At 34.0% G+C, this 70,865-nt stretch overlaps 2 protein-coding genes and 1 long non-coding RNA gene across 9 annotated transcripts; 1 reads left to right on the top strand and 2 right to left on the bottom strand.

Annotated features, from left to right (window-relative positions):
- Window positions 1-12,838: 12,838 nt before the first annotated feature.
- On the bottom strand, window positions 12,839-14,943 carry LOC107877370 (probable glutathione S-transferase). The gene is made up of 2 exons (XM_016724026.2): window positions 14,540-14,943; window positions 12,839-13,394 (listed from the first exon to the last, which is right to left on the bottom strand). The coding sequence occupies exons 1-2, from the start codon at window positions 14,855-14,857 to the stop codon at window positions 13,083-13,085; spliced, it is 630 nt and encodes a 209-aa protein (XP_016579512.2). The 5' UTR covers window positions 14,858-14,943; the 3' UTR covers window positions 12,839-13,082.
- A 2,254-nt stretch (window positions 14,944-17,197) lies between these two features.
- Window positions 17,198-44,433, top strand: LOC107878531. 3 transcript variants are annotated; one of them, XR_001676890.2, is made up of 3 exons: window positions 17,198-17,216; window positions 32,675-32,753; window positions 43,986-44,433. It is a non-coding gene; the product is annotated as an uncharacterized LOC107878531 (long non-coding RNA). The 3 variants fall into 3 exon arrangements; XR_007057863.1 differs by lacking the exon at window positions 17,198-17,216 and adding an exon at window positions 18,088-18,158; XR_007057864.1 differs by lacking the exon at window positions 17,198-17,216 and adding an exon at window positions 18,097-18,153.
- Window positions 44,434-47,253: 2,820 nt separating this feature from the next.
- Window positions 47,254-54,952, bottom strand: LOC107878530 (probable glutathione S-transferase parC). Of its 5 annotated transcripts, none has more exons than XM_047415505.1 (4): window positions 54,288-54,952; window positions 51,959-52,346; window positions 51,783-51,853; window positions 51,344-51,695 (listed from the first exon to the last, which is right to left on the bottom strand). In XM_047415505.1, exons 1-2 carry the CDS (start codon window positions 54,606-54,608, stop codon window positions 52,095-52,097), a joined length of 573 nt encoding a protein of 190 aa, XP_047271461.1. In that variant the 5' UTR covers window positions 54,609-54,952; the 3' UTR covers window positions 51,344-51,695; window positions 51,783-51,853; window positions 51,959-52,094. The 5 variants fall into 5 exon arrangements, 4 of the variants coding, with proteins under 4 accessions (XP_016581038.2, XP_047271461.1, XP_047271459.1 ...); XM_047415503.1 differs by having other exon boundaries at window positions 51,783-51,909; window positions 52,106-52,346; XR_001676888.2 differs by lacking the exon at window positions 54,288-54,952 and adding an exon at window positions 53,104-53,266 and having other exon boundaries at window positions 51,783-52,346.
- Between the last annotated feature and the right edge of the window lie 15,913 nt (window positions 54,953-70,865).

The raw sequence follows: 70,865 nt of genomic DNA, 5'->3' as shown, positions 1-70,865 counted from the left end.
TATCCACAAGTTGTGCCTCCCCACTCTGCGAGATAGCCTGTATTGAATATTTTTATTGATCAACATCATGCTATTGAGCCGATATTTAAGTCGACTAATCCTTATGGCTATACTCACCCGCCTGAATTTCCTCTTAACACCGAGAAGCCTGTTATAATAGAAGAGCAAGAGAAAATGACCAGAAAATTGAGAAGTTTGAAACTGGCTATGAAAGACCTCTAGGGACTTGGGGGGTACAAAAGTGTCTCATATAAAGATTTGTGCATGTTTTCAGGGGTTCATCTTTCTTTTGGTTTTAAAATGCCGAAGTTTGAGAAGTATGATGGACATGGCGATCCTGTAGCACATTTGAGATGTTATTGCAATCAACTAAGGGGTGCTGGGGGGAAGGAAGAATTACTCATGGCATATTTTGGTGAGAGTCTTTCAGGCCTAGCTTCAGAAAGGTTTGTTGACCAAGACATCGACAAGTGAATTAGTTGGGATGACCTAGCTAATGAATTTGTGCAACAATTTCAATACAATGTGGAGTTGATTTCTGATGAGAAATCCCTAACTAACATGAAGAAAAAGAGTACTGAGACTTTCAGCGAGTATGCGATTAGATGGCGTGAACAAGCTGCTAGGGTAAAACCGTCAATGAAAGAAAGTAAGATAGTGGAGGTATTTATTCAAGCGCAGGATGAAACATATTATCAACACTTGTTACCTACATTAGGCAAGCCATTTATTGAGGTCCTCAAAATGGGGGAGATAGTAGAGGATGGAATTAAGACCGGCCCCATTGTGAGTTTTGCAACATTGAAAGCGACTACTCAAGTAATTCAAAAAGGTTCGGGAAGTGTCAGAGGGAAGAAGTATGAGGAATATGCATCTTCCATTGTATTTAGACAACAAGCACGGGAAAGAGTTCCACACCATCGTTACCCACAGGCTCAAACCCAAGCTTATGCCCAAGCTCCACAGAATCACTCCCAAAATCCATTATACTCTATTCTTCTGCCGCCATATCCAGTATACAATGCACAACTATATGTTCAATCCCCTTGTTACCCACAATGGCATGCACCAACTCTTCAGAGTCATCCTCAAACTCCACAAACATACCAAAGCCCTTCTAGGCCAGATTTTCAGTCCAAGACAAATAATGAAATGAGGCAGAAGTCGAGGGATAACTTCACTCCAATTGGAGAGTCATTGTCAGTTTATTCTAGAGATTGGTACATCGGGGCATGATTACTTCTCTCCTTGGGTATACTCCTGACCCACATTCAAGAAGTTTTAACCCTAATGTACGATGTGCATATCATTCTGATGTTCAGGGTCACAGTATTAAAGATTGTCGTGCTTTGAAAAGAGAAGTTGAAAAGATGATTCAAGATAAATCAATTATGGTGTAGAACATTGACAGTGAGGAAAGTTCTAGTTATGCTGATATACAAACCAGTGACTAAGATGTCAGGCTGAGCAATTGAGAAGTCACCCCTCTCCCTACTAGGAAGAGGTCTGGTAGCCTGTTTTATTTTATTTTCTGTTATCCAAATTATTTCAGGGTTGTAGTTCGGGATCTATCTTGTTTTGTCCTTTTGTCTTTATGTTCAAATCCTTCTATCTTTCATTTTAATTAAATGGAGTGTCCCTTTTTCCTTTGTGTTTTAAATTTATGTTGTTTGTTTGTTTTCTTTATATAGTACATTTTATGTTGATTCTAGTGTTATGACATGCTAGCAGAATTTTCATCCAGATCTTAAAATCCAGTTTAAGGATGGGCATTGAGTCAAAAGATTAATGTTAGTAAAAGAGAGTATCTGAGGACATAGGTAGAGTGTTGAGACATTTGGTGACAATTTGAAGCCTTATTTGAAAAATTAAGATAATTATTTTGAGAATTGCAAGAATAACTTGGTCATCAATTGAAAGACATATCTCAATTAGGTCAAATCATGAATGTGTGGTCCTACATCAAAAGGAACAGAAAAATCAGCTCCACGAAAGCATGAGTCATTCGATGTGAGGAGTGTACAACAAAGGTGAAGTTTGCGAAAGAAGTAGTGGTGCACAGAATCAGTCAAAGTTAATGTTGTAAGAGATGTCACAATGATCTTCATCTTTCACTTTCATATTGCATGATATGTACTGACATTTTCAATGATTGATATGATGAAGGCATTTCATTCTGCTATCCATACATTGTGTCATTCTTTGTGTACCTCATTTGAGCCTTAGTGTTATTTTCTTTCATACACCTCTTTTGGAATCAAGATAGAGTCAGCAAAGCTAAAAAAAAGTGTCGAGCAAAAAAAAATAGTGTCAGAAAAATTCTAAAAGAAGAAAAAAACAAGAGAGAAAAAATGTGTCCAAAAATAAAGAAAAGAGAAGAATGTCAAGAAAAATAGAGTCAGAAAAAATCACAAAGACAAAAAGAGTCAATAAAAGAGAAAAACAAAGAAATCAAAATCAAGCAAAGAATGAGCTGCCGAAACTACGTGCGACCTGATTCTCCTCTTTCGGGGGTGAGATACGTAGGCTGCCCTACTCTGAGCTCGGTCTATCCAAATAAATAATTTAGAGTCACCCAGTCAAAATAAACTGGGACATGAGTTAATCCTCATTGTTTGAGTCGATTCCAAAAGTTGTAAGTCCCACCCCACTTCAAGTGTCGTTTGGGTCCCATGCCATCCTTTCTTTCTAACCCTATCCAAAATTCAAGTTACAACCAAAGAAAGACCTTCAGATCAATCTTTGAGGATGTTAAGGCTAAGCGTGCAAGGTATATGATGATACATTTGGGAACTACTTCTCTTCCTCAGCATACGAAATCAGGAGAGAAATAAAAATGAGAGAGTCTTATTGGTGAAAATCCTCACGAACACCGTAAGATGATGGTAAGTTGAGAGAGATAAAAAGGAGAGAGTCTTATCGGTGAAAACTCTCACGGGCACCGTAAGATGACTGTGAGTTAAGGGAAATAAAGATAAGAGAGTCTCATTAGTGGAAAACCCTTATAGACACTATAAGACAATGGTGAGCTGAGGAAAAGAAAATGAGAGAGGCTTGTTGGTAAAAACCCTTCAAGGTGTCACCAGCCGAATGAGGTCTTAAATGCGATTGACCTAAGGAAACAACTCAGTTTCATGGCCATTAACTCAACAAAAATTGGTAGAAAGTTTGGATGGAAAGATCAGACAGTTTAATCCAAAATGCATGGCATAATCATTAGAGATGACTGTCATTTCTAGATAAATTTTTCATTTCTTTATTTCAAATGGGGACATTCATTATCTTTTCTTTCTTCTTTATTTTTATTTTATTTTCTTGAGTCAGTTGTCCAAATAAAAGTCATTGTCATTTTTCTCTTGTCTTTGAGTCAAGTCCATATCAAAACAAGTGAGAAAAAATTTCAAAACTAGCTACCAGCTTCTTCAATTGCGCAAGCAAGACAAAAGGCCAACACATGAAAGAGACATGATTGTGAGCCAAAATAAGACATGCAGAAATTTTTGTCAACTGACAAGTCTGGCAACTCATGGAAATACCAAGGTTCAAAGGGTTTATCTGAGAAGTACGGTAAAACAGAGATACTGTGTTTGGTTCAGAGTCACTCTTAATAATCTGAATTTGGGTCAATGATGCAGCAAGTTAGTGACATATGCTAATGGTCGAAAGCAAGATTAAATGTGACGAGGGCAAGAGCAATTGTCGCAAAAGCTTAAGCCACAAACCAACCATCATGTTTTTATACTCACAAGTTTTCTTTGTATAAAATAAGAACACATGTTACATTTAGATGAAGAATTCCAAAGCCTAGACATCAGAGGTCGGAATATTCTCATTTCTACAAATGCAAGAGGCAATGTTATTGCACAGGTTTGGTAATCAAAAACCACTGTGAAGCTCATAATCCAATATCTCGAGGAGACGCACTTCCTTGTTTGGGGAAATTCAAGCAATATTTGTAAGGAGATACACTTCCTTATTTTGGGTAATTCAAGTGACATTTGTAAGGAGATGCACTCCCTTGTTTGGACAATTCAAGCAATATTGGTAAGGAAACACACTTCCTTATTTTGATAATTCAAGTGACATTTGTAAGGAGACGCACTTCCTTATTTAGTTAATTCAAGCAACATTTGTAAGGAGACGCGCTTCCTTATTTGGGCAATTCAAGCGACATTGGTAAGGAGACACACTTTCTTGTTTGGGTAATTCAAGAAGCATTGGTAAAGAGAAACGCTTCCTTGTTTTGGTAATTCAAGCAACATTGGTAAGGAGACACACTTTATTACTTTGGTAATTCAAAAGGCATTGGTAAGGAGACACACTTTCCTATTTGGGTATTTCTAGCGACATTAGTAAGGAGATGCACTTCCTTGTTTGGGTAATACAAGCAACATTTGTAAGGAGACACGATTTCCTTGTTTAGGTAATTCAAGCGGCATTTGTAAGGAGACGCACTTTCTTGTTTGGATAATTCAACCGGCATTTATAAGGAGACACACTTTCTTGTTTGGGTAATTCAAGTGGCATTTGTAAGGAGACGCATTCCTTGTTTTGATAATTCAAGCAACATTGGAATCCGTCCGAAGAACAGGGTGAATAAATGGAAAGTCAAACAACAAGGTGAAGAAATTGAAAAATAGCAAGTCAGGAGCCCACCTGGAGAACAGGGTGAAGAAATTGAAAACCAAGCAACAAGTTGAAGAAATTGCAAGTCAGGAGCCCGCCTGAAGAATAAGGTGATAAAACTCAAGTCAAGAGTCCAAAAGAAGCTGCATAGATAGGATTTTTTGTAATTTCATTTATGTTTGGACTTGTAATTTTTATTTTGATGTAATAACAGAGCCGCGGACCGGAACCTCGACGGGACCTCACTCGACTCTCCAACTCGGTATTGTCCATCTCCTCCCAATCCTTTGAGATACCTGCGACTTGACTCTCTCATAACTTGGGTAGGTAGGATGCCCTAAATCAAGACTTGGTCTCCAAACTTCTTTTTTTTTTTACTTCTTTTGAATAATGGTCGGGACAAAATTCTGTCTCGTTGTCTACTTCTTTGTCTGAAAACACTTTGTGTTTACATGCAAAGAGGGGCATGATGTAGACACATAATTTTGCCCCTCCCAAAAACCCAATTCATCCATTTTTACCTCGCATTGACATACACTCTCACCCACATGATTATCCCTCCATAAAATACAAAAATAACAACCCTTAATAAATTTTATCTTGTTTTAATCCTATCCTAACAACCTCGCAAATTAAAAGCGGATATATCACCACCCCACCCCATACCCTACCTCTACCCCACCTACCCTACCCCTACCCATCCACTTCCTTCATTTTTTTCCACTGTTCAACATATTTACACCATCACACAATATACAAAAAAAGAAAGGATCACAAAAGAAAAAGGAAAAAGGAGGGACCTACAGGAATATACAGAGAACAATATCATTCTTCATTTTTTTTCAACACCCAAAAACACATACACATAGAAATTATCTTCTCCACCAGGAGAATCACACACTCCTCACCAACTCTCACTCTCACAAAAAATACACATACACATTTACTTCCATTTCCAAAAAAGGAGGAATCACTAATCCTCACCAAATACAATCACCACCCTCTCACTATCGCACACACGCATAGTAGAGTTCGAGAAAGAGATGAGGACGGATAGCAAGTAGAAACAATGAAGAGGGAGAGATCGAGAGATCCACGCGAGAGAGAGATCAGAGAGGAGATCGTGAAATTAAAGGAGAGAGGCAGAAATAGATGTTCACTGACTATTTTTTGGCAATTTCTCACTGGGGAACATCGCCAGTCGCCGTCCAAATCCGATGGTTTTCTGTGAAAACTCATTTGAAGTTTCACAGATCCGTCAGAAAACAAACAAATTAGGATTCATTTGAGATCGTTCTTAGCGTAATCAGAATTTTGGGTTCATCGGATTGGAGACTCGAGTCGCAGATTCATTGTTGAGGTTCAAGTAGAGGTTTTCGGATGCGGTCTCGATTTTTGGTCACATAATTTGGCCTAATAATGCTTCAATTGAGGTCTGATTCTACTTTCTCATTCTTTTTGTTTCATTGTTGATGATACCCGATGCATTGAATTCAACATTGTGTGTTGTTTGATCCTTATTGGTGATGAATGCATGTTTATTTTGATTCGTGGTTGGTTTTTCTTGATTATGGTTTGGTGAAATGGTATCTCGATTGAGAATTGAAATTGGTTGTTTGGACGGAATTAAGAAATTGATAAAAAAAGACTGAATTTGGATTGATTAAGATTCATTGATTTTGGTTTAAGTATGAATATTGTCGAACACGATAGTATCATGATTAGGCCGTTAATTCGATAGGCAAATTCTAGGTTTCGGGGTAGGCAACTTGTAGGATTTTAATCCTTGAATGTGTAAATATTTGTGCTAAGTGATTTTCTCATTTTTATTGTATTAAAATGTATTCATTTGGCCGGGGAATGCCCCGAGAGATTTGTATTGAGTCATTCGGGGAATTCCCCGACTATCATGTATGCAAAGGAGGTTCGTGATGAAGACCTGAGGCATCGGGTAAAGCATTGGAGCATAGTTTAGGGTTAGTTTAGAGTAGGATTTACATTTCTGTATTTTTAATTTTTCGGGACTGTATAACTCGGACTGTACACTATATTTGGGATTTATTTTATTTTGTCTGTTTGATTAATTATTTTATGTGTTTTTGTGTGGTTCATATATTCGTAGTGTCAAATTAGCCGATACGCTCCACCAAGCGACCGTGGTTGAACCACGGGATCAAGGGGTACCTAACACCTTCCCTTCGGTAAACAGAATTCCTTAGTCGGAATCTCTGTTCGCAAATCGGTTTTAAAGAGTCAAACAGTTTTGAAAAGGGTTTCCAAAGGTGACTTGACACACCGGATTATGTCAAGTGGTGACTCTGAATAAAAAATGTAAATAGTCCTTTTTGAAATAAATTTTCATCTTTTGTCATTTTAATGATAAAAACCCTTCCGAAACTTAAAATCAATCGTTTGAAAAAAAAAGAGTGTGACACTCAATAAAATTAAATAATAATTTTAAAAAATAATAAAAGATAATTTTGTCTATTACGAACTCTTTTAATGGAGGGCAAAAAGTTCAAATCACTTTTCTAAGGGTCTTCACACTTTTAATATATTATAGATATAGATTATAGATTATAGTCAATATTCAATATTAAAAATTGAAGAAAAAATGTGAAAAAACGATTTTGCCTATATATTACGGAGTCATTTAATTAAGGGCAAAAAGTTCAAATCACTTTTCTAAGGGACTTCACACTTTTAATATATTATAGATTAATTGAATTAGTTTTTGAACTTAAATTAATTAGATCAACTTATAATTTTATAATTAAATTTTTAAAAATTATACAAAAAAAATTACAAATTGTGACTTTTCAGATATTAATTTGACAAACAAATATAATTGAAATTGTTCATCAACATTCACATTTCACACAATTTAACTCCTTATAAACAAAACATATGAGAATAAATTTGAGACCCAAGTAATAATACAATATTATTAATCTTTGTTACACTAATTTTAAAAATTATAATTAAACAAGTATTTAAATATATAATTTGAATTATTTAAACATAATATTTAATAATTCCGTAGTTAGAGGTCATATTAATAGATAAATATAATTAACCATTCACAAATTATAAATTGATGTGATATATGAGTGCAAGACTACAATATTAAAGTGTTGCTCTTTTGGATTATTGTTAACTATAGTCATTCACATAAACTATATGATTTTTATGGTTACTACAAATGTGTCATTGTTTACTATGTCTTAACTATTTTAAATTTTGACTATTGTTATTGAAATCCAAAATTGCATTTAAAAAATATTTAAATGTCTAATTTAAAGGTCATATTTAAAACAAATATAAATAATGATTCGCTAGCAATCAAACGACATAAAATAGAGACATGAAACTGCAACATTAATGTACAACTCTATTGTGTTGTAGTTATCTAGGGCCGACACTTATGGACTATATGATTTTTATAATGTGTCAACTCATACCATGTCTAAAGGATTTTGAGTTTTGACTACCGTTATCGAAATGTTTATTTTAATTATATTTAATTTTTTTTAAAATATGTAGTTTAGATTTATTTAAATACAATAATTAATAAAATTACTTAATTAGAGGTTTAGTAATTATTAGTAATTATTCACAAGTTATCAAATCAGCTTAACATAATGACTTTCAACTACAACATTAATGTATAACTTCATTGTGTTGTTGTTAGTTAGGGCCGACACATATGAACACGTATGAACTACAATACGTATTTGTGTACAAAGGGAGAATAACCAAAAATGATTTTATACATATTTGACCATTTAGTAGTATTCTTAAGAAAAAAATTGGAATAGGGACGCATTGATAGGAATTTGAGAATTATGGAATTACAATATGACAATGAAAAATTAAGAAGAAAATCTCTCTCTATATGTTTGTGTACTTATAGAGATTTAAAAAAAAAAAATTGTAATTCTATATATATGCTTGCCATTTAATAGGAATGCTACTCCTTGGAATAGAAATGTGTTATGGGAATTGCCTACTCGTATTTGCTAATTGGAAGTAGAAATGTGTTTATAAGAATTTGAAATCGCGGGAATCCAAGAAGTTGAAAGTTTTCATGTATTGAAAAATAAAGGCTCTAAATCCATCCACAAGCAGGGGCGGATCTATGTGTACTCGTGGGGTAGCACGGCACCCGCAGACCTCGATTGAGACACTGTATGTATATATATATATATATATATATGCATATAATGCAGAAGAATTGATTATATAATATACTTGCCACCCCATGTACAGAGTGATAGTTAGTGCCACCAGCAATAGGAAGAGAGTACCACCCTGTAGACCAGGGATTGAATCCTTGTCAATATGAGCATTGTAATTTTTTCCTCCTTCCCTTGCTTGCACAAAGGGAAGCTGCTCAACACTTTAGCCACCCCCACTTTGTTTTTGTGTCTTTCGTTAGATGTGTGTCAAGGGTTTAGTTGTCTTTTTATTCCTCTTTTTAGGTTTTTTCATTAATTTCATTTACTTGCTATTTTTTATTAATTTAAATGGGTTGTTTTTCTTTAATTAATTCCTGCTTTTCTAAAACTTTCTCTTGTTTAATCTCTTGATACTAGTATTTTATGTGTATTTGTGTAAATTAATGAGTATTAAATCTTAAACGTCACATAAATATTACTAGGAACATATTAAAGTTTTTAAAAAAGTTCAAGTCTATAAAATTATAAGTTTTCGATCGTGTGAACTAAGTGAAGATGATTAAGTTGAAGCTATAAGTTTTAGTTCTTTCAAATTATATATCTGCAACAACACTCTCAACATATAAAGGTAATGAAATATGAATATATTAAGATAACTGTATCATATAGTTTGTATAAATTTAAATTTTTAACATGAAAAATATCTTTTTCTCTCTCAAAGTTTTGAAGAATAAGACCTCTTATATCAGAAAAAAAAAATTAAACTACTTAGGAGTTTTTGATCTCAAAATATCTAAAAAAAAAGAATATAACTCACTAGACGTATTTGATCGATTTGCGTATAAAATAAAAATAATAATAAATAACCCAAATTGTAACCTAAAATTAAAAGAATCGACCCGCAAATCCTACTTGGACGGTATGGCACCCGGTACCTCAGAATTCTGGATCTGCCTGTCGACACAGACCCTCAAACTTGTTTTGAAAATTCACTTAGACCCCTCAACTAAGACTTATAGCTATCAGGCCCCTAACCCACCCGAATTTGATTCAATCAGGCCTTTTTTGCTTATGTGGCACTCCGCGTGTTGTCCACTCACTAGGGGCGCGTGAGACACGTTTTTTTGAATAATTATCCAATGAAATCGCTCCAAGTGGCACTGAGGGCCATAATTTTTTTTTAATAAAATAAAACTTTTTTAAAAAAAGGCTCCCCCACCCACCCAATCCGATACCCCCCACCTCCTCTTCATCTTCTTTCCCACTCTTCTTCCTCATTTTTTTTCTTAAACTTAATTTACCTTTCATTTTTTCTACTTTTCCTCTTTTTTTGTTCTTAGTTTTGAATTTATCTTTGAATTCAATTTAAATTTTTTTTATTCTTAGTTTGATCTTATTCTTAATTTTTTTTTGGCCATTAGTTTGCCGGAAAAATAGAACTTTGCTGGAAAAAATGAAACTTTACCAATTTACCTTCCATTTTTTCTACTTTTTCTCCTTTTTTGTTCTTAGTTTTGAATTTATCTATGAATTCGATTTGAATTTTTTTATTTTTAGTTCGATCTTATTCTTAATTTTTTCCGCGATTAGTTTGCTAGAAAAAAAGAAACTTTATCGGAAAAAATAAAACTTTGCTAGAAAAAACAAAATTTTATCGGAACAATGTAAATTCATTTTTTTCCACAAATCAACAAAAATGTAAATTTAATTCAATTTACAAAATTATAAATTTAATTCAACAAAATTGTAAAGAAGAGGAGGGTGTGGAGGGGGGGGGGGGTAGGGGGTTTATTTAAATTTTTTTATAATTTTTTAACTATAATTTAATTAGTTATGGAATATTTTTTAATTAATTTTGAATTCAGTGCCAAGTGTCATTATTTTATTCGTCGTTTGTGCCACGCGAGTGTAATACACTCTCTATGTACCTACTTGGATCAAAATTTGGGTGGATTAGGAACCTGATAGGTACAGGTCTTAGTTGAGGGGTCTAAGTAAATTTTCAAAACAAATTTGAGGGTCTGTCGATGGCTTTAGCCAAAAATAAAAAATAAATTAAGAGAATATTTTAAATTTGAATAGAAGGATAAAAGTGTAAAAAAAAAATCTGATTTATAATGTCAACATGACATTTTTGTTATTATGACTAGGCCAAATTTTTGTGGGCAAACGAATTTTTCCAAAAATTACTATTTAGTTTATCAAAAGATCAGTTGCAGATTTAACTAAGACAAAAGGCGAGATTAATCGTGCTCTTTAAAACAAATAAAAAAATAGAACAAACGAGAATCGAGAAATAGTAAATTAATAGAACTCTCATCGATTTATGTTCCTAATGGCATAAAATAGAATCATATAATTGATCACATTTCTTTGTAATTGAGATCTAACTTTGTGGTTGTTGATGATAGTTACAAAATAAAACTTAAATCACTTATTATTGCAAAAAACAAAAAAGAGAAGCCCCACAATCATTGAACAAGACATAAGGTTTGTGGTTGTTGATGATAGTTACAAAATAAAACTTAAATCACTTATTATTACAAAAAACAAAAAAGAGAAGCCCCACAATCATTGAACAAGACATAAGGTAAGAGTCTCTTATCTATATCTATAATTTATAAAATAAATATATTAAAAGTATGAATATCTTACAAAAATGATTGAACTTTTTGTTTTTCATTAAAAACTTCTTATTTAGATAGAACTGTCTTTTCATAATTTTTTAATTTATTATTTAATTATTTTTTATTATATTAATTAGATTTTTTAAAATATATGAAACTCTTAAAATATATGGTAGAAAAATTAATTAATTTTTCTTTCTACTAAATTTCCTAAAATATATAAGACTCCTACAATACATGGTAGGAGACTTAATTAATATTTTTCTTTCTACTGATCAATTAGAAAAATGCTCCTAAAATAGAAGACAATACTTCTATAAATATTGAGATATATGTTAAACTAGATAACAAACCGATTTGTCTATTGGGAGAATATGATTGATGCTTATCTAACTTGATTCGATTGGATATCTAGATTGATGGATGCTTGATTTTCTAATTAATCCTCAACTTCTTCACTGTTTTTGTCAGCATAATAGAATTCAACATGTGTGTGTATATATAGATATATCTTCTTTGTTTTCATTCAAAATCATTCTTTAAGGTCAAAATTTTTGCTCAGGCAAGAATTAGTTGGATCAAAATCAAAGCTTTGTGATCACTATAATATTTATTTTTATAGTTTACAGGTCGTAGATGAATGTCGGTTGACTTTGAAGAATTTATTGTGTAAAAGTTAGATTTAATTGTATTGTTTTGATATCTTTATTATCTTATTGTTTTATTTTAATTTACAAATGCCAGATGAATGTGAGTCTACTTTGAATTTTTTTTAGGTAAATATTAGGTTTAATTGTATTATCATGGTATCTCTATTCGTTTGTTATTTTGTGGTAGTTTACAGTTCATAGATGAATCTCGGCTTTGAGAATTTTTTGTGTGTAAAATTTAAGATTAATTGTATTATTTTGATATCACTTTTATCGTATTATTTTGTTGCAGTTTACATGTGATAGATAAATGTTGGTCGGCTTTGAGGAATTTTTTAATGTAAATATTAGGTTTAGTTATATTATTTTGATATCACGATTATTGTATTATTTTGTTATTGTTTACAGGTGATAGATGGGTGTCAGACAACTTTGAGAAAATTTTTGTGTGTACAGATTTGTTTTAATTGTATTATTTTGATGTCTCTATCATTGTATTATTTTGTTACAATTTACAGATGATAGATAAATGTCGATCGATTTTTAAAAATATTTTTGATAAAAACTAGGTTTAGTAAATAAATTCTCCATGTTTACATACTCAAAAGATATTAAATTTAATTATTATATTTATCTTTATTATTTAAAAAAATATTCTATTTAATGTAATATTTGAACTTATTAAAGTGAGGTACACGCGCAAGATACGTAAAACTAAGTTAGTTAAAAGTAAAAGTAAAATTGACTTACATGACAATGACCAAAACAAACTTTTTTAAATAGAAAACTGCAACTCAAGAAGGCACAATGAAGTGCTTTTTTTTAATACATTATTATGATGCATAAACTGCATACGCATATTTTATTTTTTTCATGTTTTTATATATATGTTTTTAAGAGAATTATGGAGTGGAAAATAGAGTCCTCATCAATAAGATGATGAGAGTTCAAATAGTCAATCAATTGAGTGCGCTACAAAACTTCCCCGCATATTCATCTGTTTATTCAATTCCAAACTTCTTTTTTAGCACCTTGTATTGGTCAGGCAAAGATTTGGCCACACTGTCCCTCTGCATGCACCTCTTGGCCCATGCCACAAATTTTGGGCACTCAGCTTCTATGCTGAAGTTACCATAAGTCTCATATGTATAAAACCAGCAGTAATACCCAATCAAAGAAATATCCACAAAACCAAAATAAGGCTTGTCACCTAGGGCTCCCTCCAGAACCTTAAGGCATTCTATGAAATCTTTCTTAATTGCCTCTTGCTTTTCTCCTTTTGTTAACCATATCTTCTTTCCAAGACCATACATCTGAAATGCCACAAAGAGTAGGAAAAAAAGGCTAATTAGTTCATGTTAAAAATGGATATTGGACCCCGAGGAACTCTTTTTGAGTTCCCACATTAATGTATGAAGGAAATCGGATCGGGTCATCCACGTGGATCTACTCGCATTCATGTAAATAATAAATACTTAATAAATAATATGTATATATTTGTTATATATTTAATTTAAATTTAATAATGAAAGGACACAATCCTTAAGAATGTCGCCATTAATAAAGGGAGAGAACTTATGTGTTCTTCCCATAGAACAAATGAACAGACGAAATTTCTCCTTCTCCCTTCAGCAATTGCTGTTGCATGATTCTAGTGAAGATTGCTTCTCCAAAAAGTATTGGAACAACTCTATAACAAGAAACGATTAATAGACTGTGGTTTTTCCTTGTACGTAGCTCGTGTTTCTATACATGTGTTACGCTATTAAACTAGTGAAATAAATTTGAACAATGATCCTGCAAACTATGTGTTTGAGTTTAATTCTTCAGTGTGGATGGGAAATTGGTTTATATATATGGTTTAAGAAAATCTTCTTGTATGTGGAGTTGGGTAGGCCTTGGATCTATTTTATAACATAGTAACTAAGTCAAACTCATCCCACTTACCTGATCCTAGACTCCTACCATTTTATATTGTAGCTCCAGCTATCCAGACACGAGTGTGTGAGGGGTGCTGAGTTCCCCTAGAGATGTAGGGACAGGATATTGGCTTTTATACACGACATGCGGTGATCATCATCTCATGAGCTAGGTCTTGAGATTGAGTTTAGGTCTAAAGTCCTTTTTCTAAAAAACAAAGTAAGTCTAGCTTATGAAGTGAGGATTAACTAGGACTTAAACATGGAGAGTCAAAACAATATTCCATTTCTTGTGAAGCTCTAACACCCCACAAGGACTGAATATCTTGAGCGCAAAGAACATTGGGAATTACATAAAATCAAAATGAGCACAACTGTAACAACATTATCATGTCACTATTGACCAAAACCATTAAAAAACAACATTTCACTACAAAAATACAACACCAAACAAGAATGTTTTAATTCCAAATTAATTCAAATTGGCTAAGGAGTCGTAATAGTTCCTAGAAAAGAGAAGAGAAAGGGAATGAATTTACCTTTTTATCAATGTAGTCAGCCCAGAACCTAGCTTGTGCTCTTTCATAAGGATCACAAGGAAGCAAAGGGGCTTTGTCCTTCCACACTTCATCAATGTACTCAACTCCAATAAGTGACTCACATATGGACTTTCCATTGTGAATCAAAACCAGAACTTTCTTGTGGACAGGATTCATCTGCAAAAGCAAAGGGCTTTTGTTCCACAAATCCTCTTCTTTGTACTCATATTTTACCTCTTTTTCAGCAAGTGCAACCCTTAGCCTCATACCAAACATGCTAGGCCAGAAATCCAACAGAATCACCTCATCATTAGCCATTTTTGTTGTATGAATAAACAAAGCAAATGCTAAAAATTTTCTTTAACATTTTTGGTGCATGTGTCTCCTATATATAGTGCTGTGGATGCCTTCATTTTCAACCTTTTTCGTATATTTTGAGGTTGGAGTGGTGAAAGGAAATTCAGTGGCGGATTTAGGATCGTGGGTTTTTAAAAAATTAAAAAGCTGAAAAAAAAAAAAATCACCTCAACAAGGTTCGAACCCAAGACATTCCTTCAATGGAGAAGTTTAAAATAAACTTAAATGTCAGTGCACCCATCCAACTTTTGTTTAGTGGGTGCTTTTATATGTTTTATACTTATTTTTATATATTTTTAATGTAATTATACCTATTTTGCATCAAGTTTACTGGATGCCGAAGCACCTCGAAAATATATGTAGATCTGGCCTAAGGAAATCTGGAGATGAGACAAATTAAAGAAAAATATTTTAAGTTTCCAACTTAATCACTATATATAAAAGAGAGTAATTTTATCATATGATGAAGAAAGATGTTTTTTGTAGTCTAGTTTTTGAACTTTTCAACTGGTTCGAAATTATCTGAGTCACATTAGTGCTATTATATCTTGGTGGAAAAAAAAAAATAACCTAAGAGTTATATTGTTGGACCGGTGAAAATAAATTTCCTTAAAGATCGAGTTATATACGCATTCAAATATTTATTTATTTATTTTTTAATTATAATTTATAAATTAATATTTTCTTACCGACACGACTAAAAGGAAATATTTTATTAAATTTAAATTATTAATATAACATATGTAATGCACAAAATTACTTTCAAGTTGTAATTCCCTCGTATAGAAAATTTTAAGCATGTCAGCAATTCAAATTATTGATTGTTCTCAACGGTCTCCATAAATATACAAAATGCAAATCAAGTCCCAACAAATGACATGATTTCTCCCTATGGACCATTACCATAACTATGAATTGCCAAATTTATGTACGTGGAAAGGGGTTTAACTAAATTCCCTTGAAGGCTTTGGAAAGTCACATGAGAATTAAATTTGAATATTATTGGTGCAATTTTAAAGTTTGGATTTGAATGTAATTGGTGTCATTATATAGTTAATCTATTCATTTGGCCAAAAAATTATTTGATTAACAGGAATTCAGTGTAATTGAATGGAGGTAATTACACTCTTAAATTCTCACGAGGAAATGAGAATTGCTGGTAATTAGGTATAATTACAAAGTTATTTTTTAATTTTTTCTTTTGTTATTTTTATTTTGATCTTATTAATGTTGGAACTTATGTTATACTGAAATTTGACATAAAATATAATGTGAGCTTCTTTTTTTAATCTTTATGTTATATTTCAATCCCAGTCTATTTGTTAATAGCTTGACTTGTTATTTCACATTGCATTCCATCCATTTTAGAATTGATAATTACTGTATTTGTCAAACATTTGAATAAGTGAATGGTATTATATTTATAATATTAATTATTTTGTAAACATGCATTCCAAAATGTTCTTAAAAAATTTATAATTTTAATTTTACTATTGAATACATTAAAATTTTATTAATTTCAAAAATATATATCAATTATTTTTATAATATTAGTTAAAAAGATATATTTGTTAATTTATTTATTTTAAAGATACAATAAGTATCTTAAATACTTAATTTAACATCATTTAAAAAGATAAATTATTGATCAAATTAATTTTTAATTTTGATAATTACATTTTATTTTTATAATGTAGTCTAACTAAGTACGCTTGTGCAATCAAACAGTACATATAAAATTACACTATAATTGATAAATAAATAGATCATGTAATTACTATACTGTGTGTAATAACTAGGGTGTGGTGACTTTCCAAATAGAACTATAAACAGGTGGTTACTTCTAATTGGTACAAGAGGTTGTTTGGCCATAAAAAACTTTTACTTTTTTGGAAATAATTTTTCACTTTATAAAATTTGTGGTATTAGCCATCAAAATTTCAACTTATTTCTCGAAAAAGTGAAAACAAGTTTTACATTATTTTAGTTTTTCTCCCATTCTAATTTTAACTTTTATTATTATTGCATATGACCCTAGTTTTTTAAAATTTTACAAAAGAACCCCAATTAACTTTGACCAACCGCCAACTACCGACCACAAATAAGTTAATGTGTAACTACTACTTCGTACTTCTTTCATCGAATCGAATCACGGAGGGTTTACTGCTGAAAGTACTACATCTGAATCGAGCTGTGAAACAGTTAAGACTGTGCTGCAAAATATTCGTTGAAAGACGTTTTGGAATTCTTCTTCTTGCCTCTGAAGAAGAAATTGCAAGAAAAAAATGGTTTTGTTGATTGGACTACACTGGTTCCCCAGGTTTCTCTTTTATCTTATATTATAATTTTCTATGTTATAATCATTCATTGTCCCTTCATGAAGCAATAGTTCATGCTCCAAATAGAATTATAGTTTTTATAGATGACTTCAAATTGAAGTAGAACAACCTAAAGGTGGAAACATATGTCAGTAGACCATGATAAATTAATAACGCATTAACACTCCAATTTTAATAAGTAGAGGCAAATTGAAGTGTTCACACTGTTTGATTCACTCTGCCTTTTTTCTTCCCTCCCTTGTCAAGGTTCTATGAAGGGAGAGTGTGTAAGTGAAAAATGACTGTTCATATGCGGATGTAATCTTGCTTACTCCCATTTTGCAGGAATAACACAGTAATTTTTGAATATTGAGATTACAGTTTATGATTCTCAAACTCAACAAAGGAGTTAAATGGAAGACATAGTTGAAGAGCTTACAGAGGAGCAAATGAGAAGAATATTCTAGAAATTAAGATAGAGAGACTAAAAACACTCAAATGTATTTCAGTGTGAATGGCCAGTACGTATAGATGAATAAAATGAAAGAAAACAAAAATATCACCGACTGTGACTGTTTAGCTATATACTAGCTGGCACATAAGTAACTAACTAACTAACTAACTCCACTAACGGTGGACCAAAAATACAAATAATTAATCTTTCTAATCTCATCCCTCCTTAAGTTGGAGGTGTGGAAAACACAACCAACTTGCCAAGAGTAGTAGAGTGATTAACACCAGTTAAGGCTTTATTTAGTACATCTGCTAATTGATAATCTGTGGAGATGTGATGCAGAGTAACAAGTCCCTTAGTTAACTATTCCCTCACAAAATGACAGTCAACCTCAATGTGTTTGGTCCTCTCATGAAACACAGGGTTCCTTGCTATGTGAAGTGCGGATTGGCTGTCACAATACACATCAAATGGGATCAGACATGGTACTGTAAGTTCTTCAAATAACCTTCTCAACCATACCAATTCACCTACCATTTTTTTGAGGGCCCTGTACTTAGTTTCTGCAGAGGACAAGGAAATAGTTTCCTGTTTCTTTAATTCCCAGCTGATAGGACTGCTTCCTAATAAGACAAGGTAATTAGTAACTGATTTCCTTGAGTCTGTACAGGTGGCCCAATCTGAATCACAATATACTTTGACATCAATTTGGATTGTTTAGACATGAAGATGCCTAGTGTAGGGTCACCCTTGAGGTACTGAAGGGGATGAAAAACTGCCTTTGGATATAGTTTTCTAGGATCTTGAATGAATTGGCTCAAGTGTTGAACACTATACGTAATGTCAATCCTGGTATTGGTGAGAAAATTTAAATTTTCCAACCAATTTCCTTTAAGTAGTGGGGTCTTGGATATTAACACCCTCTTTTGCTCTCAACTTTATTGAAGGACCCAATGGAGATGAAGTACTAGGTTTGTCAAGACAACCATGTTCCTTTAAAATATCAAAAAACTTCCTTTGTGATATGATTAAGCCATCATCTGTATATGTTACCTCCATCCACAAAAAATAGTACAATTTGCTTAGGTCTTTGATCCTTAAGGTCTGGTGGAGAAACTGCCTCAAATCTTTAATCTCTTCGAGGTCTATTTCTGTTAGGAGAATATCATCTACATACATAGCTACATAAACTGTCGAGTCACTTGTTTTCTTGTGAAATAAAGAATAATCATGCATTGAATGTATGTAACCTATAGAATATAAGGCTTGGGTTAGTTTGGGATACCATTGCCTACTAGCCTGTTTCATTCTTTATAATGACTTGTTTAGTTTGCATACTAGTGTGCGATCTTCTACTGATAATCCAGGAGGTAATTGATGCGCCCAAAATACAACTCTCGTTAGAAAGCATAAGTAGTCGTCGTTAAATATAGAACCCAACTAGATTGGGGTCGAATCCCACAGGGAATACTATGTAAGTTAAGTGTTATGATTATTAATGGACGGTTAATCAAAGGTTTCGAGGTAAAAAGGGGGTTTGTTTGATAATAGTGAAATAAGATTGTAGTAGATCGGGTTTCAACTAGTAAGTATGCTTGTAAAGTTTTAATTCAATGAGAATAACAAAACTAGGATTATGTTCACCAAGATGTCATAGCAGTCAAGGTTATGGATTCTCTTGAATTCATCTATTTGTTTCTCAACCTTAATAGATGACTACTCTTTAATTCTCTCAAACTTAGAGAGTATAATTAACATGTTCCATTGATTTCTCAAGTGGGTTGATCCTGTTAAGGCATCAATCCTTAACCCAAAGGTTAAAGTCTTTGAGATCCTTGTAAATCTCTTCTTTTCCCAACACACACAGTTCTACTCAAATAAGTGGTGTTCTTGGGCTCACCCTTATAGTTTTCAACCAAGAAAGATCATTATAATGAATAAGAGTTTATGCAATTGTAATTTGTTACTGAATTCATACAATCCCACAACCCTAAATAACTAATCACATTAAGGCTCCCATAACCCTATTTATGAGAATTTTAGCCACACATCTCCAAATAAGAAATTTTTTTTGTTTTGTTCATAAATTAATTCAAAGAATCACTTGCAAAAATTCCCACAATTGTTCTCCTTGATCTTCTAAGAAGAATAGTAGAAAAATGTTTAGATCCACTATTTCAGTTCTTTCTCAGAGAATAATGAGTTACAAGATGTTCAAAAGTTGAAAAGTGAATAAAAGATGAATGAAAGATCCCTAATCTAAACCTAGACTGGGTATTTATATGCTCCAGGGGACTTGAAATTTGAACTCAGTAATGTCGCATCGAAGTTAACGGTTAGGTTGACGACCCATCAGTAGTTTGACGGTCCGTCACTTGGACTGATAGTCCCAAGTTTCCTCATTCTGCTTAAGGGGTGACGGCTATGTTGATGGCCCGTCGTTTTCTGACGGTCCGTCACTTGGACCGTCGCTTGATCACTCGAGGATGCACTTTCTATCTCGGCCTAACGGCCAAGTTAACGGTCCATCAGAGGTACGATGGTCCGTCACTCGGTTCAATTACTTTTTCCATTCTGCTTAGCCTTGATGGTCACTCTGACGGTCTGTCACATGGCTGACGGTCCATCAGTTTGACTATCAGTGTTTTTTTTGCTGTTTTTCTAAGTTACTTCTTCAGTTAAGTCCTTGACCTGAAAATACTAAAATACAGTATCAAATACAAAAATAGTTGCTTGAAAACGTACAATTATCCCTTGAAAAAGATGTAAAATATTCCGTCAAAAGCCGTAACATCAACACCCTCAACTTAAGACAATTGCTTATCCTTAAGCAACTCAACACCAAATCACATACATGAGCAACACAATAATGGGCATTCAATCGTTGAACTAGATTTCACACAACCACTCAACTGTTATCTCACTCATACGATCTTAACACATCAGGATCTACAACTGACATTATTTAGAATTCAACACATACACAAACATGGATATAATATCCCACAGAAATCAGCAAAACTAAGCATAACTCAAGTTGTCCTCATAGTTAAAGAAGTCTACCACACATCATTTATTTAACTTGTGGATGAAAATCAAGACTCTCACACTCATCAAGAAAGTTGAAAACACAACATACATACATATAAGCTTGCCTTTATCATCTAATGTTCCCCTATGGCTGATTCGCAAAGATCAAGAAGGTCTTTTTATGGTTTGTAATGAGGTTTCGGTGTTAGGTAAGGATCAATTTTGGGAAAAGTGACTTTAAGTTTGAACTTCACTCTCTTTGCCCTTGATTTCTACTCACCAAGACTAATATTTTTCTAGTTCACTTACAATCCACATTATTCATCCACGATTTCACCATAAACCCAGAATTTTTTAGAGAGTCTGCATCAGCCACCCCCAACTTATGCTAATACAGTTAGTTGAAGTGCACAATATCTAACTAGATCAGCGCCAGATGCAAAAATTTATTCCAACTCTAAACCACTCACAGTTAGACTATTATTACCTAACAGTATCCACCCTCAACTTAGGCATTTTGACTAAGTCAAGGTGCACGATATTCAAAATTTAGACCAAGGCCAAAGTTAGGTGCTAACATCCTAAAGAGAGTGAATTAGGGTTATTGGGAATGAATAAACACTAACATAAGCTTAACAAGGGTTCAAAAGGGGAAAAATCTTTTTGGAGGGTTATTCTTTACGGCTAAGTGGACTAATAATCGAAGGGGCCTGCTATCCTATCTTATTGAATCAATCACAAGGCAATATCAATGAATGGAGCAAGTTATAATTGTATACCCTATGAAAGAACTATAACAAACACTCACACACACAGGCAATGAGTTAACACTTATTCTACCAACTCTTGGGATTTACACCACATAATCATACTCAATTTATTTCTGCATCCTAATGCCAATCACAGAATCATAAATGGTTGTTCAACATATACTAAGTGACAAAAAGAAATAGTCATACAAACATGTTCAAAGTACTTTGCCACATTCATTTATCATCCATATATACAAAAAGGGTGCCAAAAGGAAAGAAAATAACATTTATAAACATGGAACGATATGTACATCACAAGAAAAATAAATATGCAACCTAAATATTCCAGTTCTACTAGATAGCACACGAAAGGAAAAGAACACAAGCAAAAAAAACCCGTGGTGATTACAACATAACAAGTACCCCACCTCTACTAAATAAAATGCTTTATCCTCAAATGCATTTATATAAAGTACAAAGGAGTGGAATACTTGTAAAGCCTCTCAGGCTGATGAATCAATAAAGTGTGGTGAGGCTTCTTTATCCTTGGTTGCAGCAACGTTGACCCCTATAGTGGTAGGGGTACTCAAATCAACTTCCTCCTGGCTCGAATGTATCTCAATAGGAACCGAATCTGGAATTGGCCCTCTAGCTGGGGCATAACTGGTTGAAACTCCTGCAGCTTCATCTATAACTTTTTTTTATCTCCTTTCTTTTTCTCTCCTCGATCTCTTTGCGGCTTTCTTCAGATCTCTGGATTCTCTTTCTTCTGGTGTCATATCCTCTCGTCTCCTTCTCCTTGAAGCTTTTCTATCAACACTTTTATTAACTTGTTTACCTTTATCTTTCAAGGGGTTTCTCATCAGGCCAATAAGGACCTCGTCTTCATCAATAACGACCAAAATTGGATCAAATGCAGGCTTCATTAGTTGTCTCTTAAGCTCGGCTATATCAGCCTATGCTTGCTTGAGCTCTGCCACAAATTTTGCAAAATCTGGCAATGATTGCTCGTCCAACCTCTTATTTATGCGTTTCTCCATATTATTCATTCTAGCTTGAATCTTCTTATAAGGCTTCATCAACGATGTTATCAACAAAAGGCTTGAACTGTTTTGCCCAGGTGCTCAACTATTTCTCAAACTTTTTTCGTTGCTTAACAGACTTGGCAAAATTTTCCTGTGTTAGCCTGTACTCCGAATATTAAGGTGGGATAGATACAGTTTCTGAAGTCCCACCCATTGGCGGCATAGATACTAATCCTACAGAAGTACTAGGTGGCACATAATCGAGCGGCACACAAGTAGTGATAGGTAACGGCATACCTGTGCGAATCTCAGAAGTATTAGGGACTGGAACTGACTGCGTCTGATAAGCAGGAGGTTTGTTGACTCACATTTGATATTTTGAGTCATCCTTCATTTTTTCAATATCCTGCTTGTGAGTTTCCTGAACTTCATTGTCAACTCTTCAAATCAAAGGCACATTGGCTTGCCTGCATAATTTCGTGATCAAACACGAAAATGGTAACACAACTTGCCACTTTGTGTGCTCGAATAAACATCTCATCAGCAATAATTTGGCCAAAATCAATCTTCAGCTTGATAATTAGACTAGCTACCAACACTACCCTATTACTATCCAAAGTAGCATCTCCCCCCGTTGGCATCAACCTTAGTCTAATAATGGACTACCAAAACTTAGCTCGGAAACTGAGGGATGATTTAGCAATGCGCTCTCTTGGATTGAGTGCCCATGATGGGTTACCATCATTAGTGAGGAGCCTAGACAACCAAGGCCTTTAAGTAAATGCTGTAGTCATATGATGCTTAAGCTTTGGACTCGCAGGCGGTGCTACATAGTCAGGCCAAAATAGCATCATGTCCAGTGTGCAGGCCGATATATCAATGGTAGCCCCTTTGACTGGAAATGATTCTCTGTTGGGAAAGTCTGAAATTTTTGAGCCCTTGGGACAGTCTCTCTCTGCTAGTGACAAATAATTGGCGAAAAACTCCCGTACCATATTTGGTTGGTATGTCTTGAGAGGTTTGCTCATCCACGTTAACTCATACTTATTAAATTACCGCTTAAGATCCGGATACCCATATAACTCGATCGTCATAATTTGGTGCTCTTCGGAGATTGGCCTGGTTGCTGTTGGTTCCAGTCCATCAAGGTACTTATCCTGAGATCCTTCAATTTACCACCTTATTGCTTTCCGTGTTTAAGGGTCTTTGCTCTTGACCACATTGGCATCCTTAATTTATGATGCCTCAACTTGGTCGGGGTTTGATGTATTAACCGCTTCCTCATTGGGGCTCTAACTTGTGCTACTGCTACTGCTCTCACTCTCCTCCTCAGACTGGGAGAGTGCCTGATTCATCTTGTCCCTTTACAGAGTGTTGAAAGATAGAGTCTTCTCACTCAATGTCGGCTCATTTCTGCCCCTTCCATGTTGAGTCCTACCACCACCTCTGCTTATGGGTAGCTTGCATGTTATTTGCCTGAACAATATATCAAGAAATAGTTGGATTAGAATTAGGAAAAAAATTGTTGTTATGTTGACTTAACGGGTGGGTTGACGGTCCATCGGGGTTGTGACGGTCCATCGCCCTGGCTGTCAAGCCTTAACCAGTGAAAGCGTTTTTACATAACCCAGCGATGGTCACCGTGTTGGTCCGTCAGGGTTTTGACGGTCCATCAGGTTGTCCGTCGCGGCTGAAACAGTAACCCATTTCTTCAAAGACTTTCTGACGGTCAAAGTGACGGTTCGTCGAGTGTTTGACGGTCTGTCAAGGTGGTTGTCACTTTCATTTTTCAACATTGAGTTTCACTTGGGCAATTTGTCGAACTTGCATACATTAATCAATTGTGCACACAACAATGGTACAAAATCAACCTTAACACACAAGTTTTGCCATTTTAGGTACATAAGTTACTCAAACTTCACCCAGACAATATTTACCAGAGTTCAACTTAGTCAGAAGCACAATAATGCAAAAGAAAATAAGATGAAGTTTTTTTCAAGCATTAACAACTTACACACATCACATTCATCATTCTAAAAAGAATAGAAAAGTTGCGATCATACATTGATTTCACAGTATTCTTCGCTCCTCTGAACTTGCAGACTTTCATAAATACTATGACTACTGGATTGCTTTATTAGTGAGAGACTTAACTTGATTTATGATGAGAATAAGAGAATGAGAGGGTTGTTTAAATAGGAGAGAATGGGGAAGAGAAAGAGTCGTAAGAGGAGATGAATGATCCTTATACTTTGAATGCAAGAGAATTTAAATGGTCTTTGGATTTCAAAAGGGTGGTAAAATACATAATCTCTTTCTCTTATCAATTTAAAGACATTTGGGTTGGATAAGGATAACTCATTTAGTATTAAATTTAATCGAGCCAACCCGCCGAAAACTAGGGTTAATTTGACAGACATACCGATGGACCGTCGGGTACCTGGCAGTCCGTCAGCTTCACCGTCAAGACTTACCAAAACCATGATCAACCTTCCATGTTGCGATGGTTAGGTCGATGGTCTATCACATAGGTGACGGTCTGTCGAACTTCCCGTCAGTCCTATCTAGAAACTTTATTTTTCAGCTTCATGTTGACGGTGGTCTTGACGGTTCGTCAACTTAGCCGTCAAGCCTTATCCAGAATGTCCATTATTTGACCATGGATTTGACAGTTTCAGTGACAGTCCGTCATGACCTTGATGGTCCGTCGACCTTCCCATCAACTTCTCTCAACTAGATCAAATCCTGTCTTTCTGCATTCTCCTGCACACTTCACAAACACATTAACTTGCACCAAAATAAATAAATAATTCTAACTATGCTTACAAAAATACATTGCGGGTTGCCTCCCATTAGCCCCTGATTTAATGTCGCAGCACAACTCAGTCATCTCGATTACTTAGACTTCATTGAGATAGACTGTACCCAAGCACTTAATCGACTCTATTGGACTGATATATAATTTGACTCATTGCTAGTTGACCTTGAATATGCTCCCATCTTCATTTTTGAGTTTGAATACTCCCGCAGGGTAGACTTGGTTAACTCTGACCGGGCCAGACCACTTTGACTTAAGTTTACCTGGTAAGAGTTTCATTCTGGAGTTGAAGAGAAACACCTAATCACCTTTCTGAAAATCCCTCTTTTCAATCCTCCGATCGTGGTATCTCTTTATCTTTTCTTTGTAGAGGTCTACTCTTTTATAAGCCCCTAGATGGAATTTTTTCATCTCATTCAGCTGCCCAGTCATAACTCTGCTGCCTCATTCTAATTCAGATTCAGCCTCTTAAATGCTCACAATGCCTTGTGTTCTAACTCAATTGGCAAGTGGCATGCCTTGCCATAGACTAACTGGTATGGTGACATGCCAATGGATGTCTTAAAAGTAGTCTGATATGCCCACAAAGCATCATCGAGCTTTCGAGACCAATCTTACCTACTCGCGTTCACCATTTTGGCGAGGATGGCTTTAATCTCCCGATTCGAAATCTCACTTGTCCACTGGTATATGGGTGGTATGAATTTCTACTTTATGCCATTTCACCCCATATTTAGCCAAGGCAGCTCGGAACACTTTGTTACAAAAATGAGATCCCCCATCCCTTATAATAGTATGCGGTACTCTAAAACGAGAGAAGATGTTCTTTTTGAGAAAGCTACCACTCTTTTCCCTTCGTTATCATCCAGAGCCATCGCTTTTACCCATTTGGATACATAATATACAATAGCCAATATGCATTTCAACCCATAGGAACTGACGAAGGGTCCCATGAAATAGATACCCCAAAGTCCAGACGTCGAACAATTCAACTTCTTGCATTTTTGTCATAGGCATCTCATGGTGCTTCGAAATTGACCCTTCCCTCTGAAACTGGTCACATCCCTTCACAAATTCATATGCATCCCTGAACATGGTTAGCCAATAATAGCCAGTCTGTAGCACTTCCCTTACGGTGCAATCGCCTGCATGGTGACCCCCAAATGGTGAAGCATGGAAGGCTTCCAAAATATTCTGCATATCAACTTCTGGGATGCATCTTCTGATAATATTATCGGTACATTATTTGAAAAAATATGGATCATCCCAAAAGTAACTTTTGGCATCATGGAGGATTTCCTTTTCTGACGAAATAAAAAGTCTTCAGGAATAAGATTGCTTACCACATAATTGGCAAAGTCCGCGTACCAAGGTACTCTTTCAAGGACAGCAGCAAGGATATACTCATCAAGGAATGCATCATCAATTTCGCATTTATCAGTGATTTCCTGATCTCCCTCAAGTCTAGATAGCTGATTTGCGACCTAATTTTCACATCCCTTCCTATCTTTGACTTCGAAGTCAAACTCTTGTAGAAGCAGCACCTATCTGATTAACCTTTTTTCACATCCTTCTTTTCCATCAAATATATCAAGGCAACGTAGTCTGTATGAACCACCACCTTGGTTCCCAACAAGTAAGCACGAAACGTCTTAAAAGCATAGACAATCGCGAAAAGTTCCTGCTCAGTAATAGTGTAATTCTTCTGCGCCCCATTCAATATGTTGCTCGCATAGTAAATGGGGTGGAACAATATTAAATGGAGTGGGACAATTTTTCTTTCTTCTAGCCAAGCACTGCCCAAGTGCTACTCCACATGCATCGCACATGATTTAGAAAGGCTTAGACCAGTCTTGAGCAACAATAATAGGGGCATCCACAAGCTTCTCCTTAAGACATTCAAATGCCTTCCTACAATCATCATCAAATACAAATTTAGCTTCCTTCTCCAACAATTTGCATAGTGGATTTGTAATTTTAGAGAAGTCCTTAATAAACCTGTGGTAGAATCCAGCATATCCCAAGAAACTACAAACTCCCTTCACAGAGATGGGAGGGGGTAATTTTTCTATTACCTCTACTTTCGCCCGGTCGACCTCAACCCCCTTAGATGAAATTCGGTAATGTACTCCTTTACCATGAAGTGACATTTCTCCCAATTCAACACTTGATTGAATTTCTCGTATCTCCGCTACTTAGGTTTACCAGGCATAACTCAAAAGAATCACCTACCATAAAAAAATCATCCATGAACACCTCTATGGTGTCCTCAACCATGTCGAAGAAGATAGACATCATGCACCATTAAAAAGAGGCGGGTGAATTACATAAACCAAATGACATCTACTTGAATGTAAATGTACCTTACAAGCATGCGAATGCTATCTTCTTTTGGTCTTCGGGAGCAATTGGAATCTGGTTGTATCTCGAACACCCATCTAGGAAGTAGTACCAGCCCCTTCCTACCAGGTGATCAAGTTTTGATCCATGAAGGGCATAGGGAAATGATCCTTAAGAGTCCATAAGTTTAACTTCGATAGTCCATACAAACTTTCCACCCAGTGACTGGTCTAAGTAGAATTAACTCATTAGCAACCATAGTCATGCCCCCTTTCTTGGGCACACATTGTATAGGACTTACCCACTTGCTGTCGGAGATGGGGTACACTACCCCTATGTTAAGCCATTTAATAATCTTTTTTTAACCACTTCTTGCATCAGTGGGTTTAACCTACGTTGATGCTCAATAGTCGGTGTGTAATCTTCCTCAAGCTGAATATTGTGAGTGCAAATACCCAACGAAATACCAATAATATTGATAATAGTCCATTGTAACACCCCGAGAGTACACCCTGGGCAGCACATGGTTCTTATAGTTCCGAGGGACCACAAGCTAACCCATAAGATGGTACCTGCTGTGAGCACTAGATAACATGATCATAAATGCAGAAGAATACTGACATGCCATAAGGTTTTAATAACTGAATTTAACACTATATCATGAATCTGAGAATAACAACTGTCTGAATATGATAAAGTACTGATAAACTGAATAACTGATTGACATATCCGAAAGCCTCTAAACCTGATTGAATATGAGTTGATGGGAAATGCCCCAACTAACTCTAACTAATCACTAAACTGAGACATGAAATAAAGTAAGACTATCCTCGAAGTATGAGGACTCACCACTGTTACCGCTGAGGATTTGATAAGTCTAATCATGAGCTGGTAACTGAGCATCAGAACCATTGATATAATACATCATAGGGAAAAAAAAGGTATGCTATCATTACTTTGAATGTACTGGTATGCTAAATGAGGTAGGCTGATATGCATGGTTTCATGAACAAAACTCATAATTAACTGAATATGCATGTAAAGCATGGAGTACTAAATAGAGAGTATGAAATTTGTAGGTACTGGGAATATGTAGAAATCTGTAAATATTGAGTATGCATGAAAATTCATAAATACTGAAGATACGTAAAAATCTATAGATACTGAGGATGCATGACCAAACATATAACATGAACTGAGTAAAATCTATAAACTGAAATACTGAAATAATTAAAATATGTATGCGTTGGTTAGACAACACTAAGACTGAATAACTGAAATGGACTATAACTGAGACTGTATCTGAGATTGTGGGAGGTATCATCTAATCGACATTCCCCAATTTAAGCTAATCGGGGTCTAACCTATAACCCCAATTGGAAGGGTGTTAATACCGTGCCACGGGTACTAACGCTGGCTGTATGGATCCATTAAACTGATATAATGTCCAAAGGACTAAGGGTGTCAAGCCTAAACTGACGGGTGAACCTTGTGAGATAGTCAAACCTAATCTCATATCCTACACTAGCTACGTAGTTCTGGAGTATAGGGACTGCTACTAATGACTCTACCTATCTAACGGGGAAACCGCCATCCCTACACTCGCCCAGTGCTAAATCCTACTCCCAGTTGAAAGACACTAAAATACTAGACTTTTCTAAGTTTAACTAACTGATAACTGGCTATTCTGATATTACTCATAGTATGTTCTGAGGACTATTCTGTAATGTACTTTTTACAAAGACTAGACTAAATAAACAACTATTGTTTTTGCGTATTCAATACCCCCAGGACTCAAAAACAACAATGGTAAAATGACACTAACGCTTGAGGGACAAAGCATAGAGACTTTTATTAAATCAATCACTCTTGTAGCCATTTTATAATAACACTTGTAGTTCATGGTTAAAAACAATCATAGGAATGTCATGGAACTTATAGAAATAGCATGAATTCAACACAATAGTACTAAATCATGGTTTAATTCAATAAATAATTATATTAAAACATGGAGGATTGGATAACAATAACAATTTCATTGAATCATGGTATAAAATCAATGGTACATGGAGATTCATGGGTGAAATTACAATTTAAATCAATTAACCTAAAAAGATAACAATTTTATAATTTAAATAGATTACTTGAACTCCTTGGATGAAAGAAATCCATAGATGAACATCTAACATACCTGGGATACTGAATTTGGAAGGGTTGATGGCGAGTTCTTGAGATTTGGCCTTGATTCTTGAGACCTAGGGTTTCTTGTTCTTGAAAAGGGGATCTTTAATTTGAGAGAAATTGAATAATGGATGATTATTAGGTTTATTGGGACTGAATTTTGTGTTTTAGGTTGATTTGGGCCATGAAAAAGGACCTAAATACCCCTGAACGAATTAAAAAACGAAAGAAGAAAACTGAAGATCCCGATTTTTAGCCTTGGTGCGACGCACCACTATCATGCCAAGCCACTGGAAAAGGGACACCTGGGACCTGCACAAACACTGTGACGTGGAGCTATCGTAGCAACCCTTTGAAATTCCAATTTGACCACCTCCACGATGCACCAACATCGCGGAGGACCACTGGAAATTGCCAAACGAGAAATTAGCCTACTCCGCATCACGCCATGATCATGGATTCTCACTGGAAACTAACAATTGCTGTTTATACTAGCTCCGCAATCCGATGATAACTAAAATGATGGGATCTAACGTCTGAAACTTAAAATTGTCATAACTTCTTACCCGATTATCGAATTTGGGCAAATTTTATATCATTGGAAAGCTAATTGAATTTCCTATGCAATGGCAAGCTCTAAACTAAAAATTAATAAGAATTTCTAAAATTTTATATATGAATACTCATGTATTGGGACTTAGATTATGTTAGGAAAGTACGAGGTATTACATCCATCCTATAACCCTTTGGTATCTTCTAAGCACAGAGATAAGTGCTTCAAACTACTGCTTACCCAAATCTACTGCAATAATCATAGGTAAGGTGTTTCCACTACCTACAAACTCATACCATAGATGGCCCGATAACTCCTTCAACTCCAACACCGGTGGCTTTTCCATAGATAGCTCAGCCGGTGGTGTTGGGCAATTTTTGAGGTCCAAATCCAACTTCTTAGTAGCATATGAATATGATCCCATTCCCATCAGGACACATTATAAGACCCCATAAAGTTCCCTCGTAGTCTAAACCTTTAGAGCATGTCAAGTGAAGCCCTTTTCTGTTTTTAAAAGATTTAGGAATGAATTCCAAAATGGATAGTGTTTAAATCAGATACAGTTTTCCTAATTTTGACTATTTATCATGTGGAAAATTGAATTAGCTTTCCAATGATACAAATTTCATTCAAATCCAGTATTAGAGTGAGAAGTTATGGCTATTTTATTGAGAGCTGTCAGAACCATCCAGGTGCGACGAACCGTCGCTTAAGCCATCTCAACCAAGGCAGTAAACCCATCCACTGTCCAAGTGCGACGGTCAGGCCAACGAACCATCGAGATTGCGATGGACCATTGCCCAAGCCGTCGCTACTAAGGCAGTGAGCCGCTATTCTGGTCCAAGTGCGACGATTGAACCGACGGACCGTGGACCCAGTGATGGACCATCGCACGAGCCATCACAGATCCCATTCATTAGTTTAAAGACATTTTTAAAAGGGCTTTTTTGGTATTTTTTCCACCCCTTTTAACACCTATATATATATCAAAATAAAGCATATAACTTTAGAATAATCCAAAGCATCAAGAACTAGGGTTTTCTCTCAAGATTAACCCTCAAGAGCAAATCCAAATCTTTCTCCAATAACCTTAAGATTCTACCATAGTTTCTATAAATTGAGTTAAGATTCAAGGTTCCCAAGTCAAAAATTTCAAGAACCCTCACTCAAGAGTACAAAAAAGAGCCTCAAGCAAGTTTGTTCATCTTAAAGTCATAATTTAAGGTATATGGGGTTTGAACACGGACACTCTTTTCGTCCTTGTGCCCAAAAGTTGTTTTAATTACAAAGATATATGGTTTTACATGTTTTCTTATGAAATTGAAGTATGGTTTTATACCCTATGTTATTATTTCTTGAGATTATGATGGTTTCAATGTTTTAGAAATTGAAGTACTTGAGTATGTTGAGATTATAATGCATATTGCTGAAAATTTTCAGATTTCTATATGATTGATGAATCTTTTTTATATCGAGTATGAATTTTGATACGTATTAACCTTAGATTGAATTATGGGTCATTAAGTCTTAATTGAGATTATAATTTTAAGAACATTGGTGCTATAGGCACCCATGATTTGAGTATTTTGAGATTTTTGAGAATGTTTTGACCGTGATGGTCATAGTAGCTTTGAAATCCACTTCACTGAATGAGATTACAGATTTTGTAGTTGGTTTCATTATAAACCATGAGATTATTAAATTTAGATTTCCATGAGATGAGTGTAGATAGTTAAAAGTAGTAGTATTTAGCACCGAGTTGGGTAAGTTACTACGGTTTCATACCCCAGAACTACATGCCACCCTAGGATTGAGATTTATGGGCCTGAGGCCGAGATAGTGATCACTAAGTTGATGTTATACTCCATGGAAAGAGTATGACACCTTCCCCAACGTGAGGTTTCTTCCTTAGGAGGACAAGAACATTGGACTCTATGTAGCTCGCATGGTTTATGTCGGTTAAGAGAACCTCCCTAATAGCAAGATTTTTAAGAGTAGTTTCTTAAAGTAAAATTTTTCCGAGAAGAAAGTAGTTTTACCTATTAGTAAGAGTAAGTAATCAGTTTCTAAAGCAAAGTATATTCCTTGAGATGATATTTATACTATGTGTTCCATTATTCATAATTTACGAGAGATGCATTTTGAGATTCTTCGAGCTATGTGAGTCAGTTATATTAGCATGCATGATTTCTGTAAATATTGATGATATTATTATTTTAAGTATCGCATACACCCCCATATACTCAGTACATCCTCAAAGTACTAATCCACATATACATCTGTGTGCTACATTTTCTCATAATGTAGGTTCAGGTGGACAGTCTCAGCAGTGTCAGTGATCTCTGAGTACCTTGATCTACACCTCCATAGTTGCTGAGTCCTCAAGGTTTGAGGACCTATTTTTTCCTAATTTCAGCCTTCATAGTAGTTGGGTTATTTCTTTTCAGTTTTGTATAAGTCAGTTAGGGATCTGTCCTAATAGCTCTCCAGTTCTTGAGTAGTAGAGGCTTTGTCAGACCAGATTCAGCATGTTGCTATTCAGACAGTATTATTTGTTATTTCTGTTGAGATATGTTATGATAGTGCCATTATTTTTCTTTATCCATCTTAAAGTAAGTGTTCGAAGTGGTAACAGGCTCAAAGAGTTAGCTTAGGGCTACTTGTAGCCTTAAGCATCGTGTGACGTCTCGGAATGAGATTTTGGGGCGTTACACACATATTTTCTCCTTATATTCTTCGATACCTTCACTATCAAAATTCATCAAGACTACAACCAAAGTTTCAACAACAAATTTCTCCTCGATCGGCACCTCTCGCTCATCTTCATAATAAACATCGACAATGGAGAATAAACTCATCTCTTTGTGTTGCTTTATCGACTGGCAGGCATCAAATCGAACGATCTCTTTATTGAGCCTAAACTGTAGCTCATTGGTCTGTAAGTCAATCAACACACTCCTAGTTGCAAATAAAGGTCAACCTAAGATTATGGGCACCTCAAAATACACCTCGTAATCTAGGATCACAAAATCATCATGAAAAATAAAACTAGCCACCTTCATAAGCACGTTATATAATACACCAATGGGCCACTTCATTGATCTGTCTGCCATCACAAGCCTCATATTTGTCGGTGTGGGGTCTCCCAATCCTAATTTCTTGTAAACTGCTAGTGGCATAAGATTAATACTCTCCCCAAGATCACACAGGGCCTTCGCAAACTCTAATGATCTAATATTACACGGGATGGTAAATGCTCCCAGATCCGTTTTCTTTTGCACCAAGGATCTTGTCGAAATGGCACTACAATAGTGAAGATTGTCCACCGGTTCATAGTACACTGTCCTATTCTTTGTGAAAATGTCCTTCATGAATTTAGCGTAGCTAGGCATTTTTTCTAGTGCCTCCACCAACGGCACATTCATAGTCAACTGTTTTAGCATTTCCATAAACTTGCTAAACTTTGTATCATCCATATTTTTCTTCAATAAATGAGGGAATAGAGGGAGTGGTTTTGGCATTAATTTAACCACTGCTTCTCTTTATTTCCCTTACCTTTATCTAACTCATCAGGTTGCTAATGGGTAGATGGAATATCCTCACATCTAGCTTGTCAGACTCCACTAGACGGTTTTTTTCTGCTTCCTCATCCAACTCCACCACATCATCACTTACAGATTTGACCACAGAAGGGCTAGGTAATATGTTACCACTGGAGGTAGTAATCACCATGCAAGACCCATCATTCCGAGGGTTTTGCACCGTGTCACTCAGAAAAGTACTGCTCTTCCTCTTGTGAAATGCCGCTGAAAGTTGGTTCGTCTGCTACTCTAACTATTTTATAAAGGTTAAATGTGAATCCACCAACTGACTCATAGAAGATAAATCACTCTTCATCATTGTTACACCGGTATTGGTCGCCTACACCCCTTTCAACAACTTTTCAATCATGTCTTCCATGGATATTTTACCTGAACTAGTAGCCGCATTATCATGATTTCTAGGAGGTACATACAATCCACTTCTATTATTTTTGTTTTTTCAGTTCCCTTGGCCACGATCTCTATAACCAGCTTTATCATAGTACGTCCGACCTTGATTCCCTTGGTTGTTGCCTTGGAAACCCCCTAGTTGTTCAGATAATTAGCCTTCTCCACAAAATTGGATTCAGCTCTACTTTGCAAACCCACGACTTTCACCTTTTTAGTCTTCCCATATAGCAAATTCTTAGTAAGAAAATCCATTTGGGTCTTCACGTGAGCCATATCTTGTTTGCATTCTTTCTTTTTCCGGCATTGCTCAGCAGACATACCACTATACATAGTAGAGCTTGCTACCTCAGAATCCCTGGTATGCCAAGATCTACTCTGTTTAGTCATCCTATCAAGTATTTCAGAAGCTTTCAAAAAAGTAAGATCCATAAATACTCCACCTGCAGCATTATCTATAACATAACCGGCTTCGTGATAGAATTCAAGGCTTTATACAGAGTCTCCATCAAATGTATATCAGTCATTTTTTGATTGGGACACTTCATTAACTTCTTCGTGAACCTCTTCCATGTTTGGTAAAAAGCCTCAGTCGAAAGATTCCTGAAGTTACTGATCTCATCCCTTAACTGTAACATCCTGGACGGCGAAAAAAACCTTTCTAGGAAAGCTCCTTTCAACTGCCTCCAGTTTGTTATAGAATGAGGAGTCAGCCCATTAAGCTATAGTGTTTTCTCCTAAGACAGAGACAACGGGAATAGGCGTAGATGGACAACATTTTTCCCTACTCTTGGGGTATCAAAATACTTGCAAATAGTGACAAAGTTTACTAAGTGTATATTCAGATCATCACTCGGAGGTCCACCAAATAGTCCCTTTAGATAAAGTAGCTGAATCATGGTTCTTGTGATATTGAACTTAGCTCTGGGTGCCAATGGTGGAGGAATAATAGCTCCGATTTTACCTTCTCCATCCATATAGTCCTCATCCTCCTCAAGATCAAATTGCACAGCTTGGTGATCTGGTTTTGCTCTGAAAGGGTGATTTCTGTTCACATTTTGGTTCACAGGTGCAACCACATTCTCTGCATGTTTTTAGTTAGCCAGATTCAACAAATCATCGTATCCCAGTTCCTGTTCATCTGGATTAGGATGACGCACTGGTTGGCCATCATTCTATTAATTCAACTAAGCTCTAGCCAAGGTGGCTAGTTTATCTGCTTGTTGTTAGTCAGCCATTCTTCCAGTAAGATGAGGTTCTGGGTAGAAGGTTAATGATGGTTCTCCCGACCTCCTTGTACTTGGCATACACAACAATTATCTGGCAAAAGAAATAATAAATAAAAGTAAAATTAGGAAACTTGACCAAATGTCAATTAACACTCAAAACTTAATTGACAACCGATTCCCCGACAACGACGCCAAAATTTAATATGCCCAAATTACAACTCTCGTTAGAAAGCTTAAGCGATCGTCGTCAAATATAGAACCCAACTAGGTTGGGGTCGAATCTCACAGGGAATTACTATGTAAATTAAGCGTTATGATTATTAATGGATGTTGATCAAAGGTTCTGAGGTAAAAAGGGGGTTTGTTTGATAATAGTGAAATAAGATTGTAGTAGATCGGGTTTCAACTAGTAAGTATTATTGTAAAGTTTTAATTCAATGAGAATAGAGAAACTACGATTATGTTCACCAAGATGTCATAGCAGTCAAGGTTGTGGGTTCTCTTGAATTCATACGTAACAAATTCCAATTGCAAGAATATATTGAACTCTAGACTTCATCTATTTGTTTCTCAACCTTAATAGAAGATTACTCTTAAATTCTCTCAAACTTAGAGAGTATAATTAAAATGTTCAATTGATTTCTCAAGTGGGTTGATCCTGTTAAGGAATCAACCCTTAACCCAAAGGTTAAAGTCTTTGAGATCCTTGTAAATCTCTTCTTTTCCCAACACACACATTTCTACTCAAACAAGTGGTGTTCTCGGGGTCACCCTTCAAGTTTGTAACCAAGAAAGATCATTATAATGAAGAAGATTTTATGCAATTGTAATTTGTTATTGAATTCACACAATCCCATAGCCCTAAACAACTAATCACATCAAGGCTCCTATAACCATAGTTCTGGGAATTTTAGTCACACATCTCCAGAGAAGAAGAAAGCATTGTTTTGTTCATAAATTAATTCAAAGAATTACTTATAAAAGTTCCCATAATTGTTTTCCTTGATCTTCAAAGAATAATAGTAGAAAAATGTTTAGATCTATTATTTCAGCTCTTTCTCAGAGAATAATGAGTTACAAGATGTTCAAAAGTTGAAAAATGAATAAAAGATGAATGAAAGATCCCTAATATAAACCTAGACTGGGTATTTATATGTTCCCAGGTACTGGGGACTTGAAATTTGAATTCAGTAATGCCGCATCAAAGTTGACGGCCAGGCTAACAACCCATTGATAGTCTGATGGTCCATTCACTTAGACCATCGCTGATGGTCCCAAGTTTCCTCATTCTTCTTAAGGGGTGACGGCCATGTTGGCGGCCCATCGTTGGTCTGACGGTCTATCACTTGGACAATCGCTTGATCACTCGAGGATGTACTTTTTATCTCGACCTGACGACCAAGTTGATGGTCTGTCAAAGGTCTGATGGTCCATCACTTGGATCGTCACTTGGGTCAGCTACTTTGTCCATTTTACTTAGCCTTGGCGGTCACTTTAACGGCCCGTCACATGGCTGACGGTCCATTAGTTTGATCGTCAGTGTCCTTTTTCTGCTGCTTTTCCAAGTTACATTTTCAGCCAAGTCCTTGACCTGAAAACACTAAAATCTAATATCAAATACAACAACAGTTGCTTGAAAATGTACAATTATCTCTTGGAAAAGATGTAAAATATTCTGTCAAAAGACGGAACATCAGTAATGCCATGTATTCCTCTTCATCCAAGTCACCATATAGGAATGCATTATTGACATCTAACTGTGAAATACTCCATATTTTCTTAACAGTAGTGGCTAATAAGGCTCTTACAGTTGTCATATTTACAACTGGTGAAAAAGTCTCTGTGTAAGCAATTCCAGCTTGTTGAGTGTACCCTTTAACTACCAGCCTTGCTTTAAACCTCTCTACACTTCCACCAGCCTTATGTTTAACCTTATAGATCAACTTACACCCTATAATTTGCTTTCCTGTAGGTAGTGGTACTAGATCCCAAGTGTGATTCAAGTGCAGTGCCTCAAATTCCTAATTCATGGCAGTTTGCTATGTAGGTTTCATAGATGCTTCTCCATATGAAGTATGTTCACTATCAGTATAAATATTATTTACAAGACTCAAGCTTTTGGGATTCAAGACATCAGGAGAAATATAGTTGCAATGGAAAGAGAAAGTGGTAAGAGATATTGATCTGTTTGAAGTAGGTTTGAGATTTGGTAATTTGTGTATGTAATCATGTAAGTAACCAAGAAGTTTACAGCCTCTTTGAGATTTTCTTGGTGCTATGGTTAGTTGTATAGTGTTTCTTTGTGGAGGAGGTGGATCAGGAGCATTACATGGACTATCAATTGAAGAAATGTGAGGAATGGGGACAATAGGATCTGGAGAAAGTTTTGTAGTATGAGTTATGCTACCTTAACCATCACATCTACCTAAGTTATCAGATGTATTTTGGTGCACAAAATCTGGAGTGTAATTAATAAATGGAATGGTAGTTATAATAGAAGAAAATGAAGTAAGATTAGGATCTATAGCAAAAGGAAAAACCATTTTTTAAAAAACAACATCTCTAGAAATGTGAATCTGTCTAGTGGATAAACTAAGCACTTTATAACCTTTGACACCATGAGGATACCCAATGAAGACATGAGGACTAGTTCTAGGTTGTAGTTTATCTCTGTGTGGTTTCGGGACTATGGGATAACATAAACAACCAAAACTCTTCATATGTGAATATGTTGGTTTTGTTTTATAAAGGATTTCATATGGACATTTGTTATTTATATGGTTAGAGCGTTATCTATTGATGATATAGGAGGCGCATAAAACATATCCTCCCTAAGTTTTTATGGGAAGTTTGGATTGAAAAAGGAGGGCTTTAGCAGTTTCTAATAGATGTTTGTGTTTTCTTTCCACCACACCATTTTGTTATAGTTTGTATGGACAAGTTCTTTGGTGAATAATTCCCTTGGATTGAAAAAAGTATTGCTTCTATATTGACAAACTCTAGTCCATTATCAGATCTGATGGACTTGACTGTGGTCTTAAATTAGTTTTCGACCATGATAGTGAAGCCTTTAATGACTTTCAAAGCATTACCCTTGTAGGTTAAGAGTTGTGTACAACTATCCCTACTGTAGTCATCTACCAAGGTGATGAAATATCTAAACTTATCATGGGTTATTGTATGGTAGGGGCCCCATAAATCTACATGCAGTAATTAGAAAAATTCAGTAGAACTGGTGGTTCTTTGAGGAAAATAAAGTCTTTCTTGTCTAGCCATGGGATATATAGAACAAAGAAATGGTTGTTTAGGGGAAAAATTATCTGGAAAGATGTGGATTTCTTTCATCTTTCCAAAGGGAACATGCCCAAGTCTACTATGCTACAAGACAATAACATCATTTCCATGAGACAAGTATGTATTTGAAGAGATAGAGTGTGATTTATCATGAATAATAGATTTATTTAGAATAACTTTATAACTATATTTAGTCAGGAAAACATTTATTTTGAATAGATGGATTACAAGCAATACTGAAATGAAGAGGAAAACTATGATAAACAGATGAACTGCAAGTTTTGTTACAATGAAGCTTGCAGTATGGTCTATGTGTGCAGCATGAGGAGATGGAAGTAATGTGAGCTAGAGTGATTTGTTGTTCTTAAAGCATGTGGGACATAGAAGATAGATGCCATCTTTGGCTCTACCTATCTCCAGAGGCCTCTCCATTGAAGGGGCCTGTAGTAGATGAGAATAGTTTGAAAAAGCAACAATGCTATTAAATTGGGATGATAAAGAATGAATAGAGATTAGGTTATATTTGAAAGAAGGAACAAAAGAAACTCTATGCAAGACAATATTAGGAGCAAGTGTTACACTACCAGTTTGAGTTACTTTTACCCTATGTCCATTTAGAAGAATAAATAGCAGGGGTTGCAACAAGATAGTAATATTGGTAAGTAAGGATTTATTGAATTCATATGGTTAGATGCCCTGAATCCAGAATCCAAGCATTGGGTTTTTTACGAAAACACTTTCAAGATAGATTACCAAAATTAATGGAAGAAATGCAAACTATTATATCTGCAAAGTTGACTGTTCTATTGGCAGGTCCTGAGGCATTAAGATTGTCTCTTCTATGTTTACCTTGAATCTGGAAATGTTCCAATAGGCTAACAACTTGATCATACTGATCTTTAGTGGGATTTATGTTAGGATCACCATATTGATGCGACTGCTCAGCACCCCTAGTGGAAAACATATCATAGTTTGTACTTGATTCCTGCACACTAGTCATTATTTTCTTCCCCTTGTCAAACCTATTCTGGTCGGAGTATTGTTGGTGATTCTGAGTGCGAGATGGTTGATTTTGTGGATAGCCATTAAGTTTGTAGCATTTGTCCTTGGTATGTCCAACTCGCTTGCAGTATCACAAATAGGTCGATTCCTAGTGTTTTAATTGTGACTGTAGTTATTGTGATTCCCATTCCCATTGTATCCTCCACGTTATTGTGATTACTACCTCCATTATAGATACTGCTAGCTATGTTTCCACTAGTTCCAGTAGAGTAATTTATTCAAAAATTTCCTTTCCCATTATAACTCAAGGAAGATAAAGTGCTAAGGACTATAGATTTAGAAAATAATTGGATGTTGGGCTTAATTTCTCTTTGTTTATCCTCGTGAATTAGAAGCGAGAATGCCTACGCAAGGGATGGAAGGGGATTCATCATAAGTATGTTTCCTCGAATCGCAGTATATACTTCATTCATTCCCATGAGAAACTGTATCAATCTTCTGTATTGCTCAGCTTTATGTGAGTTTTCCTTGGCACCACAGGTGCAGTTGCAACGATACTGAGTATGTATATGTAGTGTGCTTAATTCCTCCAATAACTTCTTCATTCTTGTGTAATAGGTGGTGATGTCCATTGTTTCCCGTGATATGTCATTTATTTCCCTCTGTATCTGATACAGTTTTGCACCATAGTTTGATCATAACGATCTTCAAGTTCTATCCACAGTTCTCTTAAATTGATTACGTATTCCGCACTATCTATAATTTCCTTCATCAAAGAGCTCAAAATCCACGATGTCACCATATCGTCATACCTTTCCCATTAACGATATGTAGGTGACCCTAGATCTGGTTTCTTTACCTCACCATTGATGAAACCTAACTTATTTTTATTCGAAAGTGACCTCATAACACCTCTTCTCCAAGATCTGTATCCTACTCTATTGAAGACTATTGGTACTAGCATGGCTCCCGGATTATCTGATGGATGCATATAGAGTGGAGAAGCTGAGGAATTATCGAGGTTAAATTGATCAGATTATTCACCATTAGGTGTAGATGAACTATTGGTTTCTATTACCATTAAAGTATTTTGAATTCATAATAAAGTTGCAATTTCAAGGTAGAAACAATAGAACAGTGAGTTCAAGGATTGAAAATAAAAGGTCAAAAGGCTGAAAATTGAAGATAAATTGGGGTCAAAATGGTAAAAATCAACTAACAACTTCTGGAATTGGGGAAGAAAAATGAAATAATTTCTAGAAAAAATATGAAGATGATGAAGAATTTCTGAAATTAGGGAAGAACAAAAACTAATTTCTAAAATTGGGGAAGAACAACGAACAATTTCTGAAATTATTGATGTGAATCCGTTGATCATGACTTGAGCTAACCTAGCTCTGATACCATATTGAGATTATAGTTTATGATTCTCAAAAATCAACAATGAAGTTAAATGGAAGACATAGATGAAGAGCTTATAGAGGAGCAAATGAGAAGAACATTCTAGAAATTGAGATAGAGAGACTGAAAATACTCAAATGTATTCCAGTGAATGATCAGTACATATAGATGAATAAAATAAAAGAAAATAAAAATATCACCGACTGTGACTGCTTAACTGTACATTAGCTGGCACATAAGTAACTAACTAACTAACTCCACTAACGGTGGATTAGCAATATGAATAATTAATCTTGCTAATCTCAACATTGAAGAAATGCTCTTTTTCTCTTGAAAGTTGGTGTTATCGTGAAGATTCTATAGGAATAACACAGAGTTCTATGCTTCTTTAACTGAATGCTTTCCGTATGATTTCTCATATTCTTTCATCTTTGCGGAAAATGTCTTTAGTTAGATCAGTTCCTCTCATCCTAGATTCTACATGTGCTCCATTTTATTTTTCACAGTATTGCGAACTCTTGGTTTTTCACCATTTGGTGTTGTTTTGTATGTCAATCATAAGTTTCTTATTGTCTTCACTACACTTTTTTGGCTTTGTTTCTTTGGAATGGATACATTATTCATTCATATAATTTGATTTGCTTTCTTCAATAACGTAAATTATCTAATCTTTTGATATATATTGTAGCCATTCAAAGATAAGAGATACGATTGAAGGAATGTGTAAGGACTTGAGGAAGTCAAGATATAGAAGCTTTGACAAACTATACCTATATTGTTATTATGTTGCTGGTCTGGTTGGGTTGATGAGTGTTCCGATAATGGGTATTGCACCAGAATCAAAGGCAACAATAGAGAGCATATATAATGTTTCTTTAACTTTGGGGATCACAAATCAATTGACCAACATACTTAGAGATGTTGGATAAGAGTAAGTACATAGATACATTTTACATACATCAAAAGATTTGTCTGTCTACTCGATGTTTATCACACAAAAAAGAATTGTAGCAATAATATAAAGTGCTGTAAGAAATTGAAATGGAATGTCACTCTCTATACAGTACGAAATTCATTTGGAAAAACTGCAGAGCGGGTAATGAAACTTTCTTCATAAGTCGGAGGGTAAAAATTGCGGAATAGGTAGAGTAAAATGAACTTTCTTAATGGTTGATAAGCACAACTCTACATATTCTTCTTAGAGCAAATAATGTGAAAATTGCTTTAGTTGATATCGTTCATGCCCCAAAGTTGAACTCTTTTCCCCAAAGTTCAATCTCATTTCTTTTTTCCTTCATTGAGGAGAGACAGAATTGAGCACCGCTAGTAGATGGCCTGTAAGCATTCATTAACTCTTAGTTACATGAATGTTGTTAAAATTGGTCTTAGGCCTAACTCACACCCCAAAAGCTAGCTCATGAGGAGGATGATATTCCAAGCCTATAAAGAGACCACCCATCTCATTAACCACCAATGTGAGACTTTTTCTTTAATCTTTTAACACCCCACCTCACGGCCAGACCTCAACTGGGGCCCACACCTCAATTCGGGGGCCCAATATTGGGTGAGAATGGGCCCTGCTTTGATACCATATTAAAATTGGTCTTGGGCCTAACTCACACCCCAAAAGCTAGCTCATGAGGAGAAGGATTGCTTAAGCCTTATAAAGAGACCACCCATCTCATTAACCACCAATGTGGGACTTTGTTTTCAATCTTTTAACAAATGTGATATCTTGTTTTCAGTATTTCTTGGTTGATGAAGTTGAGAGAAAAGGGTTAACAACTTTTACTGGGTGTCATCATTTGCTAACCCGTCCAGAGTCTAGAAATTGGTCAAGTTATTCTAGACGGGCTAGAATTCTAACCTTATATCAGGACCTATAGACCAATGGATAACCTTGAATTGAGCTTGCAATTTTGAATATTTTCTCTAACATAACATTGGGCAGATCCTGAAATGGCTCGGATTTGATCATTTTATTAGATCAACAAAAACATTCGATCCAACAACATACTTAGTGTTAGAATTACCGTAGGTAATAATGTTGCTCATAACTTCTGTATAGTCAGTAAATGACCATGAAAATCACTTGGAATGATTATACATATCAAAATTTATGACTATTTGAGCAATAATCGCCATGATCATACGTTGTTTACGTAAGATATTTTGAAATTGAACTATTAAGACCAATCTATGTGAAAACTTACCAGAATATCTTGCTGTCAACATGCCTGTTTGTGATATTAGTCTTGATAAATTAGCTGCCACGTACAGTAAACAATTCATTATTGTTTGGTTCTAGAGCATTGGTACTTAGGGAATGCAAAATGATCGTTCTTTTTCTCCAAATTGTGATTGGGTTGAAGGAGTTCCTTCCTGTATGTCCATGCTGCTTGTACTAAAGTTTTCTCCTCTTTTCTCTCTCTCTTTTTTTTAGGGGGGTGGGGGGTCAAGTTTCTTTCTTTCATTTTCATCAAGGGAGTCTATTCTTTTATAGCATGTGTTGTATTTTGTACTTCTAATTGAGTTATCTCTCATTTTTTGTAGTTTTATTGAGTTGTAAATGGTTAATGTTATCTGTGCCACCAGTACCCCGAATGTGAAAAAAATAGTTATTTTACCATCACTTTGCTGTTAAGACATATTTCCACCCCGCACAATTGCTATGGTGAATAAAGTTGATTCAATTGTTGTCAGACTCAATATTTCTATGAATCAACCTGAAATCCATGAAGGCAGTTCAAAGAGAAGTTTCACATCAATGTTGGAGTCACAGGAGATCGATGCAACTGATGACTCCATAGGTCAAAAAAATAACGAATCGAAAGGATGACAGGATGAAGTTTCATTGCTCTTGTAGAATAGACACCATCAATCTTGGTTCATACTTCATACATATGTTAAATTAGTGAACTGTATACAACATATATAGGCGACATCCAATTAGAAACTTTTGAGAAAAGTTTAAAATTGTTTCAAAGCACCATATGTTACAATAAAAGTTTTTCCCTTTGGTACTCTACTGTTAAGATTGGTTGTATGCTGAAGCGTTCTCCTGAATTCTGATGTGGAAGTATAAATACTACTATTAGCAAATTCGTTGTTATGATGGTTGAATGACAAGACAAGATATCTTTTGTAACAATCCTGCAAATTATTTTATAAACTTGTCCTATTTTAACTCACTTAGTAATTTTTAGATATTATTTTATAGTACTGGGTTAAATTGATATTTTTCTTATTATTTGAGACTATGTATATGAAATAGATTTTAGTGGAAGGATTATTAAAATAAAATTAAAAAAATTATATGATAGCATCAAATAGGATGGAGTAAGAGGAAAAGAGCAGTTACAATTCTATTTCCTCATTCTATTCTTTTCTCTCCATAGCTTCGGACGCATAGGTTAGTGTGATTGCTTTTGTTTGTTCTGGTTAATCGATTCCTAGTAAATAATCTCTTACCTGTAATGAATTAAATATTCCCTCCTTCTTAAATTATGTGTCATTATTTTCTTTTTAATCCGTCTTAAAATAAGTGTTGCCTTTCTTTTTTTGACAACTTTTTAAAGGCACAATTATCCTTTTACCCTTATTGGTCCCACTTAATTAAAAAAAATAAATATTGGCACATTTTTTGATAAAGGATAATTTAGTAAACTTTATCAAGTCTTCCCTTATTTCTTAAACTCCGTGCCCGGTCAAATGACGACACATAAATTGGAACGGAGGAAGTACTAGGTAGCATGTGTAGTGGCTAAGATGTTTTCCTGTAGAGTTAGATAATATAGTATTTTAATTTTTGTTGCTTTTCATAAAATGGTGCAATGGTTACTTAATCGTTTCCTTATGACAATGATGGCAAAGTCATTATCATTAGGGTGCATTATATGTAGTTGTCAGTGATATTAGGCCTGCAACTACTATTTCGTAGAATTTCTATAAATTCTCCGTGAATTCGAGTTCAATTTCATATTTTAATTTTTATATTTAGGACTACTACTTAGAATGAGATTATTATAGCAATATGGGTGTTATTAAATTCCTATTCTTATAAAAATTACATATTTGAACAGACTTTGATTATTTGGAGACCTTGCAAAAGGGCAAATTTATGAATTGATGCTTGGCTTTGAGTTCAGGCAAGTTGAGACTTTTCTAGATTCTTTTTTAATGTGCTTATTTGTTAGTTATGTGTAATGAGAGTAATGGGAATTGAGGGCCCCTTATAGGTGATTGTGATGAGCATCTATGCAGGTACCGGTATTGTTTGGGGATAAAATAAGTTAATTGTGTGTTTTGAACTGTTTTTTCCTATTTGCAAGCCCGATGGAATGAATTGTTGTGGTTAATAATTTGTTGAAAAAGCTAGCTAATGAGACTACTCTTGATAAGTTGAGTTGATATTGAAATTGATGTATGATCTGACTTGAGACACGAAGTGTTTTGCTTGACTTTATTATTGATTTGGGATCGGAGTTGCATGCTTGCACATCGTGCATTGCATTTCATATGGGATTGGAGTGCACGCCTGCACAATATTATATATTTATTTATTGGGATCGGAGTACACGTCTGCACAATATTCTATATCTATTTATTGGAATCAAAGTGCGCGCCTATACAGTATATTTATTGAGATCAGAGTGCATGCCTGCACAATATATTTATTGAGATTGGAGTGTACGCCTACACAATATATTTATTAGGATTAGAGTGCACGCCTGCATAGTATATGGACCTTGTAAGTCTCCCATGGGTCCTGATTTTGAAGCCATTGCTCGATAAATGTGTGCACAACATATGCATTGCATTACATTGCATTGATTCATTTGGTTCAGATTGGTTAAAGTGTATTTGTTGACCTTATACTTATTGTATATGTGTTGTTTATTTAACTAGATTGAGAATTTCTTGGATTGTGTCATAATATCCTTATGATTGTTAAACTTGACTATTCGGTTAGATTAGGGTGGTCTTCCTGAGTGCAGGTTGTATGTTTATTTTTAGATGATTGACGTGGTACACTCATCACCACTTTGAATTAGGATCGATCGATGATGCTTGCTGAGTACACGTGATTCCTTACTCACTCTTGCTTTTTCTGCACCTTATGTGTAGGTACAGATTTGATGATCTTCGGATATTGAAACCTGTAGTTCCTTCTTTGCTAGCATCATTAGAGATTCGAGATTGCTACTATTGGCTTTAAAGACTACTGAAATCTCCTTCAGCCTTAATCTTGTGCATTTTTCGCATTTTGAAAGACTCAAACTTTCTTGAGTTCTGTATTTAGTGGCTTATATTAGTGACTTCCAGACCTGGAATTATCTATGATTTGATTTTACTAGTATACTAATCTTCTTATGAGATTATTCAGGATTGGTTATGTTCTTATTTTCTTCCGCTTCTATGAGTTTGAAATGTTGTTCTCGAAATTGGGTATTTGGCTTATCTATCACGAAGGATGGAATAGGTGTCATCACGATCCCAAATTTGGGACGTGACATCTCTACTTAGAAATACATTCTGTATATTGCTATTTTTGTGTCCTGATAAGAAAACATAGATTCTGTCTATTGCAACTCGCAAAAAAATTTATTAGCAAGCTATTGTTAAATGCTAAGTGTTCCTTCCTCAAAAACTAATGTCCATCTCTTTTACTTTGCTCAAATTCATAATTGGCATGTCTCGTCATTTTCCATTACTGTTAATGGAGACCCAACTCCATCTTTCACAAACTCAAAGCTATTATAGCTTTAGTAGCTTTAAACTAGCTTTAAAGAATCACATTTGATTGTATGTTAGTAGGTAAGAGTTAGTTGGGTGATTTTTATACTTTTTAAAAATTTGGAATATAAAATTATATTTAAAAAAGACTTTCCAAAAGTACAAAAAAAAACTTTTAAAAAGACATGACCAAACACCATTCCAACTTCAATTCCAACTTCAAAAATTTCTAATTTTCATGGCGAAACTCATACCAAGTAAAAGTAGAATTGACTTACATGAGAATGACCAAACAAACTTCTCAAATATAAAACTACAACTTAAGGAGGCACAATGAAGTGCCTTTTTTTAGTACATCATGATGCATAATAAATTACACATGCATCTGTTTATTCAATTCCAAACATCTTTTTTTAGCATTGATACATACTCAGATCTTTACACATGCATCAGTTTATTCAAATCCACACTTTTTTTTTAGCACTGGTACATACTCATACACCTTGTGTTGGTTCGGCAAAGACTTAGCAACACTGTCCCTCTGCATGCACCTCTTGCCCCAAGCCACAATCTTTGGACACTCAGCCTCTATGCTGAAGTTACCATAAGTCGCATAGGTATAAAACCAACAATAGAACCCAATGAGAGAAATATCCACAAAAACAAAGTTATCCCCTCCAAAATAAGGCTTGTCTCCTAGTGCTCCCTCTAGCACCTTAAGGACTTCTATGAAATCTTTCTTAGCTGCCTCTTGCTCTTCTCCTTTTGTTGCCCATATCTTCTTCCCAAGTTCATGCATCTGAAATTTCAACAGACCATGAGAAAAAAACGTCATCACTTGGCCACAAAAAAGGGGTGGGGGGTGGGGAGGGCTAATTAATGAGGTTCATGATAAAAAAAAATGGATATTAGACTTAGTTCATGGGTTGGCATTTAGAATTGAGTATGCCTAGTCGCCTAGATCTATTTCGTTAACATAGTACTAGGCTCTTATCTTAAATTGTTCACTCCTCAGATATGCAGAAAAGAGCGTGCTAGGGGTGTTGAGTTCCCCTAGAGGTGTAGAGACTGAAAATTGACTTTTTTACATGCTTTGGACAATTATCACCTCCTTAGCTAGTTGTTAAGATTGAGTTTATGACCAAAGTCCTTTTTTAAAGAAATAAATAAAGGAGAAAGTACATGGGCTGATCACTTTGAAAAAAAATGAACCATAATTTAAAAATGTGGACAATTGGAGCCAGTCGACCTAATTTATTTTCGATTTTTAGCCATTTGATCCAATTGAATACATGCAGTCTCTATACTCAATTAATACACTTTTATACCACATTGATACACTTTTATACAATTATGGTATAAAATATGTATTTATATTTGGTATCAAAGATTCATGTATTTGATATGAAATATTGTATTTGATTGATAAAAAAGAAGAACAACAATTACAATGTTATAAAATCATATTTGATTGTTAGAAAAACTACACCAATTAGAAGAATAACTTTTTTTTAAACGGAGCTGCAAAAAAAACAATGAAAAAAGGACAAAAAGTTTTTTTTAGAAAAAGAGGGCAAACAACGAATTTTTTTAAAAAGTGTAGCAGCAATTTAAAAAATATAGTTAAAAGATCAAAAATAAATAAATGAAGGCAGTAGCAAAAAATGGCCTAAATGGTAATATTTTGGAAATTCAAAATCAATGGCCACTCGACGACAATTCTTTTAGCCGAATAACTATTCTTGTCCATTCCCCAATAAATAAATCTATCTTATGATGTAAGTATGAAACAAGACTAAACATCGAGGGTAGAGACAATATCGCATTTATTGTGAAAGTACTCTTAACACCCCACGGGCCCAAGACCAAATATCTATCAAAATGAGCACAACCATAAAAATATGTTAGCAAAATGAATCGCTATTCTAATTGTAAAAATTACATATATAACGACATGTTTATTAATAATTACTAAAATTCTCAACTTTTTTCAAAATCTCATAAAATCCCAACATTTGATCTCTGATGATACATGTTAATCACATTAGATACATAGTAAAGATACAAGTAATAATTAACTAAATTAGCACGTTTTAAGGGATGTAACAGATTAGTTTGCATTAAATCAGCATTTAATCTAACTAATTAAGGTAAAAAAACAAAATGAAATTCCACAATTTATGCTAATCAGAATATTACTCCACCACATTAAAACTAATAAATGCTTTTGTATTATTTTTTTGAAATTGAAAAATCTCCATTCTTCTTGTTCAGATAAAACATACCAATTTTTTTATTTGATTTGTCAATTTGAAATTGAGCATTCCTTTAATTACTATGCCAAAAGATCGGACAAGATTTTTTTTTTTTGATGAAAAAGTTGGTACTATAATGTGTTTGAAAAGTTCATCAAAAAAAATTGCAGAAATTATTAGTTATAAATCTAATTCTACTTCTCCTATGCCTTTGTTGGATAGCAAGGAAAACAAGACCATTACTAATTGCAAACATAGTGATGTTAAGGTTGGAAAAATCTACAAGGACAAGTGTACTCTCATTTCGGTTATGGCGCGATTTGCAATTGAGCATTCCTTCAATTACTATGCCAAAAGATCGAACAAAAAAAGGTATGTTATATTTTTTATGTAGTTGGTGTTGTTAATTTTGTGTACATTAATTTAATTTTGTATTCAATGTTTGGTTATTTTACAGATTTTTTTTATGTGTTTATGTTATTAACGCCGAGATACATTTTGTTCTGAAAATGATATATTTTGCTCATCTTGTATCTCAGTTTATGAATTTATGTTTAATTATGTTTCTTTTTGTGTTTTAGTTTCACATATATAATAAAAATGTCCTAGATAGATAGAAATGTCCTAGATACATGTTGTAAAATTTCCTAGATACATGTTGTACAAGTTTCAAGCCAAGATACATTTTGTTATGAAAATGATACATTTTGCCCCATCTTGTATCTCCATTTATGAAGTTATGTTTAATTATGTTTCTTGTTGTATTTTAGTCATGACGTTATGTTAATTTACTCGAAATACATCTTTATGATAAAAGATACATTTTGATCATCTTGTATCTAGGTGAATATATTGATGTCTAATTGTGTATCTCGGTGAATATATTGATGTCTTATTATACAGTTTGAAAGTAACTCAAGGTTAAAAAGTTGAAGTTTTATTTTCATTGATTCAGTTATGTCTTACGATGTCGTTCAGAGGATTATGTTTGGACATTTAACGCATCATCTCGATAAGTTGTGTTACCACCTAAATACAAACATCAACCAGGAAGGCCAAAGAAAAACAGACACAAGAAATCAAGTGAAACAATGACATCGAGCAGTAATTGTTGCGGGAGATGTGGTTATAAAGATCACAATAGGCGCACTTGCAACTTCTTTCCAAAGAAGGACTGACAAATATAGTTGACTAATGAATAATGTTGAATAGTTCCTTGGAATGTTGCTGGATTTTTTATCTATTTTGTTCGACATTTTAGTTGATAAGATCCTTGATTTTTTATGAAATTTAGAAAAGACATTTACCGAAATAAATAGCATTCTTTGTTAATTTGTTATTTAGTTATATATGTTTTGATGGTGTATTTTTCGTGACACATAAAATAGAAATTTAGATATATTAAACTGACAATGTTATTATACATTCTATTAGTAGTTCTGCCATAGTGAACGATAGAAAATAGATACATTCTTATAGTGTGTATCTCCATTAAATTTATAGATTCAATTTTAACAAATATGTATTGTTTGTAAAATATAATTTGTCAATATTATTAAAATTGTAATATAAGTTCTACTAGAATTTGTTATGCAGGTTATAGTCAAACATCATTAATAAAAAGAGTTGTAGATACATAAAAATGTAATAATTTGTTGGTTACTATGATTATATAGTAAACAGTTTCCGTATAATAGATACATACAATTTGAGAAGATGTATCTCATATAAAGTGATAGATACAAGATCTAATAATTTGTTTCACATGTAAAATGTAATAGGTTAATATTTTTAAGACTTAGTTCTATTAAGTTATAATATAATTTGGTATGCATGTAAGAGACAACATGAATTATCTATAACAAAAAACTGTTATAGATACATAATACAACAATGTTGTGATGGTTAATACCTGTATTGTAATATATCTTTCTTTATTTTAGATACATAAAATTATAAAATACAGTAAAACATGTATCCAATACAATGTTTGTATATTGCGTGGAAAAAATATCATAACGATAACATAAATATATCTTTATGTTATTTAGCATTGCGTTAGAGTGTTAATGCAAAATAGAAGTAATTATTCATTAAAAAAATTTAACGTATGCCTGTCTAAACACTACTAACATCATCAAAGTTTATATCATCAACAATATTTTTAATAGTCTACTAGCCAAAAATTAACAATTACCGAATACGCAAAACACGATCGGTTTCTTTTGGTGTGAACTTCATCCTTGGCCTTGGTGGATCGTAATTCTCACTAAAGTATCCATTGTCTGCTTTTACAGATCCGTACTTGCACAAAATACTAACATATCTCAGACGATGGTAGTGAGCATCAATTTTCGAAGATGGAATGTCTAATCCCTCGCTCAGATACTCGGCATATACAGCTACAAATACACCACAATCCCTGAATAAAAATTAGTAATTTAATTAGAAAACCCAATATAAAATTATAAGCTAATGAAACCATCTCAAAGAGTAATGTAATACGTACAAACTTCCACTTTCTTGTTGTGCTATATCAGATATGTATTTCACTTGAAATGGATCACGTCCGGTCTTTCCCTTGTAGGATGTCAGTGCAGTCCAGTTAGTTGGTACCTTTTGCTAAAAAAAAGTTACTGTATTGAAAGAAAGTAGGAATCATTACAACCAACTTTTCAATCTCACTTGTTTGTGTTCTTTTTCGTGAAGAGGCCATTGAACCTTACACACGAATGCATCGATCCTTTGATGCAATGACTACCAATATCCAGTGAAAGGCACTATCACAGTTAATTGGGACAAAGATCTCATCAACTAAATGTCAAGGCTGACCTGCACGTGGACTGAATCCCTTGATGGTGTTAATCAATGTCGTCTCCATATCAGCAACCTCATCAGTTTTTGCAGATGCATCTTGTGTGGCAAGCTCGTTGCCAGCGTCATCATCATAGTAATTCACATATGCCTTATCGATGTACACTTTGAAAAAGTAATCTATGGTAGTGTATCTCTTGCTTGGAAAATTCTTGTTCTTGTATTTCTTTCTCAAGTAGTACATGATGACATCCAGATGCTGTTCAAATTGCAAAAAAATGAAATATATGTTACATCAGCTTACCGTAATCATTAAAACTGAAAGAGGTACAAATTAAATGTTTTATGTATGTAATGTGATTAATGTAGGTAATAGACAATTGCTTCAGATAATGAACAAGATACATATTAATACAGAAAGATACATGTTTTGTTATTATGTATCTAATACAAAATGGGGGCTAGTCTATCTACTGTCTGATCATGTGCAGAATTTAGGATGCACAAGAGTTCCCCATCTAAGGATTTAAGATTAAATTAACTTTTATAAATAAATAATGTAAAAATATTTTTACATTATCAATGTTTTTAACTTGTTATAACATACTTGTAACGTAATTCAATCCCTAAAAATAAAAAAAAATAAAAAAAAATATTTGAGATTAAACAACACAAGAAACATATCAAAACATTTATAGTAACTCTCAAATACAAGTTAATATAACATGTATCTTAGAAATAAAAACCTGTATCTATTATATTTAGACTTTAAATAAAATTGAACACAACTAAATACAAATCAAAGCATTAATAATCACTCACATATACAAGTCCGCTTAACATGTATCAATGTATTTATGAACTTGTATTTTGTCATATTAATTTCAATAAAAGATAAAATACACAAGATACAAATAACTTAGCAACAAAAAAACAAATAAACAATGCAATTCTAAACATATCATGCAACCCAAAATATGTATCTCGACCTAACATTCAATAGAACATGAAATTACCTTAGGAAGTTCATCTCTGGAAATTACTTCGACAATTCGTCTTCTCTTGTCGGGAGTTTTACTTTCATGACTGTTGGATCCCCTTTTCTTAGAACCATTTTTTTTTCTTATCCTTAGAATGCTTTTGCCACAACTTCTTCATAATTTGGGGATCGTTTCTATGTTTTAATCTATTTTCATCAAAGTCAACAAATTCATAATCAAAACTTCCGAAAATGAAGTTAACAACTTCATGAGATTCTTTGATACTTTCTAATTGAGAAACCTCAAGACTAAAGGAAGGTCCCAAATCTCTATTCATAATGGCAATTCAAACAATGAAGCCTAAAAAATAATTAATCGAAGAAATTGCTCAACCAAATCACCCAAATTTTACTCTATAAACTTAGGTGCAAAATAAATTTTTTGAAAAAAAAAAAACGTAAAATCAATTAGAAGAAATTGAAGCAGATTTTAGGGAGGAAATTACCTTGCTTCAAGTTTTGAATTGAATGAAGAAGTTGGATAGAAACCGCTCCACAAATTGTGGCGTACAAAGAGGGAGAAGTGGATATTTTTGGTAAAGAATCTTTTTTGTAGTTGGATGTTTTAACTTGTATCTCAACTTTATCAAAAATTATGAAATATTGGGATTTAGGTAATTTTTTAGAAGTGGGTAGATTTTTAGAAGTTTAAAAACGTATGTTGTGTATTTAGGTAATTTTTTCATTCTAATTTAACTCCAAAACTGGACTCATCGGGTCACAATTGACCAAGACTATAAGAAAACAACATTACACTCCAATAATACAACATAAAACAACAGTGTTTTGATTCCAAATTTGTTGGCATTGGCTAAAGAATTCTAATTAGTTCTTTGAAAACGGGTCGTTTAACTTGTCTCAACGGACATCTATACCCTCCATATTTAGATATATACAAATAAGCAATTAAACTATTATAAAGTTGAACAAGTACGCGTCAGCGTGGCAAATCATGTGAGATGCACGCGTCCTACATGCCAAATCGCATGAGATTTGTCACGTAGGAAGTGCGTGTTTACTTGTTCAACTTTATGATAGTTTAAGTATATCTTATGTCTACTTGTGCACACCCAACGTTGAAAAACACGGATGTCAGCTAAGTTTAAAGACACGCTAATGTATATATTATGACAAAGAGAAAAGAGAAGGGAACGAATTTACCTTCTTGTCAATGTAGTCAGCCCAGAACCTAGCTTGTGCTCTTTCATAAGGATCACAAGGGAGAAAAGGGGCTTTGTCCTTCCGCACTTCATCAATGTACTCAACTGCAATATTAGACTCGCATATGGACTTCCCATTGTGAATCAAAACTGGGATTTTCTTGTGGACAGGGTTCATCTGCAAAAGTAGAGGACTTTTGGTATTCAGCAACTCCTCTTCTTTGTACTCATATTTTATCTCTTTTTCAGCAAGTGCAACCCTTAGCCTCATGCCAAACATGCTAGGCCAGAAATCCAACAGAATCACCTCATTGTTAGCCATTTTTGCTGTGTGAATAGACAAGGCAAATGCTTAGAAGAAAGAAGTTATTAATTTTCACAATTGCTAATTAATATTGATTGTTTTATGGTTTGTACATAGTCTCCCATATATAGTAGTGTTGTAGATGCCTTCATTTTCGATTTGTTACGTATAAGTAATGATGTATGTGGTCCATTGGGCTTGGGGTGTTCACACAGTTAATGCATGTGGTGAGTTTTAAAATGGCTTTATAGAGAAACAAAAGTTACTAGAAATCCAACAGAATCACCTTGCCATCATCCATTTTTGTTGTATGAAGAAAAAAACAAATGAAGATGAAGAAAAAGAAAGAAGTATCTTCCTAAAATTGGTAGTACTGATTTGTTTGTCGTATTAAATACATATATATTAGTTATATATAAGAGGGAGTTTGAGTGGTGAAGCACGCAGCAGATCGACATGTCTGCTTTAGCTGCTTCAACTGTATTTTTATTGTATCATTCTTAATTAATTATTATAAGTCATTTACGTATTAAAAAATAATAATATTTAATATAAATAAGTAAAATAAACATTTCTAACATGTTCGCTTCAGCTCTTTCAACCGTAGTTTTATCATATCACCCCTAATTAATTATTATAAGTATTTTAAGTATTAAAAAATTAATAGTATTTAATAAAAAAGATGAAATAGATATAAAATAATGAACTAACTTGTGATGTTTTAAATTAGTTTGACGTCTTATATGAGGCCCACTTAGATTTTTTTTTCACAAATAATTTCCTTAGTTATTATGTTATATCACTTCAAATACATGTTTACTTCGCGGCTTCAATCGTGATTTTATTATATCATCCCTAATTACTTATTATGATTATTTATGCATTAAAAAGTTATGTTATTAGTATCCCATATAAGAATTCATAATAAGCAGTTGAAACAGGCTGCTCATGGCCGGCATGCCTGCTTCAGTTTCTTTAATCGTGATTTTACTACATTATCCCTAAGTAATTATTATAAGTCATTTATGTATTAAAAATTAATGATATTTAATAAAAATTTAAAATAGATATTTATGACATGACTGTTTCAACTACTTCAATCGTAATTTTACTATATTATTCATAATTAATTATTTTAAGTCATTTAATTATTAAAAATTAATAATATTTAATAAAAAGGATAAAACAGACGTAAATGATAAATTAATTTTTAATGTTTTAAATTAACTGACGTCTTATATGAGACCACTTAAAAAAAAATTTACAAGTATTTTTTGTAATAATTTTACTATGTCACTTCTAATTAGTAGAATAGAAGAAAAAATATTATAAATTACAATAATTAAAAATTTAAATTATTTAAAAAATATAATTGACTATCAATGTCACAAAAGTTTGAACAACTTAAAATATCGTTATACAAATTTCAACAATCTAAATATAATATTATATGCCTAACTTAGAATTTATCAATCAAACAAATGAAACTTTTAATTAAATGATAGAATTGTATATAACGTAGAATTTTTAAGGTTCAACATTGGGCCGTGCGTAGCACGGCGTCAACCGACTAGTATGTTCTATATTTTGTGGTGTAGATGCCTACCATTTTTCAATTTTTTTGTGTACAAGTAGCAATGTGGTCCATTGGGTTGATTTTTCATTAATATATTGAAGTTTGAGCAGATTTTTCTGTGTGGCCTAAGGTCTATAGGTCATCGCTTTCACTAACGGGTCTCTAGCTAGTAGAGTTCAATTTTGTTTTGGATTTTTGGTTCGATAGCTGATATTCATATTGAAATTCAACTAATCTAAATTTATGTACTGCAAAATTGACTTTTAGAGCCATCACTTCTAACGAAAAATTTTCCATACCCAAATTCTACTTCAAGATATTAAGTTTATGTTTCAATAAGTTTTGAAACAAATACATCATCAGTTAAAGATTTTTAAGAGTTATGCTTCAATTAATTTTGAAACAAATGCATCACTTAAAGGATTTTGAGTTGCATAGAAAATGAATGTGAATGCATCACTTAAAGGATTTTGAGTTACAAAGAAAATGAATGTGAATTATACAATTCATTCACTTACGTTTTAGTTCTTGAAAGAAAGACAATTTTGTTTTAAACTATTCATGAACCTATTAACTATTACTTAATTAATCGTTTTCTCTTGCATGAAACTTTTATCCTATAAATAGTGTTTCTTTTGTTTGAAAAGACATGCATTCAAAAAAGTTACTTTCCCCTTGAAAAACATTTGAGAGACATTGATCAAAAGGTGAAATTACCAATTCAAGAATAGAAGAGCAACATTCTTGAATGCTATTTGTTTTGTGGCTTAGTTGAATCCCGAAGATAGAGTTGTTACTAATTCTTCCGTTTGCTCGTGGGAGAGACTCCAACTATCTTCAAGAAGCGTATTATCGTGCCTTTAAGCCAAACAAGTTTTATTTTGAATTCTTGTACAATTATCATTATTGTTCCAATTCAATTTGAAGATAGTTGTCTCAATGGCTTCTACATCAATATCAAATAGTATTCCATCTTTGCCTAATCCTAATTTTTAAATATTTGATGGCAAAGACTTTTCTAGATGGCGTGGAAAGATGAAATTTTTTTAAGACGATTAAAGTTGGCATATGTTCTTGAAGAACCTTTTCCTAATGTTCCTAGTTCTAAGGTAGCATCTGACGAGACTACTTTGATTAAAGAACAAATTGCCAAGTGGCAATATGATGATTATTTGTGCAAGAATTATATTTTTGGAGGAATGTCCAATAAATATTATGATCAATATTATGTTAAATGCAAATATGCTAAAGAGATATGGGACACTCTTCAAGCTATTTATTTAGCAGAAGAGACTAGTTCTAAGAAATTTCTCATTTCAAATTATATGGAGTTTAAAATAGTTGATGACATGTCAATCACTGAAAAAGTACAAGAATTCCAACTTATAGCTAATAAAATTGTTATATCGGAAATTGCTCTTGATGAAAACTTGCATGTTGGTGCTATTGTATCAAAACTTCCTCCATCTTGAAAAGAGTACCGAAGCAAACTCTTACACAAAAATAAAGATTTGACTCGTGAACAATTGTTGCAACATTTGCAAATTGAATAAGAGACACATTGGCGCGATAATAATAATTTGAAGGAACCTGTCATGAAAGCTCATATGGTTGAAGAAAAATCAAACAAGAAGGAACTTGAAAATAAGATTTTTTTCAAAGGCAAAGAAGACTACAAATTTCAAGCGTAATGGTGCCAATTTTAAATCTGGTGAATGCTATCATTGTCACAAAGTTGGTCACTATGCGCGTGATTGTAGAATTTTCAAAGCCGAAAAGAAGAAAGAAAAAGCAAATAAAAATAAAAAGATGATCTTGTGGCAATGGTCACAGAAGCATTTGTAGCGGAAGATCAAGTGAAATGGTGGATAGATACCGAAGCAACTCATCACATATCAGGTAACCGAAATTCTTTCAAGATTTATGAATTAGTGGGGGACGGTAAAATTATATATATGGAAAACTCCTACTCTACTAAAGTTGGGGGAAAAGAAACTGCTGAACTGAAATTTACTTCTGAAAAGATAGTTACATTGATGGACGTATTGCATATTCCTGATATTCAAAAGAACTTGGTGTCAAGTAAGCTTCTTTCGAAGCATGGTTTTAAAATGATTTTTGAGGCAAATAAGTTTATGTTATCTAAAAATGACATGTTTGTTGGAAAAAGTTATGTTGCAAATGGAATGTTTAAACTCAATATTGAAAATGAAAATGTTTCTGCTTATCTTGTGGAGTCACTGGACTTATGGCATAAATGTCTTGGACATGTGAATTTTAGATTCATTTAACTTATGGTGAATAATGGATTAATTAAAGATTGTGGAAAGAATCATACTACTAAGTGTCTTACTTGTAGTAAATGCACGATTACAAAGAAGCCCTTTCAGATAGTTGAAAGGACTTTCAAACTTTTGCTCTGATATTTGTGAGATGGGTTGTTTGTCACGTCATGGAAAAAGGTATTTTATCATGTTTATTGATTACTACTCAAGATATACTTATGCCTTTCCATTAAAAGCAAAAGATGAAATATTTGAGATTTTCAAAACATATAAAGCAGAAGTTGAAAATAAATTGAGTTTGAAAATTAAATCAATTAGGTCTGATAGAGGTGGAGAGTACTTAAAGTCAGATTTTATTGATTTTTGTGAAAAAAAAGCATTGAAAAATAATTGACCATGTCCTATACACCACAACAAAATGGTGTAGAAGAAAAAAAATAGGACTCATAGAAATAGTTAATTTTATGCTTTATGAATCTGGTATGTCTGAAAATGTATGGACTGAAGCCTTACTTTCAGCATGTCATATTTTGAATAGAATTACTTTCAGGAATCATGATTCATGATGCATCTCCACTTGAACTTTGGAATAATCGAAAACCAAATATAAATTATTTTAAAGTATGGAGTTGCTTGGCTCATGTTTGATTACCGAATCAACATTTAATCAAGATTGGCTATAGAGGAGTAGATTGTGTGTTTATTGGTTATTCACAAACCAATAAGGCTTATAGATTTTTAAATCTTGAGACCCCAAGTCTTCACACAATTATTGAATATTTACATGCTAACTTTTTTGAGCATATATTTTCCAAGAAAAAAGATTCTTTTGAACAAGATGCAAGTTCTTCTATTTCTCCTCTTAAAAGGAAAATAGTTGAGCCATTGAAAGAAAGTCAACCAAGACATACTTCAAGATCAGCCAAATCAAAAGACTTTGGACCTGATTTTCAAGCTTATTCGGTTAAAAAGGATCCTGAAAGTTATGCTGAAGCAATGTCTTCACATTATGCTCCATTTTGGCGTGAAGCCATTAATGATGAAATGCATTTTATACTGTCTAATAATACATGGATATTATCAGATCTTCCTCCTGGATGTAAACCAATTGGTTGCCGATGAATTTTTAGGAAGAAAATGAAATTAGATGGTACTTTAGATAAGTACAAATCCCGTTTGGTAGCTAAAGGCTTTACTCAATTGAAAGGTATTGATTATTTTGATACTTTTGAACCTGTAGCTCGGATGACCTCTATTCGTTCTTGATTGCTCTAGCAACAATTCATGGTCTTGTGATTCACCAGATGTATGTGAAGACTACATTTCTGAATGGAGATCTAGATGAAGAAGTTTACATGAAACAACCAGAAGGATTTGTCATTCCTGATAAAAAACGTAGAGTTTGTAAGCTTCTTAAATCTGTTTATGGATTGAAATAAGCATCAAAGCAATGGCATGAGAAATTTAAAAAAGTTATGGTTTCTATGTTAGGTTCAAAATCGAGAGGGCGTCATGCAAAAGCTTAAAGTTTGCAAACCATAAGATTATAAATCAGACGACAAAGAAAACTAAACAAAAAATATAATATTATTAATATGTTTTGCTCAAGAGACCTACATATTCAAAATCTAATATCAAAAAATATTAAACCTAATGGGAGAAATCTCCCCCTAAACAAAGACTCTTTAAAAGACTACATTGTGGATACTATTGTGTTATGGTATGAGAAGAGGGTCTTCTATTTAAAGAGTTCCAAAACCTTTCCTCCAAGAAAGAGGTTTGCCAAAAATGGAAAAGTTTTATATTTTCCTTTTTAGAAAAAGTAAAAGTAATTATGGTATTACTTTAATTTTCTTTCAAGAAAATTATAGCTTAATTTTGGTAAGAAAATTAGGACAAAAACTCTAACAAATCTCCCCTTTTTGGCTTGATTTTTTGGAAAAATATTCTTGATTCTCTTTCTTCACACGATCTTCATATATCACTATTGGTTACCCTGATTAAAAGTTGATATAGGTTGAAAATTAGAGTCCTATGCGTTGAAAATAAAAGCATGGGTTAATATTATTGAAGCCTCGTGTTATAAGTAACAGGGTTGAAAGTGGAGCCTTGTGCAGTGAAAGTGAGCACAGGTTAAAAGTGGAGCTCATGCGTTAAAAGTATATGCATGAGTTGAAAGGATCCCTAACATAAAAAGTAAGCAAGGGTTGAAAGTTGAAGCCCATAAACATAGGTTGAAAATTGATTTTGGTTTTAAAAATGGATTGACAGCAGGATTGTTGAAATTTTGTTTGAAATTTTTTCTCCACATGTAGTTTTTTTGAACTTTTTTTTCTTTGACAAAAAAATTCATCATCGCCAAGGTGATTGCAACTTTGATATTAAACTGTCCTCAATCGAATCATCGAATCTTTGAACCATAGGCTCTGATACCACTTGTTGGGTTTGAAATCGAGAGGGCGTCATGCGGAAGCTTAAAGTTTGCAAACCACGAGATGATAAATCAGACGATGAACAAAACTAAACAAAAAATATGATATTATTAATATGTTTTGGTCAAGAGACCTACATATTGAGAAATCTAATATAAAAAAACATTAAATCTATTGGGAGAAATCTCCCCTTAAACAAAGAATCTTTAAAAGACTAGATTGTGGATGCTATTGTGTTATGGTATGAGAAGAGGGTCTTCTATTTAAAGAGTTTCAAAACCTTTCCTCCAAGAAAGAGGTTTGCCAACTATGGAAAAGTTTTATATTTTCCTTTTTAGAAAAAGTAAAGTAATTATGGTAGTACTTTATTTTCCTTTCAAGAAAAGTATAACTTAATTTTGATAAGAAAATCAGGGCAAAAACCCTAACATTCTAATGGCTACTTAATCAATGGTGGAGATATCTGCATATTTAGTAAATTTTAAGAAAATTCTGGTGTTATAATATGTCTTTATGTAAATGACATTTGATCTTTGGAACTGATATTGAAAGAGTCAAAGAAACAAAATATTTTCTTGCTTCTCAGTTTGAAATGAAAGATCTTGGAGAAGCTGATGTAATTTTAGGCATCAATGTAAGATCAGCAGATGGTTTGACTCTTACTCAATCAAGTTATATTGAGAAGGTTCTAAAGAGGTTTGATTATTTTGATGACAAGCTAGCTCCTACACCATTTGATCCTAGCATTAAACTAGTGCGAAAATCTGGTGATATTCTTGATCAATTGACATATTCTCAAATTATTGGGAGTCTTATGTATGTCATGCATTGTACCAGGCCAGATATTGGTTATCCAGTAAGAACTCTCAGTAAGTTTACTGGTAGCCCTGGAGTTGAGCATTGAAATGCCTTAATTCGTGTTTTAAGGTATTTGAAGGGCACAATTAATGTTGGCCTACATTATTCTACCTTTCCAGCAGTTTTTGAAGGCTATAGTGATGCTACCTGGACTTTTGATCTGAATGACTCTAAATCTATTACTGCTTGGATTTTTACTTTGGCTGGAGCAGCAATATCTTAGAGATTAAAGAAACAGACATGTATTACTCACTCAACCATGGAGTCAAAATTTATCGCTATGTCTTCTGCTTGAGAAGAAACTGATTGGCTGTGGAGTACGCTAATAGATATTTTGTTATGGGGTAAGCCAATACCACCTTTGACTATATATTGTGATAATAAAACTGCTATACTTTGGGCTTTAAGTGATTGTTACAATGGCAAGTCAAGATAAGTTTGTCTCAAACACAATCATGTGAGCAGATTATTAGAGGATCGCATAATATTGCTTTAATATGTGAAGTCCAAACTCAATTTAGCAGATCCTTTGTCTAAAGGGTTAGGCAAGAAATTGGTGGTACAAACTTGTAATGGAATGGGAATAAAGCCTGTTGAAGATTGATTGTACTTTATGAAAACCCTACCTAATGATGTAGTCTTGGGTTCAAAGGAAAAAATAAGTAAAGTTACAATTGTGAAGCACATCAATAATTTTTTTTTCCCCTTGAGAGTGAGTAGATGTGCATAAGTTGAGATTTTTTATTTTGATAAATCTATAAGACCGATCTCGGTTGGAGTAAACAATAATACTTTTGATAGATTTGACAGTATTCCTATAAAAGAGAAGAATGAGATTATATTCTCTTAATAAGTCTATACAGCGATTTCGGTTGGAGTGTGTAGGAACACTCTTGATAGATTTACTGATACTTTGTTTTAAAGGAGAATGAGATTAATATCTCTTAATGAAATTCATAGAGTATTTAGTCGGGGTATGAAAAGTTACTCTTGATGAATTCATCGCACTAAGTGCGGAGTGGAGGTCGCTTCAATAAGATTTTAACAGGGAAATCTTAAAGCACCTAGCTAAAAGAATTCGGGACACATGGGCGTAAGGTGTCAAAGGATTATGATTTTCACCGGAACATAGTAATATGCGTGGAGTATTTTTCTACTTCATTCAATGAACCACTTAGTTCAAGATTCGTTCACTAAGTAGTCAATGATTTAGAAAGTCTTCACTAGCTAATGGTTCAAGTCCAAAAGATACCATTATTGATGCATGTCGCTATATTGATGTCTCAAATGAATATTACTTTTTAAAGATAAAATTTCTTGAAACAAGTGGGGGATTGTTAAGTTTATGTTTCAATAAATTTTGAAACAAATACATCAGTTAAAGATTTTTAAGAGTTATGTTTCAATTAATTTTGAAACAAATGCATCACTTAAAGGATTTTGAGTTACAAAGAAAATGAATGTGAATGCATCACTTAAAGGATTTTGAGTTACAAAGAAAATGAATGTGAATTATACAATTCATTCACTTACGTTTTAGGTTCTTGAAAGAAAGATAATTTTTTATTTTAAACTATTCATGAATCTATTAACTATTACTTAATTAATAGTCTTCTCTTGCATGAAACTTTTATCCTATAAATAGTGTTTCTTTTGTTTGAAAAGACAAGAACTCAAAAAAATTAATTTTCCCTTGAAAAACATTTGAGAGACATTGATCAAAAGGTGAAATTACCAATTCAAGAATAGAAGAGTAACATTCTTGAATGCTACTTGTTTTGTGGCTTAGTTGAATCCCGAAGATAGAGTTGTTGCTAATTCTTCCGTTTGCTCGTGGGAGAGACTCTAACTATCTTCAAGAAGCGTATTATCGTTCCTCTAAGCCAAGCAATTTTTATTTTGAATTCTTGTACAATTATCATTATTGTTCTAACACAAGACATATGACTAATGATGGATAAATTATGAATAGTAGAGTTTAAATAATGGAGGCTCCCATATGTTCTTACGTTTCTTTTTTCTCTTTGAAATCTTTGCCAATTTAATACTCCATTTAGTTCAATTTAGTTGTCACTATGGGTTTTACTAGCTAGGCCATTAAAAAAATGGAAAAGGGATAAATATACCCTCGAACTATGATAAATGATACATATATACCCTTCGTCATGCTTTGGGTATACATATGCCCATACCGTTAGTGTGAGGGAAATATACGTACCATTTCATTAATGGTAGGGGCATATATGTACCCAAAATATGATGAAGGATATGTATGTACCATTTATCAAAATTCGGGATATATTTGTCCCTTTTCTGCAAAAAAATAATAATTTTTTTATTAATGGAGTGTTTCACTTACTAGCTACCTAAACTTTATGTCAATGACAATTTGATTTTACACCTTTTAATCTAGTTGTGCATGTATTATTTGTTGAGTTATATACTTATAGTATTAAAATTAAAATATTAAAGTGAATGTCATATAAGTGGACATAAAATAAAGGAAATGGTGTCATTATTCTTTGAGCAACTCATGTAATATTATGACACGTTGTCCTCATTATCTCCTATTAACTAGAGAAAATTGAAGGAAACGTGTCTTTCAAGTTTTGAATGAAGGATTGGTGACATTGACCAACTTAAAGGGTCAAACATCATTAGAAAACTTAATTAAGTTAATTGTGGACTTGATTAATATTTTAAAAACTTTCTAATCTTTTAAAATACAAATCAACCCAACCCGCACCCCTTTTCAATCCAAATCAACCGTCTTTCTCCTCTCTCTCTCGACAGCTTCTCTCAACTCTCTCCCAACCAATTGTTCTGCAAAATTTTTTCCTTCAATCTCTGGCGACTTCAACCTCCAGCGACAAATAGTCGGGCGAATTTTTTTTTGACTTTCAACCATCAATCGACGTGAAGACTTCTCCGGTGACAACAAATTCGAGTTTTTCATCATCCCATTTCTTTTTTCACAGGTAAAAAATTATGAAGAAGCAGAGGAACTTGAGCCAACTACTCTTCTAGTATTGGTCAATAATTTTAATATTTCTTGCCTAAATTTTAAATATGGACTAAATAAAATCCTAATTTCTGGCATTTTTCTTCTTGTTGTCGAATTGTTGATTCAGATTTGTTGGTGATTTTTTGTCACCGTTGATGTTCTTAGCGTGTGTATGTGATATGTTGGTGTTGCTGGATTGATTTGTTATTTGTATTGGTAAAAATGGTGTTGCAACAGATGCAATATATGATGCAATAGATGAAACATCTGATGCGACTAATGAAATCATCAGATGCAACAGATGCAAATCTGATGCAACTATGAAAATCTGATACAATAGATGAACAATCTAACAGATCATTCATCTGTTGCGATAGACTACTCTTCTGTTTGGAAGAAATCTAAATAATATTGATCCAATAGATAACTCATTTTGCAACAGATAAGTGATATGTTTCAACAGATCAATGATCTATTTTATTATTTCTAATGGATTACTCATTCGTTGCAACAGGTTGGTTATATATTTCAACAAATAATGTGTCAGGTGTAACAGATCAGTGATCTATTTTACTGTTTCCAATGGATTATTCATCTATTGTAACAGGTTGGTTATATGTTACAACAGATAACCTTTCAGGTGCAACAAATTAGTTATCTATTTTACTATTTCCAATGGATTACTCATCCATTGCAACAGGTTAGTTATATGTTGTAATAGATAAATTGCCTGGTGCAATAGATTAGTGATCTATGTTTACTCATCCATTACAATAGGTTGGTTATATATTGCATCAGATAAACTATCTGGTGCGACCCATTAGTGATCTATTTTTACTATTTCCAACTAATTACTCATCCGTTGCAATAGATAACCTTCCTAATACAACAGATGAGTGATCTATTTTTACTGTTTCTAATGGATTAATCATCCGTTACAATATGTTGGTTATATGTTGCAACAGATTAGTGAACTATTTTTATGGTTTCCTATGGTTTACTTATCCGTTGCAACAGGTTGGTTATATGTTGCATCAGATAAACTACCTAGTGCATTAGTGGTATATTTTTATTATTTCTAATGATTTACTCATCGTTGCAACAGGTTAGTTATATGTTGCAACAGATAACATACCTGGTGCAACAGATGTGTGGTCTGTTGGAACTATTATTTTACTGTTGTGCATGTTAGATTTACTGTTATCCTTTTTTAACGATGCATTAATCAATTATAATTTATTTTATGTTCCTACCAATTTAAGATAATATGGCTCCCAAAAGAAAAGAAACCAAATCAAGTTCAAGTAAAGGAACAAGTGAAGCAGCTCGGCTACATCCACCACTCTATGAGCTTGCTTTACAAGCATTATCTCAATCAGGAGCAGAAGATAATGAACACGGGGAAGAGTAATATTTCAAAAGAGATGATCCAAATGCTAATAGCCCTTCCACCGAAGAGTTGGTCAAAACCTTCAGCATTGATCGTTATCTTATAAGAATGCAGTGCGATGGTGCCACAGATTTAACGGCTGATTTCGTGGTTAAGTCAGCCATGGAAAAATCTTTCGACACCTTCAGAAAAATACTTCGAGAACAAAAGTTGGATTCTTATTTCAGGGAAAGCTTCTTTGGGCAATATCTTAATTTGTCGGAGGACAACAATGCTCATTTCTAGATGAAAATGGTATATGATCTTCTCAAGCATAGGTTTATGTATGAAAACAAAGATAAGATGGATGAGGTGTGATTAAATTACTGTGGCATGCCTGTATATTTTGGTTGGAAGGAGTTTGTTATAGTTACTGGACTAAAATGTTATCCTCATTCTCCTTCTCAAGTTATACCTACTCTGACCCAAAAAAAGCACCCCACACACCCAAAAAAGGCAAAGGCAAGTCGAGTGATCCTTATGACCTGGTGTCCATTGTTGCTCCAACCTTTAAAAATAAAAATTTGATAGAAGTGTTGAAAGGTAAAAGACTTTCAAAGAAGCACAAGCAATCATTGTGCTTGGTTTGGTTTGTACATAATATTATTTGGGCGAGAGACGTTAACAACAACACAAGCCTCAATTTAATAAATCTCTCCGAGGATCTTGAAGCATTTAACAGCTATCCTTGGGGTTATGAAAGCTTCAAAATGACTGTCAAATATTTGTTGACTTCGTTAACGCCAAAAACAGTCAACGTATATGGCTTTCCATGAGCTTTCATGGTAAATATTTCTTTTATTATGATATGATTCATTTTCTTTTCAATAATGCTTTTGATTTATTGGCGCTATGTTATAGGCTTGAGCATTTGAAGTCATTTCTTATTTGAGACAACAAGTGAACTACTAGGAAAAAGTTTTCTGTCCAAGAATTCTGAGATGGTTGTCGGTCAAAACTAATAAAAATGCAAAATTTCTTTATCTTTTAAACCCCGAAGGAAGCAGTAAGTGTAATTTTAATCAAGTTTTTGTTTTAATTAAATGATTATTTTAAATGATTACATCATCATTCTAATATATGTACTGATTTATTTTTGATTGTCCACCCGTGGATTGTTCCGACCAATTGAGAGTTGAAGATGCCATTTTTTCTTACTTTACAGTTTGTGCAAACTTTATCGGATCCTAAGGTCATTGATGGAATAAAAATACAATTATTTGGAGCAACAACCATCACAAGAAAAATAATTTTGGAGGGTGGGCCTGTTTTTGTTGATGATGGTAGTCGTAGTGGTAGTGGTAGTGAAGCTGCTATTGGGGCTAATGATGTTCCTCTTATAGTTTTTGAAACAACAAGCCATTATGATTATGATCATACTGGTTATACAAATTTTTCTCCAAATTTTACCACATCTAGTGAATGTTTTGCATGCAAATGTCAAGACTGCAAGGCAAAACATGATAGAGTGATTAATGCTATTAATTCACTAACTGCTTCTGCAAAGGAAATAACATCTAAGAGAGGTGTCATTCCATCAAAGAGGATTTCATATCCATACACTCCACTAGATATCAAGATGGCTAAGAGAAGAAGGAAAGATATTTCCAAGGCATCACCAAGCATCGAAAAAAGCAAAATTACAACGCCTCTATCTTTGTCTTACACTGAAATTATCGTACTGCTTTATTTTATCTATTTGAATTTATCCCAACAGATTATCTATTTGTTGTAACATAAGACTCATCTGTTACAACAGATGGATAATCTGTTGTATATCTGTGATTAGCATTGATAATTCTGGCTTTTAGGGTGGATGTCACAGCAGAAGCTATTGCTGAACAGCATAATATCACAATTAATAATCTATCAATTGCTTCCAAAGAAGAAGAAAAAGTGTAGACTGTCAGTTCAGGAGAATGAAAGAATTACCCGTTTGAAGGGTTCAGCATACCCGTTTGAAGGGTTCAGCATCTCAGACAAGGCTCCAAAAAAACTAGCAAAGTTGATCAATAACTATTCAGAATGGATTGTCGATAGGCTGTTAAAGCATCATGCCGGCAGGTACATAAATCAACTTTAAAGATATTGATTTATACAATTCTTGTTGTAAGAGTATGACATTGACACATATAAATCATCATGTAGAAAACAAAATGATGAACACTACAAAGTGAACGAATCGAGTCTTTGTTTTGATATGGTCAACTTTGTTATTACACATCCCGGAGCAAAAAAACTGGTTTTATTTGATGTCACAACCCTAAACTTATGGGAATCATGAGGTTTAAATGTCATACATAATACTACCAATTAATACTTTATTTAATTGCATCTGCGTAATAATTTTTTTGTCACGTAATCCAAAATGTTTGATAATATGTGCAACACATCGATGTCATTTCTTACTACCTCTGAAAGAAGGCCAAGTTGTAAACACCAGAACAATATAGATACACGACAAACAATTGTTTGTACAAAGTTTACATCAATAATGCCTATGATAGGTATTGTCAACTACAGTCGGAAGTTTCCTAAAATGAGGAATGTTTAATCAACATCATCAAAGGCTTTAGCATTCCAGCTAGCTTACCTTGGCATTTGGTTGATGAAGTATACATCCCTATCAATCGTGGTGATGAATTCCATTGGGTGTTGGCTGTCGTCATTCTAAAACAGAGGCGCATCCGACTTTATGACTCAATGTCATGAAGGAGACGCTAGAGCCATCGTCTGAGATACAAAAGCTGGTCAAAATATTGCCTACTTACCGTGATATGAGTGACTTTTTAGACCAAAAGATTTGTACTGATTGATCGACGATTGAAGCATACTGGTATAAAATGGGTAATCTATTTGATGTACAATATATTGAAGGAATTGATCAACAAATCATTGGTAGCCTGTAAGTATGTAAGACCCCACAAATTTTGCTTGTAGTTTAAGCCTTGAGCGTGTCAAGTGAGGTGTAATTCCGACCCTAAAAGACTGAGAAGAGACTTTCCAAGGGATTAGTGTTTTAATCTTGTTGAATTTTCCTAAAAATGACTTCCTATAGTGTAGAAAATTGAATTATCTTTCCAACAATATCAATTTCGTCCAAATCCAGTATCGAGATGGGAAGTTATGACTATTTTATCGAGAGTTGTCTGAACCGCCCAGGTGCGATTGACAGGTTGACAGACCGTCGAGTGTGCAACGAACCATCACCCAGACCATCGTAACAAAGGTAGTAACCCCCTTTTCTGGGCCAAGTACGATGGCCAGGATGACGGACCGTAAAGACTGCGATGGACCATTGCTGAGACAGTCGTTGTTGAGGCAGTGTGGCCTCATTCTAGCCAATGTGTGACAGATGATCTAACGGACCGTAGAGTTTGCGATCGACCTTCGCTGAGACCGTCACATCGAGGCAGTATGTTCTTTTTCTGACCGACATGCGATGGACGATCCGACGGACCATCAAGCTAGCGATGGACCATCGCTTAGACCGTCACAACCCCCATTCAGTATTTTAAGTCATTTTTAAAAGGGAATTTTTGGTCTTTCCACTCTTTTATCAACCATATATATTTCAAATGAAGTAAATGACTTCATTCATTATCCAAAACACAAGAGAGATAGGGTTTCTCCCTCAAGATCAAATCTAAAACCCTTCTCCAAGAAATCCAAGAACTCACCATAGATTCTACAAATTGAGTTGAGATTTAAGTTGCTCAAGCTCAAGGGTTTCAAGAACCTTCCCTCAAGAGTAAGAAGAAGAGTTTGAAGCAAACTTGTTCATCTAATTTCATAATCTAAGGTATGTGGGGTTTTGAACACGGGTAATCCTTTCACCCTTATGCCCAAAGGCTTATTTAAACTATAATTTTCTGCAATCTATGAGATTTTACATGATATTGAATTAGGATTTTTCACCCATTGTTATTTATTGCACTATCTTGATGTTTCCCATAAATTGAAAGTCAAATAGCATGATTTTGCATATTTTCTTAAGAAAACGAAGCTGGTTTATACCCTATGTTGTTACTCCTTCAGAATTTAAGAGTTTCAATGATCTAGAAATTGAAGTATATGATATGTTGATATTTTGAGACAAATTACTGTAACTTCCTGATTTCTACATGAATTATGAGTCAATATGCTATCTATTATGCATTATGATGAGTTTTAACTTGATATTGAATTATGGGTCATTAAGCCCTACTTGAGACTTGCAATTTTATAAACTATTGTGCTATAAGCACCCATGATTTGAGTATTTTAAGATTATTGAAAAATGTTTTGACCTAATAGTCATAGAGTTTTGAAATCCACTCTACCACATGAGATTACAGATTGGATTATTGGGTTCTTATGAACCATGAGATTATTTTGAAAGTGGATTTCCATGAGATGAGTAAGATAAACTAAAGGGAGTAGTATTTAGCACCGAGTTGGGTAAGTTACCACGGTTTCTTACCCTGGAACTACGTGCCACCGTAGGTTTGAGATTTTGGTCTTGAGGCCAAGATAATTGGGCTCAAGGCCGAGATAAGTAATCACTGAGTTGAGGTTATACTCCTTGGCAAGAGTATGATGCCTCTCCCCAACGTGAGGTTTCTTTCTTAGGAGGATAAGACGTTGGACTTCATGTAGCTTGCATGGTTTATGTCGGTTAAAAGAACCTCCCTAAACTAAAGTATTTTCCA

The sequence above is a fragment of the Capsicum annuum genome, chromosome 7, assembly GCF_002878395.1.
Source record: "Capsicum annuum cultivar UCD-10X-F1 chromosome 7, UCD10Xv1.1, whole genome shotgun sequence".
NCBI lineage: Eukaryota > Viridiplantae > Streptophyta > Magnoliopsida > Solanales > Solanaceae > Capsicum > Capsicum annuum.
Note: the sequence above shows the minus strand (reverse complement) of the source record. Positions and strands in the feature narration are given on the sequence as shown.

Bases quoted from the DNA above. Each gene is read 5' to 3' on its own strand.
- LOC107877370 (XM_016724026.2), bottom strand. From the start codon at position 14,857: ATGGCTAATGATGAGGTGATTCTGTTGGATTTCTGGCCTAGCATGTTT. The intron at 13,395-14,539 runs GTAAATTCATTC...GTGGCATTTCAG, and splicing joins CTGACTACATTGATAAAAAG to ATGTATGGTCTTGGAAAGAA.
- LOC107878530 (XM_016725552.2), bottom strand. From the start codon at position 54,608: ATGGCTAACAATGAGGTGATTCTGTTGGATTTCTGGCCTAGCATGTTT. The intron at 47,818-54,287 runs GTAAATTCGTTC...TTGAAATTTCAG, and splicing joins CTGACTACATTGACAAGAAG to ATGCATGAACTTGGGAAGAA.